The sequence below is a fragment of the Dipodomys spectabilis genome, unplaced genomic scaffold (assembly GCF_019054845.1).
Source record: "Dipodomys spectabilis isolate Male_0828 unplaced genomic scaffold, ASM1905484v1 ptg000187l, whole genome shotgun sequence".
Lineage (NCBI taxonomy): Eukaryota > Metazoa > Chordata > Mammalia > Rodentia > Heteromyidae > Dipodomys > Dipodomys spectabilis.
The window spans coordinates 9,592,436-9,663,593 of record NW_024870864.1 but is presented as its reverse complement, the minus strand read 5'-3'; the positions used below and the strand labels follow the sequence as shown (position 1 = coordinate 9,663,593).

The following is a 71,158-nucleotide window of genomic DNA, read 5'->3' as shown; positions in this document are numbered from 1 at the left end:
TTGGGTTTTTTGTTTGTTTGTTTGTTTTTTGCTAGTCCTGGGGCTTAAAGTCTGGACCTGAGTGTGGTCCTTGAGCCTCTTTTTGCTCAAGGCTAGCACTCTACCACTGGAGCCACAGCACCACTTCTAGGTTTTTCTGATTCATTTTTTGGAGATAAATGAATGGAGTTTCCTGTCCAGGTTAGCTTTGAACTGTGATCCTCGAATCTCCGCCTCCTGAGTAGCTAGGATTACAGGCACTGGCACCCAGCTGCTTTGGTTATTTTTAAAGATATGGTTCGCTTTATGGCAGAGCTAACCTGAAATAGGATCCTTTTATTTATTCTTCCTTTTGTCACTGGAATGGTGAACACTCCACCCTACCCAGCCACTGGTTGAGATGTAGTCTTAATGAACTTTTGTGCCTAGGCTGACCTCAACTATGATCCTCTAGTTTTTGACTCTTAAAAACCTATGATTCTAGATTGAATCACTGTATCTGGCTCTTGACTGGTCCTCTCTTCTCAGCCCTAAGTTGGAAAACATAGCACTCCAACCCCACCATAAGTTTTTATAAGTAAACTTTGTCTAATTCGCTTGACGTGTGTTTGCCCTGACATTATTGTCATTCTCTGTGGGGTTGAATATTTGGTGGTGGGTCTGACTTCCTCAAAAACCCAGCTTACAACATTCCTTCTAGCTGAGTTTGAGGCAGAGTTGAGCTTCTCTAGAGTTGAGACATGCTCTCTAGTGGAATGCAGGGCATGTAGCAGGGTAGGTCCCCAGACAGGCTGTGTCAGCCCCACCACCTTAGACAGCAGCACAAAAGAGGTTCCTAGGGGCTAGGAAGGTGGCTCAGTGGTAGAGTGCTTGCCTTGCATGCCTGAGGCCCTGGATTCGATTCCTCGGCACCACATAAGCAAAAAATTAAAAAAAGCCGGAAGTGGCGCTGTGGCTCAAGTGGTAGAGCGCTAGCCTTGAGCTGAAGAGCTGAGGGACAATGCTCAGGCCCAGAGTTCAGGCCCCATGACTGGGACCCCCCCCCCCCAAAAAAAGAGGTTCCTAGCATCCAGGTTAAAAGCTTAGGAGAAGGCTCAGTGGTAGAGTGCTTGCCTTGCATGCATGATGCCCTGGGTTCGATTCCTCAGCACCCCATAAGCAGAAAAAGCTGGAGGTGGTGCTGAGGCTCGGGTGGTAGAGCACTAGCCTTAAGCTGAAGAGCTGAGGGACAGTGCCTAGGCCAGTGTTCAGGTCCCACAACCAAAGGGGGAAAAAAGCTTAGGAGAACACAAAATCTTTTCTTCCTCTTGACTAGATTCTTCTACTGTTGAGAGTTTCCTAACTTCTGACATCACCCCGTACTTGTTATCAATGGATCAACTCCAATTAAATATCCTTTGATTGTCGTCAATCTCTAACTTATTTCTAATTGTATTCCATCTGGTAGAGTCTCACTTTTCCTATTACCCCTTCCACAGTCCTCTCTCTGCAGCTAACAACAGATTGCTTTCACTCGTACCTTCATGAGCATTTACTCTATTCCATTCAGTCCCTAGAATTAAGAACAGTCACCTAGGAAGGGAGAAAATGCTCTTCCCATTCCTTTCCATTTCCTACTCTTTTCCTGTCCTGACCACAAGCTATTGGGAAGTGTAGCTATCCTGAGCAAATCAGTCTATGAACCAGGCTTTTTGCTTCCCAAGTACAACTGTCCTTCAATATCCACAGGGAATTGACTTCAGGACTCCCCCCAAATACCCAAATCTGTGGATGCTCAAGTTCTTTATAGAAAATAATGTAGCAGTTCCAAATTTCCTTCATACATGCTCCTAGCACCACTTAGAATAAACCAACACAAATGCAGTGTAACTAGTTGTTAGACTGTATTATTTAAGGAACAATGACAAAAGAAAAAAAGTATATGTTCAGCACAGATAAAAGTATTTTTTACAATATTTTTTTCAGTTGATTAAATCCACAAATCCAGAGCCTAGAGATATGGAGGTCCATTATATGTGCAGATTTCTACCCTGGAAAGAGCCTCTTGCAGACATTCCCTCCATTTCTGCCCTCCACATTCTCCTACTAGTCAGAACCATAACGATATTCAATCTAGATGTGTGCAACTTTAAAACACAACACGCTGATTTTCCGACATCAAACATACCATGGACTCCAGGTGGGTCCTGGAAATGTGCTTTCCCACTCTGTACTGGGAGTGGAGAATTGCATTTGTTATAGCCTCCCTGGTGGTAAGAGAGGAGAAATGGGCTGAGAATGTGGAGCTGGACAGAGTCCAAAGCTACAGTGTAATCTTTCTAACTCTCCTTTGCCAGACTCTCCCTATGTAATCGCACATTGGGCACAGATTCCCACAGAGGGAGCCTAATTCATTCAGTCCTGCCTAATGATAGACCAACAGGAGAACATAAAGATGAAGGAGGAGAAGGAAAAGAGGAGAAGGAAGAGAGGAAGAGGAGGAGGAGGAGGAGGAGGAGGATCAGCTATTAGGTTATAGCTTCTGTTTGTTATAGCTAATCTAAGATCTTAAAGTACGTTAAACACAAGACTTCAAGGCCAAGGCAGTGACTGACTTAGAGGAAAGAAATAGTGTCCCAACACTATGTGGCTGGTGTGCTATGCACTAGGGCAATTCTGTCCCTTTGGTGACCGTAGATATTTGGGATCACCCTATCAGTGAACGCGAATGAGAAAATCCAGGCTCCTTTCCTCCAGGGCTCCCCCTTAATTCTCCCTGGGTGCTCACCCTCTCCTCTGCCAGGGCCTTGCCCTATTCCCACTAGAACCTAGGCAGTTCCAGAATTACCTTTAGATGGCTCGTGTATCTAATATTCTTCTTACTACTCCCTGTCATTGTCACCAGGTATTTAGCTCATGTGCTAATACTCTGCCAAGCTTCTGCCTTATTCTGGGATATTTCTTCTTGGTTCTTTTTCAGTGGAAGAAAACGGCATTAGAATCTAAGCAGAGAAGAAAAGATTCACATGGGAAGGTGTACCCAACTGTCAAAACACTTGAAATATGCACACGTTTCTGAATTTGGATTTATATTGTTTTTGGCACACGCACACAGTCAGACGAAGAGGAAGGAAATCACAGGATGGCTCCAACCATCAGTGTTTGGGATGTTGAAAGGATAAGCCACATTTCATTCCAATATGTACTCTATGAAGAAAAGTCAGGTAAGGCTCAAGGAAAGATAGGATAAGAACAGCATCTGGGATCTCCTTCTAACCAGAAAGACTGTGTGGATTAAGTCAGGCTGATATCTGAACCTTTAAGCTCAGATAAGAGGTAGGTAACATACAAACACTCAAAATTTTTTTATCTGCTTCGATCATTTCTTAGAGAGTCCATAACAAAATATCAACTTGTTCATTATTTCCCTGATTATATGGATTTTAGTGCTTCTTCACCTATTCCCAAAGAAAGGAGGAAAGGGTCACTGTGAGATGCTGTGGGGTGTAAGGGAGGATGATAATGATCTTTGTGGGAGAGTCCTCCTGCCCAGGTGGACACACACTGAAGGACTGGCCACACCAAGGAACTGTTCTCCCTTTGTGAGGATGTGCTCATGGGACACCAACTCAAATGTTAGGAAAGTACATGGACTCCTGAGATACACTTGCAAGTCTTCACTTTGCACTGTCCCCCAGTCAAGATTAATTTTACCAAATTCAGACAAACAGTGATTTCTACAGATATGCCTAAAGTTATTTCTGAAGAAAGCCAAGGCAACTGGTTTACCAGCCAGTTTGAATATGTGTGGATGTAAGCATTTTACATGAAAAAGATTCTATATGATAAAAAAGAAGGTTGCATGTGAAATAAATAGATGTCTCTCATTCTGGGTGCTGTTGGCTCAGGCCTGTAATCCTAGCCATTCAGTAGGCTGAGATCTGAGGATCACAGTTCAAAAGCAGCCTGGAAAGGAAAGTCCATGAGATCCTTATTTCCAGTTCGTCACCAAAAAGCAGAAAGAGGAGCTGTGGCTCAAGTGAAAGAGCACTAGTCTTGGGTACAAAAGTTTAGAGAGAGCACCCAGGCCCTGAATTTAAGCCCCAGAACTGGTACTTCATCAGGAAGAGAGAGAGAGAGAGAGAGAGAGAGAGAAGGGAGGGAAGGAGGGAGGGAGGGAGGGAGGGAGAGAAAGGAAGGAAGGAAGGAAGAAAGGAAGGGAAAGAAAGAAAGAAGAAAGAAAAAAGAAAGGAAGGAAGGAAGGAAGGAAGGAAGAAAGTAAGGAAGGGAAAGAAAGAAAGAAAGAAGGAAAGAAAAAAAGAAAGAATCTAAAGCCTATAAAGATGACATTTCCACCTTATTAATACAATAAGTTGTTTCAGTGTGTGTTTGGCCTCGTTGGCCAAGTCTAACTTGGTGAGAAATATCTGCCCCAGAAGAAAGGGAAACTGTTTTGGTTTATCTAGTGGGTTTCCACCCTCTCCATACCTGCCCTGAATCAATTCTTTCTAACCCCCAGCTTTTGGTCCACAAGCATTGTTAGAACAACAGCCATGGGCTAGGAAGGTGGCTCAGTGGTAGAGCGCTTGCCTTGCATGCATGAGGCCCTGGGTTCGATTCCTCAGCACCACATAAGCAAAAGAGAAAAAAGCCAGAAGTGGTGCTGTGGCTCAAGTGGTAGAGCGCTAGCCTTGAACTGAAGAGCTGAGGGACAGCACCCAGGCCCCGAGTTCAGGCCCCACGACCGGACCCCCCCCCCAAAAAAAAGAACAACAGCCATGGAACTTACAGAATTCTTTTTTTCCATTAAAAATGATGTTTAAATAGCTTTATGTACAAAGGAGTTTCAATACAACATGCCATTTTATGAGTACACGGCACCTTGATCAGTGTCAACCCCGTTCATCATTCTACCCCATCTCTTCCAACCCTACCTATCCCCTCAAGCTTTGTGTGGTTCCATTTTCATGGCGCAATGAATTCATGAACATGGAATATGATGACTACATTTCTCCACACTTCCTCTCCCCATTTATCGTCCCCCTACCCCTTGACTTCTTCCCTCCCAACCATTTATTTCAGTTTCTTGGCATTTAGTTAAACACTTAGCCAACAATACATTCAGAGTTTCACTGAGGAGAAATGAGGAAGAAAGCGCAGAGAAGGGCTTCTTTTTCATTAGTATCCTGCCTCCTCTTTTCTTTTACAAAGAAGCGAATCCATCAAAAAGATGGCGTAGCCTGAAAAAGTAAAACTTCTATGAACACTTCCAAGGAAGCAACTCCCAGATACATGGCACCACCTGTTGGACATAGGACAGGCCTGGGACCAGGAAGAAGATGGAGAATGCTGGGCTTCCATAGTGTCTTTTGCTAGAACACCGGGCTTCTCATGGCCTCCACTCAAGTTGGCCAAGCCAAGTAACTCTTTGTACAACTGCATCCCAGCCAAGCACAGAGCCTGGAAGAGGAGCCAGGGAGGGGTTTCTTCCGTATCATTGGAAAAGGCACCATGACTGTATCTGGCACACGCCATCTTTTCCAGCCTCCTGACTCTGGAAAGAACAGGTGGTACTGAATCTGTGTACGTGGTGGGGGACGGAGGTGGGTGGGGAGAGGATGCATCTGAAAATATAATGTCCTGATACCTAAATCCAAACCACAGGAAGGAGGAGGCATAAGCTATACGGTAGCATTCCCAAAACAAATTCTGCCAAAATAGCACTAATGTCACAAGGAACTGCATGTGCTTGGATGGGAAAGAGAAGGTATTGGCCCAACGCCACCCTGTACAGCCACACAGTGTGTTTGAAGTCTTGTTTTTGTTTCTCAATTGTATGATGATTTTGCGTTCTAGTGTATTGATCGATCTGTTGTTGTTTTATGTACATGTATAGTACGAAAGTCTCCGTTAACTTATTTTACTTATTCCCTAAAAGATCCTGGGAATGATGGCCTGGGAAGACACACCACACTTGCTCCTAATGGACACAGCTCTGCTCCTTTCAGTTCAGGGTCAGGTGCTCTGGGTCGGAGACTACTGCAGCCAGTTCAATGCCTCCATGTTCTCTGCCCCTGGGAGCCTCTTTGCTTGTCAGAAGAGAGAGCCGCCAGCTACCTTTAAAGGTTCTGACCCAAACATGGGAAAATTCACACTAGTGATTTCTCTAAGCCTAGTTGAAAAAGGTAATTTCCCCTACTCCCCCCATCCAAAAATTAGGCAAAGAGGTCAGCTGTGATTAAGAACATGGTAATCCCATTATTCAGGAAGCAAAAGTAAGAGGAATTTGAGGCTAGCCCAACCAACGTCAAAAAAACAAAACAAAACCAACCAATCAAAAACATAAACAGAAAACCAGCAAGAAAAGAAAAAGTAAGTGCAAGGTGCTGGTGGCTCATGCCTGTAATCCTAGCTTCTCAGTAGGCTGAGAACTAAGAATCAAGATTCAAAGCAAGTTCATGAGGCTCTTAACTCCACTAAACACAAAAAGCTGGAAGTAGAGTTCAAGTGGTAGAGTGCTAGCCTTGAGCATGAAAGCTCAGGGACAGTACCAAGGCCCTGAGCTCAAGCCTTAGGACAGAAGGAGGAGGAGGAAGGGAAGGGGGGAAGGAGGGAGAGGAGGAAGAAGAAGAAGAAGAAGAAGAAGAAGAAGAAGAAGAAGAAGAAGAAGAAGAAGAAGAAGAAGAAGAAGAAGAAGAAGAAGAAGAAGAAGAAGAAGAAGAAGAAGAAGAAGAAGAAGAAGAAGAAGAAGAAGAAGAAGGAGGAGGAGGAGGAGGAGGAGGAGGAGGAGGAGGAGGAGGAGGACGAGGACGAGGACGAGGACGAGGACGAGGACAAGGAAGAGGAGGAGGAAGAGGAGGAGGAAGAGGAGGAGGAAGAGGAAGTAGGGAGGAGGGAGGACGGAGGGGGAGGGAGGGGGAGGGAAGGAAGGAAGGAAGGAAGGGAGAGAAGGGGAAGAGACCAACTTTATGCCCTGTTCAATGCAGTAGTAACAACACTGTCTTCAGAATACTGCAGGGCTCATATCACCCAGAGCCAGTTTATGTCCCTTCCAGCTATGGCCTCTAGGAGACTCATAAAAGAAGGCCCTGTGGTCAGAGCCCAGTGCAAAGACACAGAAGCTTCTGTCCTCACTCTTCCCTCTGGCCTATATGCATACACATCTGCCTCTGCCATTGTATGTGTGTATGCATTTCATGGATGGGTTGTATGTATAGTATACAATATGCATTGCCATGTGTGTTGTGCCTCCTTAAGTTTATATATGTATGGAAATATTAAATACAATTATGAATGCTGTGTGTCTGTGCTGTCTGAGTATGTTGTGTGTGCTGGGTATGTAATACATGTTCTGTGTGCTGTGAGTTATGCATGTTTTGGACTGTGTATGGTTTTGTGCACTGTGGGTGATATGCTTTGTGTTTCATGGATGTGGTATACATTGTATGTTGTGTCTTTGTGTGTGTGTGTGTGTGTGTGTGTGTGTGTGTGTTTGTGTACATTGGTACTGGGGCTTAAACTCAGAGTCTGGGTGCTGTCTCTTAATTATTTTCTTGTAAGGCTGGTGTTCTACCAGCCATATCTCTACTTTCAGCTTTTTGCTAGTTAATGAGGGGTAAGAATCTTTTGGATTTGTCTGCCCAAGCTGTTTTCGAACCAGGATCCTCAGATCTCAGCCTCCTGAGTAGCTACGGTTACAGATGTGAACCACTGGCATGTAGCTGCTGCTGTATTTTATATGTCATGTGAGCAGTATGAATGAGTGTACTATGTGTATTGTGTGTCTTCTATGTACTGTGTGTGGTATATGTTATTTTGTGCAAGAACCATGTGTGGCACACACACACAAATCTCAAGACATAGTACAGTGAATCTTGAGATTAATTCCATCTACCTTTGCCCTGTGCCACTCAATAATTTTGACAGCTTTAGTTTTTAGCAGGCAATGGAGTGCCTGGAGGATTAAATACTTTTGCCCTATGGGCAAAATGCCAGCTTCTATATACAAGACCTGCCTCGGGCCTTTGTTCTATTAAGAATGAAGTAACCTCAGATTTGTACAAGAAATGTAAAAATCACACAAGAATGCTAACCGTCGAGTCACAAGGGTTCAGGCCTATCACCAAAGAATGATGTAGAGCAGAGTAATGACCTTCCATTGAGAACTTGCAAGAGGTAGAAAATGGGAGACAATTATTTCATTAGCCCATACTGTCCATCTGTGTAGACAGGCACTATTTCTACAATGTCAATGATCCACCTTGAGCTTCTCATATTAGAGTAACCAAAGTGGAGGCAGGGAAAAACAATCCACTTAGTGGGAAATAATTTATCCTCATTTCCAGATCAGCTACGACAATTGAATTCAACGTCTGAAGTTTGGGTCAGTGGCATAATTTTATTTCCATGCTGACCTTCAGAATCTGGCTGAAAGGTAGGCCTGGTAATACAGCCAGACCTTCTTTCCACCAAGCAGACAAACTAGAAACTGGCTGGTTCAGCCAGGCAACCATTAGTTAGCCAGTCCCTGGTTAATCTTTACTGCTAACTAGTTTCCAGAGATTCATTGGCTGCATCAGGTAGGTGAAGGACATTTATTGTCCATTCCACTTACCAGGACAGAAGGATAGTCCTATGTGGGAAGGGTAATTGTATAGCTTAAAAAAGTCAATGAGCCAGGAACCGGTGGCTCATGCCTGTAATCCTAGCTATTCAGGAGGCTGAGATCTGAGGATCATGGTTCAAAGCCAGCCAGGGCTGGAAAGTCCATGAGACTCTTACCTCCAATAAACCACTAGAAAACCGGAAGTGGCATTGTAGCTCAAGTGGTAGAGCATTTGCCTTGAGGTGAAGAGCTGAGGGACAGCGCCCAAGCCCAGAGTTCAAGCCCCATGACCAACTTTAAAAAAAAAAGTCAATGAGTCAGGTGCTGGTAGCTCATGCCTGTAATACTAGCTACTCAGAAGCTGAGATCTGAAAATCATGGTTCAAAGTCAGCCCAGGAAGAAAAAGTCTATGAGACTCTTATCTCCAATTAAACAGCAAAAAGTTGGAAGTGAAGTTGTGACTCAAGTGGTAGAACACCAACTTTGAGTAAAAGTCAAATGAGAGCACGACACCGAGTTCGAGGTCAGTACCAGAACACACACAAAAGCAAAAGATAAAAAGAAGCCAATGGAGCTTGGTACTAGAGGCACATATTTGTATTCCTAGCTACTCAGGAGGCTGAAATCTGAAAATGGTGGTTCAAAATCCAGCCTGGAAAAGAAAGTCCATGAGAATCTTTTCTCCAGTTAATCATCAAAAAGTCGGAAGTAGAGATGTGGCTCAAGTAGTAGAGTGCTAGCCTTGAGCAAAAAAGCTCAGGGACAGCACCCCAGCTCTGAGTTCAAGTCACACACACACACACACACACACACACACACACACACACACACAGGCCAACAATACCAATTGGTTCAAGAGACTGTGACCATTGTCCAGGTCACATTTACAGCATGCATTGCTGGCTTGCCTCTGTATCGACCAGCTTCCACTGGATCTCTGCACTGGGACTTGTGTCTATGTGAGTGTCAAAGCATACATCACTGTCACTGCTGACAAGGCACCAAAAGGAGTTGCGGAGTCCTATCTGTGTCTTGGGTTTATGGGAAGGACACTTTGCAGGGTAACTGTGTGTTGAGGATCCACTTTGGCTATCTCCCCTGGCAGGTCAGTTAGAAGGCGACCTAATCACTCAGTAAACAGAGATGAGAGATGCTTATACTTAATAAGCCATTGCAAATGGAAAAGGCAAGCTCTTATCCAATGTGAATCTCTCTAGAAACAAATGGCTTAGATCCAAGCACTCTAAAGCCCTTTTGGAATGATGAGAGGTGCCCAAGATTCCAGCACCTCCAGAAGGTTCTCTTTCTCCTGAACATAGCTTTGATAAGAAAGCAGAAATGACTCTCTCTCTCTCTCCCCCTCCCTGTGTGTGTGTGTGTGTACTGCAGGCCTGGTTTCTTCTTCTGTCTTAGGTTACAGGGCTCCCAGTATGCAGTGGATTCTGGGAGTAGATACGACAGTTATGGGAAGGGCCAGACTAATGCCAGGAGCTGTATCCATAACCACTTGCCCAAAGGAGGCTCTCAACATTTCCTCCACAGCCCTGAACCCCAAGGAGCAGAAACTCCACAAAGCATGCAAGGTATGCCAAGTGGCAGAGTTGGCCTGGTGGTAGAAGGGAGGTCCAGGTTCTTGCCAGGACTGGCTACTCTGGTTTCTGTCTTCTTCATCCTGTGCCAACCATCCTGTCAGATGAATGGTTCAATTGGCCAATTGACAGCTCCGGGGGGGGGCACTTCGGCCAGAGCCCTGCCACCCCAGCCCTGTCACCACTACCCTGCCACTGCAGCCCCTTTCATTTCTCATTTTGTGCCCACTCTTGATGCCTTCCCTTCACATGTGCAGAATAAAAACACGAACCTGTCTCCCCAGGCTGTAAAAAGAAATGGCTGACATAAAAACAGGAAAAATAAAAAGATAATAGGGCACTTTGTGAATACACTGCACATAAATACTAAATAAGGCAACGGTAACTGCAGCTGCAGTGGAGGAAGAGGAAGCCGTGTACCAGGGAATTCCAGAGTGCCAAGCAGCAAACCCGATGTGCAGTTTCTACTACTGCTATTTCTTAGTCCTTTTTGAGGAAAAAGGACTTCAAAGATTTCCACCAGGCACCCACACAGCCAATGTCTGGGGCATGAGCTATCTCTTTCAATTTCAATTTGAATACATCAAAGAATCCAGGAAGATGACAAGTTACTCTCCCCTACCACATACACACACACACACACACACACACACTTAAGAAAGGATGGCTTTCGGGTCCCTTCCTAGAAATGAAGAAAGGAATAGAGCTCACTAATAAGATAACCCCCACCGTCTTCTGACTTTTGGTTAGAGTGAGGGACCATGATTATCAAAAATATTGTCTGTTTGCCCCAACATCTCAGTCATTTCTCCTCTTCTTGTTTCTAGATCTGAATTCAAAAGATGGAGGTCAGTGACTTACAAATAATAATCAGGATTTCTACTTTGTTAAAAATGGTGGATAATTTGCTTTGGTGTTTCTTCATTAGGTTTATATATTTGCACTCTGAAACAATGTGATAGCTGGGCACTGGTGGCAAACATCTGTAACACTAGCTTCTCAGGAGGATGGGACCTGGAGTATCAAAGTTCAAAGCCAGGAAGACTCCGTCTTCAATTAAAGAGAAGAATGGTAGACTAGAGGTATGGATTAAGTGGTAGAACATCCACCATAAGCAAGAGAAGCGAGAGTGAGTAGCCTGAGTTCAAGCCCCAGTACCAGTACAAAAACAAAACAAAACAAAAACAGACCAACTTTATGGGTCATGAATATAATCTCAGCACCACACCAGAGGCAGAGACGAAAAGAAAATCACAAATTTGAGGCCAGTTTGGTGTACAGCCAGAAACTTGTCTCAAAAATGAACAAAAAGAGCTGGGAAGGTGGCTCAGTGGTAGAGTGCTTGCTTTGCATGCCTGACGCCCTGAGTTCTGTTCCTCAGCACCACATAAGCAGAAAAGGCTGAAGTGTCGCTGTGGCTCAAGTGGTAGAGCACTAGCCTTGAGCTGAAGAGCTGAGGGACAGCGCCCAGGCCCAGAGTTCAGGCCCCATGACCAAAAAAAAAAAAAAAAAAAAGCCAGGCATTGGTCGCTTATGCCTAGTACTAACTACTCAAGAGACTGAGATTTGAGTATCATAGTTTGAAGCCAGCCTGGGCAGGGAAGTCTGTGAAATTCTCCTTTCTACTTAACCACTAAAGAGCCAGAAGCAGAGCTGTGGCTCCAGTGGTAGACAGCCAATCTTGAGCAAAAAGGCTCAGGGACAGAGCCCAGGCCTTGAGTTCAAGACTTAGGATTAGCACACATTCTCTCTCTCTCTCTCTCTCTCTCTCTCTCTCTCTCTCTCACCCACACACACACACACACACACACACACACACACACATGTCAAAAGTGAAATGATGCTCTACTATGTGCCACTTTGGAAGAATATGGAGAAATGGGAACCCCACCCTTGTGCATTGTTGGTGGGAATATAAAAGGGTACAGTATTTATGGAATTATAATATACAATATCTAATAAAAAATATAGGCTTTAGCAATTCTACTTCTGGGTGTATAATTCAAAAGAATTGAAAGCAAGAACTCAAGGAAGTATCTGCACACTCATGTCCATAGCAGTGCTATTCACATTAGACAAAAAGTTCAAGTAAGTCAAGAATGTAATGATAGATGAAAGAGGAAAAAAAATCATATATTTTACTACAAGAAAAAAATGTACTGAGCCAGGGAGCTCTATAACCCTAGTCACTCAGGAGGCTGAGATCTAAGGATCATGGTTCAAAGCCAACCTAGACAAGAAAGTCCATAAAACTCTCATCTCCAGTTTAGCACCAAAAAGCCAGAAGTGGAGCTGTGCCTCAAGTGGTAGAGTGTGAGCCATGTGTCAAAGACAGCATCCAGGCCTGAGTTCAAGTCCTAGAATCAGCACACACACACACACACACACACACACACACACACACACACACACACTAGTTTGTAGCTATGACATCATATTCTAGCGTTCCAACATCCATGAGGAAGAGGAGTAGGAATTCCAATCTCCCTGGTACAGTTTATATAAAGGAAAGTGAGACCCATCAGCACTAGGTATCCTGGCATGTGGCTACTCTCTGCCTGTGGCTTTTAATTTGCAGCATAGAAACAGGCGCTCACTTGCCGGGCGCTGGTGGCTCACGCCTGTAATCCTAGCTACTCAGGAGGCTGAGATCTGAGGATCCAAGTTCAAAGCCAGCCCGGGCAGGAAAGAAGGTGAGACTCCTATCTCCAATAAATCACCAGAAAACCGGAAGTGGCGCTGTAGCTCAAGTAGTAGAGCGCTCGCCTTGAGCTGAAGAGCTGAGGGACAGCGCCCAGGCCCAGAGTTCAAGCCCCACGGCCGACCAAAAAAGAAAAAAGAAACAGGCGCCAGGGTAGTTTGGATCTGCCTGGGACTCCTCCATTCTCTTCCTGGTTTCTCTTCTGTTACCTCCTATACTCCAAGAAGGTTGCCAGACTTAACAGGAAGCCTCCAGGATGGACCTCCCATTATGACTGGCTCTCACGTTGGCACTGACCCCCGAGGAGAGGGAGGCCGGAGCCACCTCAAGCCCCACTGTCTGGGTGGTGTCCCTTGTCCTGTCCTCTCCTGGCCCCTAGAGTCTTCTTTTGCCTTATCCTGGAACCCCCTCCTGAGCTCCCATCCCTTGTCAGCCTCCTCCAAACTCGGTTCCCAGTTTTTAGGACAGCACAACCCTTCAGCATCCAACCAACTCCTTCCTCCCAGGAGACAGGTCTCAGCTTTCCTGGGGGCCACTGCTGAGTCAAATCTCTCAATAATATCTCTCTCTCCCATTCCTCCTCCTTTACCATCCTCTTTTCATCTCCCTTTTCTTCTAGAAGTTTCTGTATGGGCAGACCATTTAATTGTGCGGCTGATTTTGTTTGCTTGAAAACAGGTGCACCTGCTTGGGCTTTGTGGGACTTTCCCATCACTGGCCAAAAGGAGAGAGGTAGAGCTTGCTTGACACCAGGGCCCTTTTGAAGACAAGGACAAGAAGATAGGGCCTCTTTGGTGGGGCTGGGTGTGCCAGAGGGAACATGGAAGGGAGGCAAGGCCTGGCCTGGGAACTGGGGAGGGTCCTAGGTTGGTGCTATTCCCGAGTCCAAGGAAGGGGAGCTGGGAGGGGGAATCTAGAGTCTCCAACGGTGTGAGTGTGTTTAGTAGTGGAAGTAGAGGGGGAGAGGTGTCATGGCCGGGGAGTTCTGGGAAAGTGGGACCCTTCCCGCCCATCCTGGGCGCCTCCACCCAGCGTCAACTTTTTGCTGTTCCCGTTAGATGGCGCTCAAGACTTTCTAACCACTTGGTGAAAGTGCTCCTGGCCCGGAACAAAAAGAACTAGGGGTGTGAGGAGGCGAGGGGAGCGGTGGGGGGTGGGGGGGGAGAGGGGAAAAGAGGGGGTGCGCGCGCGCGGGCCGGGCACGGGGCGCGGGTGTCGCCTGGCACCACGCGAGACGACGTCACGGGTCAGCCTGGCCTCGGCGGGGGTGAGCTGCGGGGAGGACTTGGAGCCTCCCGCCTAGAACTTTCTTTCCTTTACGGTTCCCGTGGCTGCTCGCTGCCGGGGGCAGCCCTGGCCACGCTCAAGAGAGAGAGAAAACTGGTGCCCAGGGGTGACAGAGGAAAGAAGCGGGGTGCAGACGCACCTGGACCCCCACCCCGCGCCTTGACTCTGCCCCAGCTCTGGCACACCTGTCTGGGATCTGTTTCTTTTCTTTCTAAAGAGAAGAGGGGGAGGGGGCAGGTGCAGGTTTTGTTCCCGTCGTTTTTTAACCACTCGGTTGAAACGGTTCCAGGAGAGGTTCAGAAAGCTCCGGGCGCGCGTATTTCCAGCGGGGCACACCTTCTCAGCTCCAATGCTTCCTTAAAAATAAAACAAAAAGCCCTCTGATAACCTCGAGAATCAGATGCGACCAGTAATCTTAAAACAATCATTGATGGAACCGATCAAGGATCAAGCTTTCTCTGTGACATAAATTCACTTTTTCTAGTCTTTTACCAGTCTCCAGGAAAAAGTGAAGGGGCGATTGGCGACGCGTCCCCTAGTCCTCTCCTTCGGGAGGATGTAAGCGCGCAGAAGGATGGGTCTCCGCACCCTCCGGGAACCCGCCACAGCCAAGATCTTCCCTTATGTTCCCCTTAACTGTGAACTTTCCCGCGCGGTAGGTGCCCCTTTAAGAAAGTAGAGATTGCCATGAATATTTCATAGGGAGCACCGGCTATCCAAGCTTGACAAGGGGGAGCCGAGGACCCGGTCCCCGCGCGCGCAGCGGCCGGGGCGCACAGCCCGCCGGGCCCCACCCGTCCCGCCGCGGCTAGAACCTGGGAACGGGCGGAAGGTGGCTGAAGGAAATGGCTTGGGGAGGCGACGGGGGTGGGGGGGGGGACGGGAAAGAGACTGGACCCGGGGTTCCAGGGTCGGAGAGAGCGGGCATTCGCGTTCATTTCCATAAGAAAGCTGCGATCCCCGTTGGAGGCCGGATTTCTTGGGCCCCTCTGCCCTTCCCCCACAGCCGGGTTTCTGTAAGCAGCGGGCCGGGGAGCGCAGAGGTCCAAGTGCGTGCTGTGCTTGTTGATGGTGTTGATAAAATGTGCTTTGAAAGGTTGTCCTGGTTGAGGCCAGTTTCCTGTCTGTGCGTGGAGTGGAAGGAGCGCGCCGGGTGAGTCCAGAGCTCCGGGGAGCGGGCAGGGAAAGAGGTGAGTCAGGATGAGCACTGTGGATGTAGGTCGCCCTGGAGAGAAAGCCCTCCCAAGGTTTTGAATGGAGAGGAGTCAGGTTGAGACCAAATCCATGGAACACAGGTGTGTGTGTGTGTGTGTGTGTGTGTGTGTGTATGTGTTTTGGAGTAGATGATGATAAAGGGAGTCACAAAAGCCCCAGAGCCCAGGCCGCCCCGCACTTGGGAAGGACGGAGTGGCCTTGCGGGGGTCCCTCAGCAAAACCCCAGGGAACTTTCGCTCGCCACTGCCTACCCTCTTCCTACGAAGGAATAAAGTGAACTTGCTCGTATATTTGAGCCCACAGTTCTCTCTTCGTTTGCATCGAGTTTCTTTTTCGGATTTCAGTGTGAACAGTGCTCGTGTATCCTTAATTCTATCACACCCACACGCACACACCCGTCTCCCAGGTACTTTATTATCACATTTGGAGAAATCAAAAACCAGATCTGTAATATTTATCCCTCATTTACAAAGAGCAAGTGGGGGTGGGGTGGAATTTGTTAGACACATATCTGCGAATATAGCAAAAGTATTTTTCTTTCCACTGGGAAAAGTTGCCTGAAAATGGCTGGCTTCCTTTTACCAATTCTGGACCACCTGTACCTCCCTGCGAAACTAAATGGGGTCACTAATAAAGCACCAATTAGATGGAGCAATTAGATACCAATTATGACTATTAACAACTCTATCACTAATGATTGTAGTTGAGGACTACAAAGCTGGTCAAATTGATCAAGCTATTTAAAAATTCTGTTACCTAAGAGTTTTATATCCCTTCTACCCTTAAAGGAAGTAAGAAGAGCCAAGGAGTTGACCAGTAGGTATCCATCCACCCTCAGTGTTGAATTTCTTTCTTTCAGTAGAGTGTATTGCTACTTCCTGTAAATAATGGAGTCTTCATTTTGGGGCCCTGTCAAGTTATGCAAAGTGTAACTGATGAAGATGGTTGCAACACAGTTGGTTTGGATGTGAAATTGGGGCAGGGTGGGGGTACAATTTCTCTTCAATTATTTGGTTGTTTCTGAAAATCATGTACATGTTCTAACTCTTCAGATGGAGGAAATGGCTCCTGGGGTACTAGTAGGCAAAGGAATGAAAATTGCTAAGATTCAGAGAAAAGGCTTATTCACACCTATAATCCTAACTACTCAGGAGGCTGAGATATAAGAATCACGGTTCAAAGCCAGCCAAGCAGGAAAAGTCTGGGAGACTCTTATCTCCAATTACCCATCCAAAAGCTAGAAATGGAGGTGTGATGCAAGTGGTAGAGCACTAGCCTTGAGTGAAAAAACTAAGAGGCAGTGCCCGCGCCCTGGAGTTCAAACAACAGCACCAGCACCAAAGAGGAAAAACAAGAGAAACAGAGATATAAGGGATTTGGGTGTCCATTTAAATTTTTCTTCTGGCCTTGGCAGATCAGAACTCAGTGGCTTACCAAGTGAAAAGTTATCAAGATTTTACTGGTTTAAAAGTCTGCAGTATAGCTTGGTTTACTTTTTGTTGAGGATGATAAGCTTCCTGTCTTAACCTTTTTACTGACAACCCTTGTAATCAAATTAAAGTTAAAGCTCACTTCTGGAGTGGAAAGATCAGTCCCCAGCAAGAAGAATAAGAGGAGGGGGAAAAAAAATAAGCAGTTTGCCAGAGCTCCTCTACCAGTGAGAAACAGGCTAAGCAACAGGACTGTTGAAAGAGCCAGGAGTTCCTCTCCATATTGATTGCTTCTGCTCACAGTTGCTTGGTTCCACCCTTCATTCTGGCTTTCTAGACCACTGGAAGTGTTTGGGGAAATAGAACTTCAAATCTGTTTTCCTTAGAACAGTCTTTGCCCAGCACCTGAGTTCCTGCATGGAAGCCTGCTGCAGCAGCATACATCTGGTCATGATGTATTTGCTAGGATGTGGTGGAGATTCCCAGGCTGCATTGTAGACACTTGAGTTGCTTAAGATGAGAAAGCTACACTGCTCAGCAGTCCTAAAGGTTTTGATTGGTTCCTAGCGCTCTGTGTGTGTGTGTGTGTGTGTGTGTGTGTGTGTGTGTGTGTGTGTGTACTTGTACTGGGGCTTGAACTTAGGGCATTGGTGCTGACCCTTAGTTTTTCCTCTCAAGGCTGGTGCTCTTCCACGTGAGCTACAGCTTTCCTTCTTGCTTTTTGTTGGTTAGAAGTAAGAGTCTCATAGATGTTCCTGTTCAGGATGGCTTCAAACTGTCATCCTCAGATCTTAGCCTCCTTACTTGCTAGGATTATAGCATGCGGCACCGTGCCTGGCTCTCATTTTTATTTTGTCAGAATTAGTTGCTCTCCTCTGGGGCATCTCACACTTCAGACCAGCCAAGAAATACTGTTGGGAAGAAAGAAATCCTCCACAGGTAACAGGCAAATAATCCCCCAAACCGTGTTTGAGTGGAATGAGCTTGGGTTAGTCTCTCTTTAGTGGGTCCTATGGATAAACTTTATTCTGCCCTGTACTGCAGGCAACTTATGTAGGACCCTGATGAATCCTGAAAGAAAAGCTAATACAGCCCTTTATGTGGGCCACTGACCCCACAGGCAGGCCTTAACAGGCGGGCTTCACGGGCTTCACAAGTCAGCAGCAATTCCCTGCTGTCCCTAAACCAACCCCTCCCAGAGAACAAACTCTCTTTTAATCCTGAGAACTCCAGAAACTCCAGGGGGCCAGAGGCTAGGACTGGGTTCCACGCAACTTCCAGCAAGGCTCATCAGTTTAGGGTTTGCCTTCCAAGGTCTGGGGATGGAGTTGGCAGGGCTTGGGAACCAGGAGGAAACAACAACAACAACAACAACCCTACCAATTGTTCTCATTCCTAGTCAGCTGTAGACAAGTCTGAAACGTCAGACTTTGTGAGGAGGGGAGGGATAGGGGGTGGAGCTGGCCCTAGGTTTATTGACCCTCCAGTGCAATCTGGTGGTTCTAGCAGGAGATCCTGAGATCTGTGCTAGAAGAAAGACCAGAGATCTTCCCAAATGCCCAGGAAAAGTGAAGAATACCAAAAGCTAGTTGGTTCCCAGACTACATCACTGCTTCCCTTTTGCTCAGGAGGTCCCTATCACCCAAGTCTCAAGACACCTGGTGGTGGAAACTAGAGAGAGAGAGCCAAATTTCCCTCAACTTGTCATTTGTTTGAAAGTTGTCAGATAAGCGGGAAACATTTCTCTCACTAATAGGGTCTCCCAGGTGTCAGAAAACCTTTCAATTCCTAGTGTATCCTTCATATCCTCTTAGGGGGACACTTACACACTATTTAGGATTTGAAGAAGAAGAAAGGCAGGAAGGAAAAGAAGGAGGCTGATTGATGCCCAGCTACCCAAGTAAGTGTAAATGAGTTTATTTCCTAAAAAGAAATTTTACACCTTTAAACTTTTCCCAGCCAGGGCTCACCAAATTTCATTACTGTTTCTTGTCAGCAACCATCCCCCTCCTCCATCTCTTTTTCTCAGGCTTCTTTGTGGCTTAAGCTTGCATTTTAGGAGGGTTTATATAATGTTCATGTCAGCAAGTCTCTCTGTCTCCACCCTCACCCAGCTTCTTGTATGAAAGTGTAGTTGGAAACCACACACGCAAGATCTTTAAAAAATTTTCTGCTATTCTTCCTGACTAGAAGAATTGACAAGACATAGACACATTAAGTTGCATAAAATACAGTGGACTGATCAGCCAAAATGCATCTCATTTGCACTTGTATGTAGCTAGGGTTGGGGCTTGTGTCACTCACAGCCTCCTGAAATCTCCGCCAAGCTAGAGTGACTGGGTAGAATTTCTAGCAGGCCCCGTGGTGAGGCCATTTGTGAGGTAGGAGGCCCAGCTCAGCCTGGGCAGCGGGAGATGGAGGGAGGTGGGGAGGTGGGGAGGTGGTGGGGAAGTGTCTGGAGGCCTGGTCTGAGGGTTGAAGAAGCGAGTATAAAACTTCATGCTCAGTGGTTCAGGAGGCTGGGACAATTGGTTGGTGGATGTCCGCAGACAAAGATAGGAGGTCTGTAGTGATCCCTCTGGGCATCCACTGGGTTGTAAAGAAAGGAGACACCTTGAAGTAGAGGAATAGTCACTGACTGTATTTTATACCCCAATGAAACCCTCTCCCAGGTTGTATCCTTGGACACCATAGAAGGGATATCTGTGTCTGACTGGGCTCTGTACCTGCAGCTGACCGTGAACTTGGACTCTGAGCTTCCCACTACTTGATTCTACTACCCTTCCTAGGCTACCAATGGGGAAAGGGGACATGTAACTGGAGTTTCTCAACCTGGAGGCAGAAACGCTGGGGCTTTAGTGTCCTTCTTTCCTTCCTTCCTTCCTTCCTTCCTTCCTTCCTTCCTTCCTTCCTTCCTTCCTTCCTTCCTTCCTTCCTTCTTTTCTTATTTATTCTTCCTTTCTTTCATTTTTTCTCTTTCCCTCCCTCCCTCCCTTCGTCTTTCCTTCTTTCTTTCTTTCCTTTTTCTTTCTCTCTCTCCTTCTACTCCCTCTCCCTCCCTCTTCCCCCCTCCCTCCCTTCCTCTTGCTTGCTTTCCTCTCTGTCTTTCTCTCTGTGTGTCTCTCTGTCTCTGTTTCTCTCTGTCTCCCCCCCCCCCCTCTTTCCCTTCCTTCTTTATTTCCACCTTATGTAGACTTCAATCCTCTTGGTCTCCAGGGTTGAATTGCCAATTCACACCGACGGGTTCTTGCCCCACAGCTGGAGGCCAGGGTTGTGCATGGTCTTAGGGTTACTACCAGGTTCTGTGCCAGCAGGGAGAGTGGCACAGAGATGCTGGTGAAACCGGGGTCTTTGGGGGAGCCACGGAGCGGGTGAAGGAGAACCGAGTGCACCCAGTGCGCAGGCCTAGGCGAGCGCCCTAGGACGTCTCAGGGTAAGGGGTGCTTCTATCCCAGCGTCCTGTTTCTTGTCCTCACAAAGTGTAAGGCTTGCAGAGACACCTCTTACTCCCCCACTCCTCAGGGATCTGGCTGGAGGTCCCAGCACAGGGGTGGTGGTGGTGGTGGTGGTGGTGGTGGTGGTGGTGGTGGTGGAGGAGGAGGAGGAGGGAGGCTGTACTCAAGGCCTGAGTTCTGCCCTCAATCTTCCGGGGCAACCAAGGGGCAGGTGCGTTGCCCAACAAAGCCACCGCCTCCGTGAGCCGCCCAAAGAATTTGCCAGGAACGGCCCTGTGGACCTAGGCGCAGCCACCTACCCAAGAACACGGAGGCCTGCGGGGGAGCAGGAGACGCCTGAGGGCCTGGCAGCCAAGCCTGCACCCCATCCCCCCTCCCCCCCCCCCCCCCCCCCCGCACCTACGCGGCCGGCCCGGGTGTGTGTGTATGGAGTGTATGTGTGCAATCAACCGCCTCTACCTCCTGGGAGCTGGGGAGACGCCTGCAAGGTGTGTGATCCTTGCTAGTAGTTTTTGCTGGAAGCCTTTGTTACAGCTTTGTCCGCGGGCGTGTCTTCATCTGCAGCCACTGCTGGGCCGCTCTGGTCCCTCTCTCCTACATCCCTGAGGAGAGGACTCGGTGCGGTACGTGGGGGCGAATCTGCCCAGGATCAATCGTCTTGCTCCAATTCCCCTCTTTCAAAAACGTTTCCCCCTTGCCTGCAATTTCCCTTTCAGGCCTGGGGGGCAGATAAACAGTTCTTTACCACCAAGGCCTTTGGGGCCAAGCTTTGCCCAGAGATCAGGCTTTTTGAACATGACCTCGCGCTACTGCTGGTGGTAAATAAGAGTTGGGCCTGGCCAGGGTGGGTCCTGCGGGGTGCAGCTGGGAGGGAGTAACCTGGCCTCATCTGGATTCGAAGATTCTGACAGAGTTGAGTAGAATGCCATTTGTCTTCTGCTGGACATAGGCAATGAAGATGCAGTATTCTTGAGGACCTTTGCCTTCCGATCCTAAGTCCCTGCATCAAGTGTGACACCTCCTCAGGCAGGACCTCTGAAGGATGCTCTGGCACACAGAACTGGAAAATAGGACTGTCTTCATGCACACCAGTTTACCCAAGACACGACACACCCTACTCCCTCCCTCTCTCCCCTCTCTGCAGTATTTCTGTTGAATTGGTCTTCATGTCTCCTTCTTGGGCTTTTCTGCCCGCATTTGGAGAAATGTGGTATGTGTGTGTGTGTCTGTGTGTGTGTGTGTGTGTGTGCACCTCTCCTAGCAGAGGTTTCTGTACATTACATAACACACTAGCAGGGGATTCCTCAGAGATCATTTTGTCCCAAATCAGCTAGCACTTGGTGTTCTGGCAAGGTGATGCAAATGGCAGTCAAGGCTCCTGTCCCTGGGGGCTTTTGTTCTCCTCCTTGAAGCCCAAGTTCAAGGGACTGGAAGAAAGAGGTGAGACAACTGATCTCCCTTTTGGTCTCTCTCCTGGTTTCCACCCTTTCACCTGTAGGTTTCCTCTTTGATTTGAGGAGGAAAGCCCAGAAAGCTGCTGGGTGAGGTATATATGTAGATCCTGCGGACCCAAGCACCTCTCCTCACTGAAAAGCAGAAAGCCCATTCAGGTGGTGGTGGTTTTTGAGTTTTTGCCACCCCCATTTCCCCAGACTAGTGGAACTTGAGGTTACTGGCTTAACAAACCTCTCCTGTTAAAAAGCAGTCGGGACATGAATGGGGATGTGGTCCAGTGGTAGAGCACTAACCTTGTCTATGCAAGGTCTTGGGGTTTTATCCCCAACACCAACCAACCAACCAAACAAACAAACAAAACTCTCCCTGAGATAGCTAGGCAATAGTTCTTAGAAGGAGGTAAAAGCCTGAAATGTTTAAATTGGAAAGATTTCTCCTCCCAAACCATTCACTAAATATAGTTTGTAAATGTCTCCACCATTGTAACTCAAAGATTCTCAAACTAAGGCTAGTAAGAATTTTATTTTCATTTTGTTGGGTTTTGGGGTGTGTGTGTGTGTGTGTGTGTGTGTGTGTGTGTGTGTGTGTGTGTGTGTGTGTGTGTGTGTGTGATTAGATTCTTTCGATACATCGGATTTATCTTTATCTTCAACTCTGCAGGTGAGTTTTCAGCTTTGAACATGTAAATGCAAAGTCATCTTCCTTGCTGTGTAACTTACCTGGGCAGGCCCAGGCCCCTCCTCACACTTTGATATTGTATCTGACTTGGGTAGTGTGAGGTGGCAGGTTTTGACACCTTTCATTTCTGTGCTGGCAAAGGAGAGCTCTTTGTAATGAATATCCATTCTATTTCAGTGTGTAAAGTTCCAGCCGACTACACGGGCTTAACCTTCTGCTGAGAGACCATCCTGGAAGATTGGAAACTCTTCATCAAAACATCTCTTGTCTTTTTTAATGTAATTAAACAAAATTATTTAAGAAATGTTTCGGCTTCCCTCCCAGTGTATGCCCCATTACTTTGTAGCTACAATAATGAAACATGAACAGTGGTGGTCATTCTTTTCTCTTTTGTAAGAGTGTCCAGTAATAGGGACTTACAAAGCCCCAGACACAGCTCAGGTATGCCCCTGGCTTTTTGTTTTCTCCCCTCTTACTGAGCCACAATGCAAATTCACACTTGATCTTGCTTCCCTCTGGCCAACTCTTCCCCTAAGCAAAACCTCTCTGCCAACTTCCAGGAGAAGGGGATTTACTTAGAAGAACACTGAACTTCCCAAGTTCAAATGAGACCAGGATCAGGTGCTCCAGGTAGGCAATTCCGACTCTCCTGGTAGCTAGGAGATCAAACCCTTGTAGCAAACAGAAATTCTAACCAACATGTTCCAGACAATGCTAAATTGATGGCAACCTGGGATGTTTTACATATATAATTTTCCTGTATTCTCTATCAGCTCTGTTACTTGAATTCAAGTTTTGTTCACATTTGGGTACACAGAAACCAGCTAGGTTTACATTTCCAGCACATTTCTATTGGGCAACTGGTGACACTACCCATAACACACTTCTTTTCTGAAAACTCAAAAAAAAAAAAAAAAAAGCAAAAATCTCTTCCACTTAGAAAGGTTGTTTAATAGTATTTAACACTCTATAGAAAACCCTTTTTTTTCCTCCCTCAAAAAATAAGCAAACTAACTGTTCTTTTTCTCCTTTCACACACGCCAGCTATTTTCTCAAAGCAAAAAAAGTTCTGTTTCCGAAGGGAGAGAAACATACAAATTCCATTAATGAATTACATACATGGAATGTGGCTTGTCTGGAGCAATTGTATTTGTAAATAAATGGCTTCCTGTTTATTATGTCTGAGCACATCGTAATTAATACAGCAAATAGTGCGACTCTGAGTTTGAGTTTCAGCATTGTTATTTTGGCCTCATTAGATATAAGTTTAAATTGAGCTGATTGTTAAGTTCTTTATTCTTCAGTGCCCAAGATGACCTGAAGACAAGTCCCTTCTGAAGTTAACTCATTTGCAAGAGTTCGGGGAATCCGGGGCTGGTTCCTTGGAAATGTTATCCGAAGTAACCTGGGGCCTTTCACGTTTGCCCCAGAAGCTTTCTAAAGCCAACCACGACCTCAATTTGTCGCTTTAGCAGCGAAGCGGATTGTGACCTCTTTAGAGGGACATTGGGCACAGATCAGCCCGTGGGCACGCTTGCCCTGCCCTGCTGCCGAGCCCACACAGGGCCGGCTCGGTATCACCCTGTAGGACTGGGGCCCGCAACTGCCAGGGTGTGAACTGGGCATGAGTGTGTGACTGTCACAGGGTCTGGCAACAGGCAGATCACCTCCCAGCCCGCGGGAAGCTGAGGCTGGGCCAACCAACTCCGGGGGATCCAAGAACTCCACCGCCCCACAGTCCGGCCGCCCAAACTTTCACAAAGCGGCTTGCCTCCCCTTGCCCTGCCCCCCTCCGCAGTCCCAGCTGCCTGGACTTGTGAACACTGGGGAACAATGCGACCTGCAGGCGCGCCAGGCCAACGTGCTCTGACCTCTGCGCTCTCTACATTCGGATTATTGCAAAAGGAGCCCCAATTGAAGCCCTTTTCGGTGCTCACCGAAAAGCCTCTTTTAGGAAGAGGTGCCAAGCACGCCCCTCCAGTAAATAAATCTCAGTGTAGGTCTCCTGGCTGGGCTACACAGTCTTTGAAGACCCAGAGGTTCAAGACACCAGTTTCGGGCTCCAGGGCAGCAGGAGGAGACATTCTGAGATCGCCGGGAGTCAGCCAGGCCCGGGATTCAGCCTCTCTGAACTTCAGGGTCAGCTGAAGGCAGGCAGTATCTGAATCCTCCTCCCTCCCCTTCCTCAAAAGAGGCACCAGCCCTGGATGGAAAATCCACATACCTGCAGCCAGGAAGGACAGGCCTTCCTATCCTCTCGTCTTCCAAAAAGTTAAGCACACAACCTTTAAAACTGAGTGACCCCCAGCTTTTCCCCCAAGTCATCCTACCCTCCAAGGAAACTTTCAGAAGTTCCTTTTCTCTCTCCTCCTTGGGCTTTCTCCAGTTACTTGGTTTGCCGAGTACTTTACCAACTGTCCTTAGTCCCTAGGTTTCTCAAGGCCCGGTTATTTCCATAATAATAAAAATCACAACAGTTATTATTAGGCTGGGGAAGAATCGGATCAGAGGGCCAGTGGACTACCGGGAAGGCAGGAATCTTGGTGAAAAAGGAATATTTCAACCTGCGTTTCAAAAGGTTTCAGTTTGACAACTATCAGTAACCCGATAGACAACTCCATTTTAAAAAAAAAAAAAGGAGAGGAAGAAAATTTACTACTGCTCTTGAAAGCCGTTATTTTTTTACATCGCTTTTAGGAAGATAGATGAACAAAACATCGCGTTTCAAGCCATTTTGATCTGTAATTAAATGGCAGGATCGGTTTGTATTCTCCTACGGCTTTTACAGAAGTTGCAGTGATCCAAAGTCGGGTTGCTGTGTCAGAGTGGCATTTTTATTAATGAGAATACAAAAAGCTTGCATATTCTTAGCCCTGCTTGAATTTAGTTGCTAAGCAACCGGTGTATGGTAATTCATCCGCGAAATTTAAATCTTTGAGAAAAGATCGTGCGTTTTTGCTGAATGGTCGCCACGAGGAAAACAACTTGTGGGACCCGCAGCAGCTGCCACCGTCGGTCTACCGGGCCTTGCTGGGTCCAGCCGGACCCGGCCGCACCGTGGCCACAGCCATGGTCTCCCTGACTCGCTACGCTGCCATTCCTCCCCGGGAGGAGCAGGCCTTTGATACCCGGCGTCCAGCTTCCCACCACTCGACTCTGGTGATCTGGGGTTTTTCACCCCAGGCAGGCCCTACATTTGACCAAGTTGCCTTCGTCCCTGGGGCTTCTCAGTTCGCACTGCAAATTTCTCCTTCTCTCCTCTTGTGCACACGCACGTGCGCGTACACACACACACACACACACACACACACCACACCACACGCTGCCTCCAAGAGAATGCCTGTTGCCCCTTCCCAGACCCCTCTGAGGTCACTTCCAGAGCCGACTGTTCCTCGAGGAAGAGAGGACTCATCAAGAACGCAACCCAACAGCCCACCAGAAGGCCAGGCGGCCGCCGCCTCTGGCCGGCAGTGACATCATAGGCTCCTGCTCGCCAAACTCGCGCCCACATTTTAGGATACAGGAACAAACACGGATGTGAAATCAAGAATGAAAGAGAGAGTAATCTAATTAATAGGCCATGAGCCAGGCTAACAAAATCAAAGAATCTGATTACCCAAGTACCCTTCTTGCTATCTCCGCTGCCCCCACCCACCCCTAGCTCTTCCAGACTCCTCCTGATTTCCTTTCCTAGACTGGAAAGTTCAGGAGGTAAACACAGAGCCCTCTGATTTCCTTGCTGAAATCAAGATCAAGCCTACCGTGGGGCTCCAGCAGTCAGAAAGGTCACATGGGCGACCTTCAAGCCCTGGGACCAGCATCCCTGTGGAGTTGAGATGACCAAGCAACCCATAGAATTGGGAGAACCAGAGAGAGGTGGCCTCACATGCATGCGTGGGTCACACCTAAGCACAACACCTGTCTTGGTGACTTAAGCTGTCAGTAGTAGGACCAGGAAAAAGGGGTTCTCTAATCAAAGCCATTAGAAAAAGGGTCTGTTCTTTTTTTAAAATGTAGCACCATGCTCCCCACCCCCCCCCCCCCACACACCCTGCTTCTAGGTCACTTTAAACTCCCAACTATCTTCAACTACCTTTCCCAGTACAGAGATCTGGACATCTTCAGGTATTAGGTTTTGTTACAGAAGACAGTATCTTCTCTAATCCTTACAGCCAGCCACGTATATTTCAGAAGAGAATTCTTCACTTTCTATCTTTCTGCCTTAAAAAGGAAACAAAACAGTACCACCTCCTAAACAACTAATTTCAGGTCTGCATGCAGTGCCAATACTTGTTGCATCCATTTTAGAGTTGATTAATTATCTGGAACTTGGGCAAACTAAACTCCATGTGGAAAGAGTGTTTCATCCTTCCTTCAATTTAGTTCTGAAAGCTACAAGTTATTGATGGATCTCGCTCTATTTACATACAAATTGGTGCAAAGATGCCTATTTCTTAAAATGCATTTTGTATAGGTATATAAAAATGTCATTTTTGATTTAGCTTGAAGAGGTTGATCATTTATTACAAAAATAAATGAATAAATACAACAATATATTGTTGCTTCCAACAGGATAAATACTTTACAAATATATAATTAAAAACAAATTTAATTGTTAAAATTATTTCAGATATTACACTTATGGATAAAACTATAGTATATGCTGCATTTAATATTAGAACCAATTAGCCTCTGAATGTTGAAAACCATCCATACAATACAGGTTATGAGCACTGAAATGAGCAAGCTGTAGAGGCCACAGGGCAGAAGCAGAGGGCATCTCAAAGATCGATAATGGACAGTTCTATTTGGGAATAAAGTAGTCATCCTTGGCTAAATACTAAGAAAATGGAGAGGAAGAGCCACAACAGCAAAGTGACTTTTAAATATACCTCAGATGATTTACTGTACAGACTTTCAAGAGAAGATAGTTGGTGAAGGAGGGGACCAAGGCATGGAAAACTGATCGAGAAATATCAGAGGCCATTAGCTAGTTGTAAATGGGCCTGGCCTGGGACTAGCTAGGCTAGTGGAATAGAACTTTGTCATTTTCCTTTGGGTTGGAAGGGGAGGAGGGGATGGGTTGAAATGAAGGAAACAAATGGGCACTTTACAAAGAGAAGCACAAGACACTTGCACTGCTTGGGAGCACAATGACCAAATTCATTAAAAAGATCTGGTGATATATAACAATATTTTCATTATTTACATGTGTAACAATATGAGCCTCAGCACAAAACCTCTCAGTTATATCTCCTCTCTTTTGTGTTTCTACCATGAATTTCATTTTGTAAATACATTCAAAGCATTGGGTTTTTTTTTTTAGTCCAAACAGCTCACTTTATAAAATGCAAAAAGAAAAAAAGAAGAAGAAACAAAAAGGAACAAGACGGGTTTGCTCGTCCAGCTTCTTCAATTAAAAGTTAACTTTGCTAACCTTAAATCAGGGCTCTTTCCAAAGTAATCAGTATAGCTTTTTAATAGAAAACAGTGTGAAATCTAATGTAACCTCTTTTGTTATAAGCTAAATCAAGTAAGTGGATACCTCCTAAGTTTTAAAATAGACCTACCCCCTGTTTAATCAAGCACAGTGTTTCAGCAAGGAAACAAATAAAAACAACAAAAAACAACAATATGATTCCATCTCATAGACTAGCAATGTATTCCACACACAAGCAACCTGCCCAGTCCTCAGCATTCCAATGATGCCCATTTTGCTTTACACAACAGACTCTCAACAAATGAGCCCCCTCCCCAAGGTTGTAAAGTCAGTGGGCAGGGTGATTATAATAGCAACAGAAGTAAGAAACAAGAAGGCTCGGAAATGTAAATTGTGGTTTCTTGTCTTCCTTTTTTTCCTTCCTTCTGTTTAATAAATGTTGTTTTTTTCAGATTTCACAAATCAAAATGATTGTGATTTTTTAGTACGATATGGTGTTTAAAATAATGCAACCCAATACACAGCCATCTGGCTGGGCTTGATTTATGAAAGTGACACAGGGCCCGTCTGAGAGAAATAACTGTTTCTGGGTTGTTCTCATAGTTTCCCCAGGATTTCTTTTTAACCCCTGCATCCACATCTCAGGCAGAAGTGGTGACGATGAGAGAAACAGGCAAACTCTAAGAGACAGCTGAGAAAGACTGGCAGAAATTCACCTATAAAACCATTGCTTCCTCACCCATAACTGCACTTTATCTATAGGTACAGTATGCAGGGACTCAACCAAGCAGAACCCTTCGCATCTTTAGTGCTCATGACCTGAGGTAGTACATTTCAGGTTCCTATAGTATAAATATTGATATATGAACTTGACAAATGTGACCATTCTGCAGTGCTTACCTAAAAAAGTGACCTAAAAGTGGAAACCTTCAGCACCAGTAAAGAAGATAAAAGAATCCTACTGGATAGATATCAAGTCACAAAAACATGGAGCCTTAATTCTGAGCTAGTAATCACAAGGACAGTAGCCAGAACATATGGAGCCAAAGCAGAAATTTAAAACTATATTCTTTCATTACAGAAATAAAATACCCCCCCAAAAGCAAAAACAAAGAAAACAAAATGGCACAAGCATAATAATTTAAATTTAATTACATATAGTCACTGCCCAGAACTAATTGCGATCAAAATATTTCATAGATTTATAAGGTAGTCTTCACAATTATTAGTCTTTAGAAGAAGAGAAAAGGGACTGAGACTCTGCTTGGGATGTAGTATAACAGAGAAAAGGAGAGGCTGGCCTTAGTAGGGGGGTAAATTGACTATTAATGATCAGTTGGCACTTTTTTTTAACTGTTGATCATCCAATAAAGAATGCAAGTATCTAAGAAAAAGGGCTAGTTCTTATAACAAAGTCAACGAAAACCAATAAAGACACCCACTAAAATTAAGGGAGATGGGAAATAATTGTGAAATTTATGGATTAACAAGATTGGCCACTATGTTAAAGCACCAGCTGCTTTAGTAATACTTATTCTGCACTTGAGGTGTCCAAATACCAAATATCCTTAGATGGAGCAGATCTACTTTCTTAATGCTATTACTTAATGCTTTGCTTTACTTAAAAAAAAAATTCTAGAGACCTTTTTTTCTTCCCACACAGTATTTATGCATCAGACACAGACTATTTCATTCTAACAAATTTATTTTCTCAATCAGCTTCTTACGGAATCACTACTCAAATTAAATTACAATCAAATGATCACATCAAAAAGATACCCTTATTACCTAACAACTGTCCATATTTTCATTTCATTTTGATTTGTGCTCGTCTGAAAAAAACACGTAATACAAGATCTGGGGAAAAATAAATTACCGTTTTGCAGCAGTTCATAAGTATTCTGAATAAAATATTAAAAGAAGTCATTTAATGAAAATATAAAGCAAATATTTTTAGATCAACAACGGATCTAACAATTCTATATTGCCGTCTTTTCGAAAAGTCTGTTTATTAAAACCTACCAAAAACACTGCTTGGAAATGGCAGTATTATATAATCACATCCACAGCACCCATTCAATCAAAGTTGGCAACGGATTGAGGACTGAAGTCCACAGAAGTGCAGCGGCTGGTGCTTTAGTCTCTCTTAAATCCCTTTTTATCTGAGTCAGTCCAGAAATAAAAAATAAAAAATATTAATAAAAAAAATATTAGCGGTGGAATCTTTAGGCAAGGTTCACCCTGAGCGAGTGAGCGGTAGCCGGTGAAGCCCGGGTCGGTGGCCGGGCGCAGGCCTTCGCTTGGAGGCAGGGAAGGCTAGGCCCTTACTCAGCTCCCTGGCAACACAGCTGCGCTCGCGCGTAGGCTGGCCAGGCCTCTCGCCACTCGCCCATCCTCTGGACGTCTCCCTCTCCCTCGCCCATCCTCGGCTCTTGCACGACGTTTTTATTTCCAAGGTGATTTGGAGGATGCTTTCTTTTGGCTTTGCTATTCAGTCCATTAATATCAGAAGCTGTGAATTTTTTTTTTCTCCAGGAGACTTTTCTCTCCGCTTCTTCTCATTTCCAAGTTGATTTGTTCCCAAATGATTTTAATATGGCCAAGAAAAAAAAAACAGGGTTCAGGAGCACACAGTCAGACTCCATGAAACCTGGTGCCTCTGCTTTCTTCCAGGTCGCTCCCAGGAAAGAAAGTTTCCCGTGGATCTCTTTTAGGCAGCCCTTTTGGAGGAACTGGGAGGAAAGGGGTGTGTGTAGGGGGGTGTCTTTCTCTCCTCTCTCCGGTTTGTTTTGTTTCAGAGGAGAGGAGGAAGAGGCAGGTGCTGTCTATCACTGCCACCTCAGGGTGGGAAACACCTCAGTGCAGTTTTGGTGTGTCAGGTATCCACCCTTCTTCAGATACAAAAACAACACACCACCACAGTATAAACGAGATCTCACGGTTGTCCCCTTTTGCGCTCTGGTTGTTTGTTATACAAGTATATAAAACAGTCTGGGTATGTATTATGCTTTAAATTTTCTGGTTTGGTCCCTCCTTCCTTGAACTTCAAAAATAAAAAATAAACCAGTCTCCTCGGTCCATCTCTCAATCGATCGTCTTTTCCTCCAAGGGCGTGCGCGCCGGCACGCCTGTGTTTGGGCGGAGGGGGAGGCGGTGGATGAGCCCGGGCTCGGGCCGGGTGCAGCCCAGGTGGCCGGGTCTGCGCTGCAGCGGCGGCGGCGGCGGGCGGCAGCGGCGGCTGGGCGGCGGCGGCTGGGTGGCGGCGGCAGCGGCGGCAGGGACGGCGGCGGTGCTGACCGAGGCTTCGGAGGCGGCGGCGGCGGCGGCGGCCCTCTTCGCGCGCCCCTGGCCTTCACTGCACACTTGTCTGCAGCCCGTGGTGTGGCGGCGGCGTGTCGGCGCTCACGGTGCCCACCTGCGAGTAGACGTCGTCGGGCGTCTGCTGCTGGATCCCCGGTGGCGTCATCCGCTTCTCCTTTTGGCGCCGGTTGCAGAACCAAACCCGCACGACTTCTTTCTCGAGTTGTAGGCTGTCGGCCAGGTTGGTGATCTCCTGCGCCGAGGGCTTGGGGCACTTGAGGAAATGGCTCTCGAGCGCGCCCTTGACGCTCACCTCGATAGAGGTCCGCTTCTTGCGCTTGCGGCCCTGGGCCGCGATCTTGTCGATGCTCGTGGGGCTGCCGGTACTCGAGTCCGCCTCCTCCAGCCACTTGTTCAGCAGCGGCTTGAGCTTGCACATGTTCTTGAAGCTCAGCTGCAGGGCCTCGAAGCGGCAGATGGTGGTCTGCGAGAACACGTTGCCGTACAGCGTGCCCAGCGCCAGCCCCACGTCGGCCTGCGTGAAGCCCAGCTTGATGCGCCGCTGCTTGAACTGCTTGGCGAACTGCTCCAGGTCGTCGGACGTCGGCGTGTCCTCGTCCGAGTGCGGATCGTGGTTGTTGAGTCCCGGCCCCGCGCCGCCACCGTGGTGCGGCGGTCCCTGCGCGTGGTGCGGGTGCGGCGGGTGCGGGTGCGCGTGGTGATGGTGATGGTGATGGTGCTCGGCTAGCTCGGGGGTGTCCCCGCGCACCAGCCCCGGGTGCACCAGGCTCTGGGCGCCGCCGCCCGCGCCGCCACCGCCGCCGCCGGGCCCGGGGGGCGCGCTCAGCATGCCGTTCACCGTGAAGCCCCCGGGCTGCGAGTAAAGCAGACTCTGCGGCGGCGGCTGCTGGCCCCCGGCCATGGACGGGAGGTGCGCGGCGGCAGCGGCAGCGGCGGCGGCGGCGGCAGCGGCGGCGGCGGCCCCCCAGCCCCCGGGGTGGCCCTGATGTGGGGGCGGCGGCGGGGGTCCCAGGTGCGGCGGCCCCCGGTGGTGCAGCGCGGTGCCGGCGTGCAGATCGTCGCGCCCGGCGCCCCCCTTCACGTCGGGGCCCTGCGGCGGCGGCGGCGGCGGCTGCGGCGGCTGCTGGGGGCTGCCAGCCATGCCCACCGCGCTGCCCGACCACGGCGAGCTCGCCTCCACGGCGGCGGCGGCGGCGGCGGCGGCGGCGGCGGCGGCGTGGGGCAGGGCCGTGACCCACTGGTGCGCGTGGCTCAGCATATGGCCGCCGTTGCTGGCGGCCATGGCCCCCTGCATGAAGTCGCTCTGGACCATCTTCACGGAGGATGGATCCCCCCGGTAGGCGCCGGAGGTGACGGCGGCGCTACCGGGCTGCATGCCACCGCCGCCGCCCCCTGCACCGCCGCCGCCGCCGCCGCCGCCGCCTCCGCCGCCGCCGCCGCCGGCCCCCGCCGCGTCCGAGTGCACAATGGAGCCGGCCGCGAGCAGGCTGTTCCCCGGCAGGTAGGGGTTAGAAGCCGCCGTGGCCATGCCGCTCCGCTCCCGCCACCCCACCGCCGCCACCACCGCCGCCGCCGCAGCAGCAGCCGCGGCCGCCGCCGCCGCCGCCGCCGCCGCGCCCCCCCGCCTCCCGCCTCCTCTCCCCCCTCCTCCTGCCCCTCCCCTGCCCGGGGCCCCCGCCGCCTTCGCCGCCGCCTCCGCCGCCGCCTCCGCCGCCTCCGCCCCCGCCGCCGCCGCCGCCGCCGCCGCCGCGGCCCCGGGCTGCAGCTGCAAGGCCGCTCGGCAGGGCGCGGGGGTCGCCGGCCGGCCTTGGTCAGCAGCAACGGCAGCAGCAACCGCAGGAGCAGTGCTGTGGGGAGGGGGGCTCGCTGGTCGGGGCGGGCTCCGTGGCCAGCCCTCGCAGGGGGGGTCGTGGCCGCCCCCCGGCCCCGGCGCTCACGGCTAGCTCCAGCGGGGCTCGCCGGGCGGGGCGGGACGGGCTCTCGGGGCGCTCTCCCGGGGCGCGCGGAGTCCACCTGCTAAGTGAAGGTTTTCTCGGGGAAACAACAAAGAAAGAAGGTGTCCCCTCCTTCCTGAGCCAAAGTAAAGACGGCCGGTGACCGGCCCCGCCGCGCTCCTTCCCGGCTGCGAACTCTTCTCCTCCTCGCCAACACTTTTCACTCGTTCCTCCTCCGAGTAGTTAAAACTTTTTTCGTCCTGGAAGGCGTGGTGAGGCGGGCTGCTCGCGCGTGCGGAGCAGCAGAGGGGCGACGGGCTCCGGCTCTCCCCCTCCGGTCCTCTCTTAGCAAGTTTTGTTCTGTCCTACGAAAACTTCTTGCGATCGTGCATTTCTCTGAAGTTGCTATTGCCAGAGCTCTGGATGGCCTCTGAAACAAGCGTCCTTGTGCATTCTCCTCGCGACACGCACAGTCTGATGCGACATCTTTCCTTTTGGGCAGAAATTAGGAAACAAATATAACAAGGAAGGAAGAAAAAAAAAAAGGAACAGGCAAAAATGATGTCGAATTGCTCTGTTACCTTGCTGCTGACGGTTGGGGTTGTTGGTGTTTTATTTTTTTCCCAGCAGTTGTCTGGAGAAGGAGGAGGAAGAAGAGTGCATTGGTAGAGGTTGAGGTGTGTGTGTGCATATAGGGGATCCTTGATACACAGACCAACTCCAGTGGGCACGTTCCACTGCTCGCAGAGTGCACCGACGGCGGGCGGCTGGAGCTGGCCAAGCCGGAGCAGAGTTGCCTCGCTCTGCGCCCTGGTTCGCGCTCTCTCTCTCTCTCCCTCTCTCACTTTCTCTCTCCCTCTCTCCCTCCCTCTCTCTCTTCCTCTCTCTCTCTCGGGCGCCCGCACTCGCTCCGCGATCTGACAGTTCGCTCTCTGTCCCTCCCTCTCAGAGCAGGGACTGTCGAATGTTTACCCTCCGCCGCAAGCGCGCACCCACCACCACACTTTCCCAAATACAAGGAAGTCGAGCACCAGGGCTCCCGCTGATTGGCTACCTGCTGGGTGATTGGCAGGCCCGGAATGACTGGCTCAGGACGCGCGGCCCCCCTTCCGGCCGTTCCGATTGGTTGCTTTTTAATTTAGGCAGAGCGTCGTAGAAGCTGGAAATCTGTCGCCCCCCCTCCTTTGCTCCCTCCCCATCGCCTCTTTCCCCTCCCCGCCAACCCCCTCCCGTCCCCTCCGCCACATCTTAACTCTTAGTGTCCGGCCCAAACGTTGGCGTTCCCTCGCCGGCTCCGTGCGTTCGGGATAATTCTGGGAGGGGAGGAAGAAAGGAGAGCGAAAAAGAGAGGGAGGGGACGAAGAAGAGGAGGGGGGAGCGATTGGGAGGAAAACGAAGGGGTGGGGGTTGGGGAGAGGGAGAAAGAAAAATAGCAACCGAGCCACCCCGCCCTGTGCTGCACCCGGACCCCACCACCCCCTCGCCGGAGATTTGTAAAGCGCGCGTCACAGATGCACCATTCAAGCTAATACCTATAGACAGATGTGTCCCCAGTGGGTTTTCAAAGTTTCCTCTCCTCTCCACGCGCCGGCCCCCATCTCCCTCTCGGTGGGGGTGAAGGGGAGGTCGCCTCGCCGGGAACTCAGGTGGCCGCGATCCTTGGAAATCCGCCACCGCAACTTTCTGCAGCCGCGGCGCGCCGGCGGCAGCCCTCTTTGTTTAAGTTCTCGGGTGCCATCATCTGGGAAACCCGCAAGCCCAGGACCTGCGCGGTGCCGGCGCGTGCGAGACGGACGGCTCTCGGCCGTGACTCGCTCTCCCCACCCCCCTCTCCCTCTCCCCCCTTCTCCCTCTCCGGTGCTCCCTCCCTTCCCTTCTTCCCACCCTCCTCTGGGATTCATGCAAGTAGCGTGCGTGCCCTTGTGAGTTCGGAGGGTGCTGGTCAGCGGAGCCTCGCCACGTATTTGAAAAGCAATCAGTCCGACCTTCCCCCATACATTCATCGTAAGTGTATTCGCCCCTGATTCCTCCTAGGATTCCCTTTGGAATCCAGCCGGAGTGGTCCACACAACTGGGGTGCATTAACCTCGCTCTCCACCGTGTGTGTGTGTGTGTGTGTGTGTGTGTGTGATTGTTATTAGCGGTGGTGTTTTGCTTGCTCGCTTTCTTGGAAATGGGTGATTTCCACTCCCCCTTTCTTTTCTATCTCTGATGGATTTTGCATGGTGGATAGGACTGGCAGCTACAAACGCTTCCTCAGCCCCTACCCGGCTGCTGAAAGAGTTAAGGGGGCCGGGAGGGGGAGTGTGCTGGGTAGGCGGGAGAAGCGGGGGTGGGGTGGAGTAGGGTGGAAGGGGGGGGGGACGCGGCCAAGCGGAAACGCTGCACAGAGGAACCTCAGCGAACCAAGAAAAAGGAGAAAGTGGCAACGAAAACAAGAGCAAATTGAACCCTCCTCGGGGATTTCCAATGAACTAACCCAATTCGGACATTCAATAAATACATGGTTTCTAATGAGTGTGCGTGTGCATGCACCCCACGCTCCCAGCTGCGGGTGCGCGGGCCGTAGAGCCTCCACTAAGTCCCCAGTCCTGAACGGCGGCCCTGGATGTAGGGTGTAGTGGTAGGACGGTCGGGATGCCTCGGTTATAAAGTGAACGGGCCTGCTCTTCTCCTCTCCCGAGGCAAGGTTCCTGTGTCCAGCGCAGTTAGTGGAACTCACTGCCTGAGCTCTGTAATCCAGAATTATTAGTACGCAGCCTCTATGCGGTCTTAAGATTAGCACGAGAAGCGTAGAATTTATATAGGATCTCGTCCAGCTCCTGCTTGCCGGTGAAAGATACCATCGTAGGTAGGTTGCAGAAAAGCATTTTTTTTTTTTTTTTGGCCAAGGAGTAGATCTAAAAGACAGCGATAACCAATCCCCAAACAGAACGAATTTCTTCCCTTCACGTTCCCCAAAGCCTCCTTTTTATATTTATGTATGAGGATATGTATATATATAAAATAGAACACAGATTTCATTGAATAAATCTGAGATCTCCAGGTGCAGACGTTTGAATAGTCGGTGCCAGCACCCCGTGTTTTCCTTTCCTGCCGATTTTGCTTGGATCCGGCTCAAAAACCGAGAGTCTCGTGGTTTTGTTTACACTGAATGGGGAGGATAGGAACAGAGCCACGGGGCCGCCTTTCATTAATATACAGTGAGGATTTTGTCTAAATTACTGCTATGAATTTCACAGTACACGCTTTCAAAAGCAGTCTCAGGTGGCCCGATGAAACGTGATAGCGCCTTTGCAAACAGATCCACTTTCTTTCTTTCTTTGCAAGCCGTGTGTGTGTGTGTGTGTGTGTGTGTGTGTGTGTGTGTGTGTGTGTGCGCGCGCGCTTGCGCTTGCGCTTGCGCTTATGGGAAGCCTCCCCAAAACGCTGTGCTCCTCGATAACAGAAATGCACTTCTGTTCCGAGGTCTGGCCCCTTCTACCTCCCCCCTTTCCACGTACTTAGTTCTCGAATCGCTCCCCAGCCTCCCTTACCCCCGCCCTCCCTTATCCACCCCCTCCCTTCGAGGAGTGTGATTGTTTTGTCTGGGAAAAAAAAAATCCAAAGTATATAACAAGGGGAGAACAGTTAGTGCTGATTTTCATTTGCATACATTTTCATATATTTTGGTGAAAATAATAGACTAGTGAGAGCTGGGCTTACAGGAGTCAGTGTGAGGAGAGGCTAAGGATGCACCGGTTCTGGAGAATTGAGAATATACCTTCTTCTCCACACCCTAGGCACCTTATTTTATTTTTAAAAAATAAACACCTCCTTTTATTTAAAAACATAACCTTGGAAGTTTGCTCGGTAAGTGTTTTTCATTTTCTTTCCCTGCTTTCTCTTTCATCCTCTCCTTCCTTTCTGGTGTATTTATTTATGTACTTGTAGGTTGGGGAGCTTATTTTCATTGCTTGGGACAAGAGAGGGTTCACAGAGGAACTGCCTGAAAGAAGGAAAGCGAAGTGTGTTGGAGGGAGAGCATAAAAAGTCCAACCCTGCTAAAATATTACATAAAAGATGGACTCATTCCAAAGATACACACACTGCAAGGTTCTTTACTCTTGGGGGGGGGGGGAGAGGCATAGAATGCTATTAATTTTAATTGTTGATCATGAGGGGGGAAAGCCTTGGAAAAAGAAGTGATTACTACAGTGTATAAATACTTCTTATTTTCTTAGGGAATGAAAACTAGAGGGGAAGAAGCCCCTTCTGTAGCTAGTAGGAAGGTACAGAGCTGTGGGGAGCCTGTGGGATTGGAGGGGGGCTCACGATCGGAGCAAGGGGATGGGGTAAGGAGGGGGGCCGGGGAAGGGAGGGCAGAGAGCTGGTGAAGGAGGAAGCGATGAGGGAGAAGAGGCAGGAAGTCAATGCACCTCTGGTTAATGCTGTGTCTGGGAGCAAGAGGTTGAGTTGCAGCCTCCCAGCTCAGTAGTGAAAGCTTATCAGGAAAAGGGTGATCAATCAAAACTAACCAGGACATCTCTGTACTTTATCCCCAAAGGAGGCTGGAGCTTCAGCATTGAAAACTACATTTTACAGTGTCTTTTTTTTTTTTTTGACAGCCCTGTGTGCCCCCCTTCCTTATCACTGTTCGATTTTTTTTGTCAAAATTGAGGGTACACTTACTACAAGCAGTAATGACAGAAATTTGGCCGAAGGAAATAGCTTGACCATGTCCAGGTTGTTGTGAATGTCTTGCCTTAGTGAAATAGGCCAGAGATGATTTTACAAAAGCTTTTGTTTTTTATTTTTTATTTTTATTTTTAGTCTTGTTCTTGTAAAGGAAACTGTGTCTGGGGTGTTGGGGGTGGGGTGGGGGAAGCAAACGGCTGGAATTTTATTACACTTTTGTACACCTTGCAATTTCGAGTTGGTAATTTATTTGGAAACAGTTGATGCCAAATCAATGAAATGGTTTGTAACAAGGGAGGAAGAGGTTTCGGCGGGGGAGGGGGGGGGGGGCAAAGATTCGCCAGTTTTCCACTCCTTGTTTATGTGCTTGGCAGCATTGCATTTGACTGAGGTTAACTCTGTGTGCTCCGTTGGACCAGATGCCATATAGAGCTGCTCCCTGAAGATCATTTGTTTCCTTGATGGGGAACATTTCTGAGCAGAGCATATTGGTTGCCATAGAGAAAGAAATAAAAGGAAGAACACTAGTCACATTAAGCTATATGTTTGTGCACTGGGCTTTAGATAAAAGGACCTTGATTCAGCCAAAGAGAAGAAGCCAAACTAGAGATTTCTAGTGCCACTAAAACTAGCTTTATTTTGTTTTGGACTTTTACAGTTGAAACATATAAGCTAATTTTATTGGTTGTTGTTAATTTTATATGACACGGTTTACTGAACAAAATAAACTTTACTCAGGAGTAGCACCATGAGCTAGTCAGCAGGGGGCGCACTGAATCATTGTAGCTAGTGCTGAGTAAAATGTAGCCGGTTCAAAAGCAAATCTGCTCTTCCAAACTTGCCAAAGGAACAAACACCTCTACCTTTCTATGCATATTCACGAGTCGTGGATGCATAGCATAACACAGAGTTTTTAAAATATGAGGACAATGACTCCCCTATTCCTTCCCCCCCCCTCTGCGAAATGGTTCAAGAAAGAAACAGAGTGCAAAAGAGAGATCTCCCTAGAAATGGGTTGTGAAAGCAAGGATACTTAAAAAAAATATTACCACAGTTACCTAATAGGATACTTAAGACACTATCTTTACAGTTGTGTTCCCCGCCCCCCGGGGAGGAGGGGGAGTCAAGAAAACAAAATGCATTCTGTATTATCTGTTAAATAATGGATTTTCTTCAACTTGACACACATTTGGCCCTCTAAATAAAACTCGAAGCAGTAAAGATATATCCAAGTGCCCAAGATCTCTTTTAGTTCAGGTGATATTGAGTGGCTACTTTTATTTGGGATGATTTCGGAAAGACTTTGGATTTACTCTTGAAAAGAAAGACTTGATATTCAAAGGGCAATACCAACTAGCCATAGTTAGAGATCTGTCTTTTAGCCCAATATTACTTAATCCAGTTGCAGAAGCCTTTAAATAAAAAGTTTCTGCCTGAAAGATTTTTAAGTTCTGTGAAAGAAGAAAGTTTATCATGGTTAAAGCATGAAAAAAAAAAGATATGTGGAAATCTTCCTAAAATAGTGAAGGGCAGATCCTGGCGGTGTGAGGCATCAGTCAGTTTGTTTCTCTGGAATAGTTTTCCCAAGGAGATTTAGAGAGCGTGACTAAGAAAGAGAAGCCAGCAGTGACTGGAAGTGTGAAGCTGCCTTGCACGGTTAGCTGGCCTACTGCACCTGCAAATGTGGCAAAGAACCTGCCAGGAAAGGCACGATTCCGAAAGCTTTGCTGTTCCTCTGCTGCAGGGAAACCCGCCACCCATTTCTTTCCAGCTGAGCTCCCAGCCAAGCAGGGTCCAGTAGTGAGACGTTTTCTTTGAAACTAATTTTAGTAAATCAGGGATTGGATTGAAGTAGTAGTTCATCTTGGAGGGTTGAGAGATTAGGCAAATAGACTAAGCAAAGGGGACACACTGAGACACTTTAATTCTATGATTTTCATCCTCAAGCGTTTGCATTTGAAGTCAGAAAATATACTATCAGATTTTGTGCTAATAAAACAAAGTGGACCAGAACAGAGGGAACTGTAATCTGAGCTCAAATGTGGCTTTTTCTCAGCGCTCTGGACAATTCAGACAAAAGAATTCTAGGGGATATCCACATGAATTGGACAAATAGTTCAGTCTCAAAGCTCTACCTCTAGCTTATTTTGCATTCCCATGGTTGTCTAGAGCATTTAAAAATATTTTACAGAAGGGAACTTTTCTATTAATTTGGATATTTTACAAAACCACGGGTGACATGATCATTATACATACTTAGAGCAAGCCTATGTAGGAATCATTCTTCCTGAGATCTATGATTGTTCTAGGTTGCTGTTTAATTTCCTTTCGTGCAAATGTGCTTTAAAAAGATCAGGGAAGTAAAACATTCTCGGTCCTCTTGATTTCTACATTTTTAGTTAACCTGTAGTAAAAGAAACAGTATATGAATTCTACGCAATGCAACAAGTTAACTGGAGAAGAGCTGGACATTATAGGGAAATCCTTCAGCATTCTGTCATGAATTGAGGAGTGGAAATGATCAAGCTAAGTATGAACTAAGATCCAAACTGCTAGACAAACCTACAGACTTTTCAATTGTTGGAGACAGTGAAATTGCTTTTGCCAAATGAGAAAATGAAGACTATTACCTGGGTCAAATGTACAAAGTGGGTGTTTACTAATTTGCTTCTGTTTGAGAATGATGAAGTGCTCCATACTGCTGTAGAGTGGAAGCACAATTTCCCTTAGCATCTACACATGAAAATGTTCAACATGCCATCCACATCATGTGTTCTATACAAAGAGAAAGGCTCTGCAAAAGTAGCTTTTGATGGGAAAAGAATTTATTGTGTGGGTACTGCAACACTTGTTCTTTGGGTTGCTAAGGGTTTGGAAGTGTGGGTTCAATTTTATTCCCTCTCCACCTACATTTTTCATATCACTTTGATAACTGATTATCTGATCTGGAGAAAAGGAGAAGGAATATAGAACTTTTTTTTTTTAAAGATGAGGTAGAAGGAATAACTAAATCTAAATGTTCCATGATTTCTCATTCTAAAGTAAGAGGCTTTCATTCTGATACTTAGAGAATAGCTTTAAACTACAGGGCATTTCAGATTGTGGAAGATAAATTAAGAAGGCATAGTAAGTAAGTTGGTAATCAAGTATGCACTTTTGAAAGAACCTATTTTCAACTGTTTGCCCAGTCTAGCTGTGAATGTGCACCTGACAAGTTTGATAATGAACACTCCCAATGGCTGGGGAAGCAGAACTGCTCCTTCTCCTTTCTTCCCCCCATCATTCTCTCTGCTCACTCCCAAACTAGTGGTCTTCAAAATCAGATCTGTAGTAGGTTAGGTAACAGGGAGCCCGGCTCAGTGACCAGTACAGCCATATTGGTGATGCTGATTCATTGATTTAAAAAAAAAAAAGTGAATTCTCTCTCAGCTAGAAAAAATATTTCAAGGTCAACTTGGTGTGTGTGTGTGTGTGTGTGTGTGTGTGTGTGTGTGTGTGTGTGTGTGTGTGTGCATTTTAAAGAACAAAGCCCAGAAATATTAGCTCAGCTTTCATAAAGGGGTGCTAGGTTATTTTGAGCTTGTAGTCATTCTAAAATTGAACCTGAAGCACACTTCTTGGACCAAACACTCCCTACTCCTATCTATTTTACAATACCTTCTCTCTGGGTTGGAATCAGGAGTCTTGAGGTGGATAAGGGAGCCACTGTGGCATGCTGTTAGAAAGCAATTCTTGCACTTTGGATGCTTCTTTCTTTTCTTTTTCTATTAGAGACTTTTTATTTTTACATTTGAACTTAGCTATTATCGGAGGAGCTGGGTACAGACTGCAGTCTGTCAGTCTGTTCTTTTCTACCAGATAATGCTCTTAGAAGCTCATTCTTCCCCTATGTTGAAATTCCCACTTCAGGACTCTGTTCTTTCCCCGGGCCAACCGTACCCAGTGCCTCAGGGTATCTACCAGAAGAGATTGTTCTTGTTACTCACTTAAAAATAAAACCTTCATATTAGGTGTTTGCAGCAACATAATTTTTAGGGCTAAAATTTCTGGTCGAGATTTTGGTTGTAGTGACCTTATTCGAGGTAGCTTCTTGCAGCTCAGGCTGATTAGTCACAAGTTAAAAGTTAAGTGTCCAGTATTGCCTAGAGTGCTCCCCCATTTTTTTTAAAAAAGAGAGCCAGCTTAATAAAGCCCCCACAGGGGGGGTAAGGTCCCAAGCTTAGAGTGGCACTTGATAGATGTAGAATGTTTAGTATCAAACCAGTGCAAAAAAAAATTCTCCAAAAGTGAATACATATAATTCAAATGGTATGGGCTGTGTTTCCTTTATTTTTTATTCGCATCACACACACGTACACACACACACACACACACACACACACACACACACACACACACCGATCAAGTAAAACTTCAGTTTTTTAGTTTCCTAAAATAATAATAAAAAACTGATTTATTCCCCTCTCCCCAGGTGCCTAGCAGAGGTTCCCTTTCGGAGTTAAGGTATAAGAACGTTCCCCTTGAAAGGTTTTCCTTGGAGACTGCAGCGCTCCGGGCTCCCATTCCACAGCGGAAGGGACCTCTTTTTTGTCCCCCTCCCATTTCTGTGATTTCTGGGCACCGAAATGGACTCTTTCCAAATCAGTGGTAAAATGTGGAGCCTCGGGGCTAAGCTTGGCGTCCTTAGGTCGCATTCTAACGACATTTATTTAGAGCGCAGTTTGCATAATACAATTACAAGGATCCTTTACTCTCCAGCTCTCTCCAAATGCTGCCCAGCAAGGTCTTTCAGAACACGGAAAGGCCTGCAGGAGTCGAGTTAGCATTGTCTCTCCCCTCCCTCCCCCAACCACCTCAAGTACAAGAAAAAGGGACCGCGAGGCAAAAAAAAAGGCCAAGTGAGAAGAAGGTAAAAGGAGTGAAGTGGAGAAAGAAAGAAAGAAAAAAAGCGGACAGGAAACTGGAGACAGAAAAAGATAGGAGAAAGAAAAACAGGGGTGGGGGAAAAGAACCCTCGAATGCTGAGTCATCCGCACAGGTCACTAGAAACCGGGTGCAAATCGCACCCATCTCCAGGGTTTGCCTCTCACTGGGCCCAGGGAGCTGGGGCTTTCAGCTCGGCGCCGCCCGCCCGCCTTTGTCACCAGCACGGTGCGCGCAGCCACCGGCTCCCGCGGCGGGCTTTGTTCGGTGGGAGCCCGGCAGAACCCGCGTCCAGCCGCGTCCCCGCCCTCCCTGGGCTAAGGACGGAGGGGGTGGGGACAGCGTGCCAGGGATGGGGACCGGGGCAGCACCGGCGGGCGCCCGGGACCTCTTCTCTTCGCTCCCTTTCGTAATTGAGCTGTTCTCCCCTTGGGGAGGGGACCCGGCTTGGTGGGAGGGGAGACCGGATAGGGGGAGCGTTCTCAGGCCCTCGCCAGGGCAAGGGACAACTCTCCGTGCATCTGTGCAAGGATTTTTTTTTTCTTTCAAATCGTATGTTTGTATGCATGCAGAAATGGATGGATGCATGGATGGATGGATGAAGACAAACGTTGAACTGGGTCCCACGTTCTAGGCTTTCTGGCTTAGGTTTGGCGGCGGCTGGGCATCACAGGTGAAGGCTTCTCGTCACCCCCTAAGATCTGTTCTCCAGAGGGGCTTTGGGGCCACGGGTGGGCGCTGTGGACGGACTCGGGGCGGAGGAGGCTGACACCCATAGCGCGCAGCTCTCGGTGGTGGAGGCCTGTGGTGGGGGACAAAGAGGTAGACACTGGAGCAAGCAGAGACCAGCGCGCAGCGCACCCACGCAACTCTGCGCGCACCCCGCGGGGCGGGGGGGAGACGCTCCCGCAGAACCCCTACCCCTCAGAGCCCAGGCTCCTGCCTCTGGAAAGTTCGGCTGGTGCGCAATCCTCTCCCTTGCCCCTACCAGTACATTTAGCTAGCGGCGTGTGAACGAGTGTCGCCCTCTCCGAAGCCACCCCCTAAAGGTGTGGGCATCTTGTAAGAGTTGCTGCTCTGTTATTGTTTGTCAAACAGGCCCTTTCTCTTGGGAGAGGGTCGAGGGGCATGTGGTGGATCCCGGGCCAGGATTACATTAATCAAAGCATTATTTCCCTAGAGAAGCCGAACACAAATGAGAGTAAATCCTGATAAAATTGGATCGCGGAGAAATGGAACGCTTTAAGTAATCTGCGTTGCCAAAAGAGAGAGATGGGGGGGGGGGGGAGAGAGAGAGAGAGAGAGAGAGAGAGAGAGAGAGAGAGAGAGACTCACATTAAAAAAAAAGCTATGTGTTTTAAGGCAAAATCTGTACATCTTTGGCCTTAGCTTGACTGCTGGATCTAGGTCAGTGGATCTCCTTTAGTGAGAAAGGGCCGTGGTCACTGTGGGGTTCAAGGTTCACAAAATCAGATTTCAGGACCCCAAGCTCCTGCCAGTCCTTGAGGAACCCCCAGGCCGGGCCAAGTCCTTTTGGGCGCGCCTGTGAGGTTTTGAACTCCGTTTCTCTGGGAACATGGCCCTCAGTTTCCCGTGTGATCGAGTTTTAGGGTGGGCAACACTCCATCTGTGTGTGTAGGGAGTGCCAGGCGAGGGTGCGGGTAACCCCCCCCCCCCCCAATCCCTACTTCTTGTCCTAAGGTCCACTGAGTTCGCGTCCTCAGGGTGCATTCCCAGGTGGCCTCAGGTCGTTGCTCTCGGCCCGGGGAAGAGTTTGTGTTTGGGGAGACCAGTGGGGAAGCCAAGAGCGAAGTTCTCCTGAGAGACTTCTGGTCCTTTCTTCCCCGCCAGGAAGCAATACTTGCACTTCATCCTCAAGTGGTAGGAAACTTTCCGATGCCTTGTGCAGCTCTGCAGGAGAGAAAAAAAGGAAAAGCTCTCCCTCCCAGCCCCACCGTAAGAATGGAGTCAAACAGGAGAGAGATCCCCCCAGCCACCCCAGGCCTCTTCCAGCCCCAGGGATAGGAAATCGGACTGCGACGCCCGCGGCCCTTGATGGTGACAAGCGTTGACAACGGCCGGCCAGACTCTTCTGGTGAGCACTAGCCTCAGTTTCCCCTCCCCACCCCAATAGGAGAGGCGAGGGGTGGCGAACCCCTTGGGGTTCGACCCCTACTATACTGAGTCAGGCTGGCAAGACTCATGCAGGGCGCCCAACGCGCTGCGCCCTCTGCAGGTGGGCGCCGGGAGGGCACGCGCTCCTGCTCCGGCCGCGAGGGGCCGCGAAGGTGCCCAAATCCAAGCCACCCGCCCCCCTCCCTCACCCCCCTCCTACCGCTCGGCGCGCACAAGCACAGCCGCCGCTCCAGGTACGCGGCGCCTGCGGGCTTTCAGGGGAGTTTCTGACGCGAGTGGTGCGAGACGCTGGACTGGCCGGGCGGGAGGGTAAGAACCAGGCAGTGCCACCCAGGGAGGCGTCACCCACCTCCCCAGACCCTCTCACGTCCCTGGTAGGCTGCTCCGCTCCCGCCCCTTCTCCAGTCTGTCCCCGGGGCAGCGATCGCTGCTGCCAGCTGCGGTGCGCGGCGTTCCCAGCCGGTGAAAAGCCCGGCTGTCACCTTGCAGGGCGGGGCGGAGCTGTCTCACCTAGACGAGCCCGACTCTCGGAGCGGACGTTTCATTCGTGGTCTGGCGGAAGGAGCGGTGTGCGCGTGTGCGCGCGCGAGTGCGGGGCGCGCGCGAGTGCAGAGCGCGCGCAGGGCAGGGTAGGGCAGGGCAGCGCAGGGCAGCGCAGGGCAAGAGGAGCTGCAGAGGCTCTGGCACCAACCTGTCCTTTCTAGTTAAATCTGCAGACGTAGAGCTTATCAACACCCCTTCTTCCTACAGCTCTCTATTTGTGCATCTCGCTCCTTTCTCTATTTGGTTCCCAAAGAGATCTTGGTTGTGACCCGGGGATGTTTTGGGGCTCCCTGCCCCAGGAGGACCAGGGTAAAACGGAGAGGGGCACAGTCAGCTAGAATTACCCCCTGAGAACATTTCCATCATTCAGCTTGCTCTTAGGACTGGGTTCCACACATCAGGAAGCCACGTTAGGGGGTGGACATCTGCTTGCTTTCTGCCTTGGCCTCAAGGAAGTTGTTATTGTTATTATTAGTGTGGGGAAAAAAAGAGAGGAGGTAGAACATAGTCTTTAGCTGACCAACTGTGGTCCCATGGTGAGATTTCAACTTACTCTTTTCTAGTGATGGGACATTGTAGGGGGAAATAAAGACACCCACACTTTTTCAGTTTTGAAATCATACTCCCTATCTGTGATAGCTACAATTTCATACAAAGCAGGAGATGTCAGTGATCTCTCAGAGAGATATCAGAGAGACAGAGAAAGAGGGAGGGGAGACTAAGACTGGTAGAAAAAACAAAACAAAACAAAGTTGGGCCCAAATAAATTCCTTCTTCTTAAAACATTAACTAGGGACTCCCTGTTTTCTCCTTCCTGGGGACCCACTCAGTTTATTTTTCAACGGGGAAATAGGATAGAAAAAGTCAGGAAAAAAAGGGCTTAACTGTTTTCTCCTTCACGGAATCCAATTGCCATACTAATTTTGATGACTGGAGGTGATGACCACAAAACAAAACAAAACAAAAACCCACCAACAACTTCCTAGTGTTTGGTCTGTCTTTTCTTGGCCATAACATTTACACCTGAGGCTTTCCCATACCTTGGACATATATTTGTTTCTTGGATCAGTTAATATTAGATGCTTTTTCTTGATTGTAATTCTTAGTAAGATCTCTTGTCCTGGAGAAATATTTTAAGTAATATAGACACACACTTTCTGGCTGCCCCAAGAGGCCCTCAGCAGACAGTATCTTGACACAAGATTTCAATCACTCCTTTTCATAAGATAAATTAGAGGCAGTTACATTTTAACAAAGAATGTTAATGGTAAAATGTTAGTGTTTCAATAGATGAGCTTTTGTTTTTAGAATCAAAGTTTAGCTTTCCTTTGAATTATTTATCAGGCTGTTTGCCCATAGGCCTTCCTAAGAGAAGGCCAAGGTAAAGGGGGTGGTTTTACTTTTAATTATTTAAAGCATATGTTAACATAATATTTTAAAACTGGCCTTTTAGAAAAACAACAAATAATTGTCTGTCAACACCCACCTTTGGGATTGTAAAAAACAAAAATCAAAATACAACTTAATTACTTTCATACACAACAGTGCTCAGTTAACAGTTAACTAAAATATTGCCTGGCATTTCTTCGTAGCTCCTCCTCCTCCTTAAGTATAGTACAGTTTGGTAATATACTACACATATTTACACACGATGTAAATATACATATGCACAAGGGTAGATGTTTATGTACATAACATAACAAAATATATACATACCACAACTGAATACATTTGCATAGAACATGCCCATGTGCGATGTACCAAACTTCTATGATTAACAATACATTTTATAACAGATAGTCTCAAAATAAGAGGATGTGAATCTTATTCACGTCGGAAAAAATATTCAAAATTTCTTTCAAGTGTGAATTGTGTTCTTTGTAGATGACATCACAGAAGTTATTAAAAATAGATTTCTGGTACTATTTTAAACATACTCTATTAAAAAGTACTATGAACTTGAATGTTTAGTGTGAAATTAAACAGCAGCATACTTTTAAAAAAGACATTTAAAATAGAAATATTCTATTTAAAGTCAGATTTTTTTTGTCCCCCCTCCCCCATACATTAAATACGATTGTTTTAGAACAAAACTTTTTCATAGGCCCGGGAAGTAGCAATTTGATTCCATTCTTTTGTAAAGAAAACATTTTTAGTTATTTTTAGGGAAATTTATTTGTATTAAAATACATTTTGTTAGTCTGGTGGTAATTCATACTACAAAAGCAAATTTAAAGTATTCATTTCATACCTGAAATGATTCATATTAATATGGAGTGGCCTGTTTCTTATGTGATTCTTTTAAAGTGTATCGGTGTCTTTGGATTCTTAGACATTTTTGTGTTAAAATGAAGATTGTAGTTAATATGGATATATTGACATTTATTGGCAAGGGTCCAAATGCTCATTTGTGCTTGACAAATGTTAAGAGATGTTATAACTGAATTTACCTTTCAAAAGCTATTTGTTCTAATGCAAAAGAGGAACTAAAATGATAAAATTTTGAAGTGTTCTCAAGTATGATCAGGAGCTCATTCCTATAATAAGTTAATTTTACAACATGTTTGCTCTGATTTTTCATGTTTATGAAAGAATATATTTATTTTTAGAAAATATATAGACAGGATGCTACTGATTTCCTAGTATAATTTATTATTATTTAATTTGGGGAGAGTATTTAAAAGGCTCATCACACTCCAGTAGTATCTATATTATAGCTATGAGCTTGTAAAAATAAAAATCAAATTAGCTGAATTGTTTTTTAAGGCTTGTTTCTTAATCACTTAAAAAGTTTAAAGCTAAAATGATGGAAATATTGCAAGTTAAAATTAAATTACAAAAACTTATTCCTTGCTAAGGGGATTTTCTTTTCTTTAGTTAGGGGTTTAACTGCAAAAATATTAGTTTTTTTATTTAAGAAAGTTTCCTACCTGATTTTGTGGTGTGATACGGAGAGATATAGTTTATGAAATGACTTTAAACTGTACAGTGTTCATTCAAAAATTGAGTTGAGAAGTTATTCACTGCAAAATTGTAAAAGGATCTTTTCTGTCATGTTAATTAAGGAAGTGGGTAAAAGTCTGGTTTACCAGGCTCAAATTACATACGTAGAAAGATTTGTAAGAATAAATACTTTGGCATTATGTGGGCTAAAAGCAGACAAAACTATAATATAGCAAATAAAAAACTCCCCAGAATTTGGGCATCCAAGATTCAATTTCATTAAAAAATTTGGCAGTTAAAGAAAAGAAAGAAAATGCTTATTAAATCAGGGTAACTACAAAATGTTGACAGATCTCAAGTTTCATATCCAACTGGGTCTTAGGAAACTGCTGGGGTGTTGGTGGATTCAAGCTATTCTGTCAGACCATTTTTCATAGTGAATTATCTTTTCAGTACTTTCAGATTTAAATGCAACTTCATGGACTAACCCTTCCTGCCTCTGTTTCGATCTGTCTCTGTTTCATCTTTTTTTTTCCTTCCTTCCTCTTTCCTTCCCTCTCTCTTTTCCTTTCTTCCTTCCTATATCCCTACCCCAAGTCTGTAAGCACTTAGACTATTTAGAAAGCCTCATAGAGACCTCCAGGGGATGTAAAACCTTCAGCTCTAGTGATTTAAGATTAGCAACAAATATATGGTGTGCAAAGAAATATCTGTGCTTGCTCAAAGAATTATTATTATTACTGTTATTATTTCTCACCCAAGTACTAGTATTTCTAAAAGAGAGAAACAGGTAGTATCTATTAAAGCAAATATCCTTGGAGAATTGAATTTGTTATTTGGGTAATTCAGGTATTCCTGTTCTCCCTTCCTCTTAGTTACTGAGAAAAAAAAATCTGTCTTAACTATCATTAACTTGTAAGATATGGACTGATTTGACAATATATTGCTTGATTCCCCATTTTACCAATGCTAATAGAGATACCCACCCCCTTTTCTCCAGGGAACCTGCATTCAGGTCATTGTCTGGGTGAAGAAATTTACCTCAGATTTAAATCAGGGGAGTTGAGGGGCCTGATTTTCCAGGCTTTGCTAAGGACAGTGATTGAAGTTATTAGATAATTATTCACCTTCTTCTTTGCCTCCTGAGAGGAGGAGACACATGCACATAATATAAAATACTTTAAATTAATATTAAATAGTCCAAGTGGGATCACTAAAGTTATTTACATTTAGCAATGAATTAAAATGTTAGCATTCTACGTTTAATGAATTAGGGGCTTAGTCTCCTTATACGATCTGACTCAGAAACATTTGCTGAACAAACCTTCAAGAGCTTTTTAGTTTAGTGAAAGTTGGTGAGCTGAGAAGTACGGTCCCTTTACTTTCTGTAGGGGACAAAGTGGAGACAGTCAGAAAGAGGACAAAGTTAAAATGTTGTAGGTGGTAAGTGGGCCTGGAGCCCATTTTAAAGTTGTCTTTGGAAGATTAGGAAGAGATTGAACATAATTTGGATTTTGCTAAAGAACGTTGGCAAGCGTTAATCAAAGGCAGGTTTCAAAAAGATATGTAGTGGCAAATATTATTTAAAAAAGAGAAATTTAGGCTTTGTACTAGTAAACTTTGGTTTCTTCCTCATTTTTAAAGAAAATTTTATCACTTGATTTTGAATTCATCTAATGAAATATTCTTCTGACACATAAAGTATGACTCCTCTAAGAGCAAGTAAAAATGTGAGCTAGAGAAGAGGAAAATTCTGTTGATTTCTTTATATACATGTCTTGATCGTGTATATATATATATATATATATATATATATATATATATATATATATATATAAATTTTTATACTTATAGAAACTAGGTGAACCTTGAAACACTGTGAGTGATAAATTTGGGAAATTTTTAATAATTCCTATATCTAGGTGCACATAAAAAGAGAGAAATGCTTAATGTATTTAAGAGTTGTTTACATGGACATTAAACATATAGAGATTAGTGAATAAATGCAAGAAAAATATTCAAAGTCTAGGACCTAAGATTGTACTATTGCTGACTACAACTATTAGTCATTGAATGCTTTTTCTTTTCGTTTTTTAAATTGAGCCTTCAGAAACTTATACAGTGTGAAATTGTTATAGAATTGCTAATTATTCCTTACCCCAGACCCTTTTAAATAAAGTGATGCCATCCATGGAAGATTTAAAGCAAAACAAAATCATAGACTTATTATCAGGAATTTCTCTCAAGCTAAGTATTTACAAGATTTTCTAAAAAAAAAAAACAACAACAAAAATCCAACTCACTAATAATACCCATCAGGATATTTATTTGGCTTTCTTTTCTCTCTCATTTTAGAGGTATGGCCTAATTCTCCACATTGGCCGTTGATTTCCATGGAGGCCGTCGTAAGGTAGCCATGTAATTTCTTTATCTTTCACCTGCAAATTACACACATTATTTTGCAGCTCAAAATAAGCATTCCCAACGAGTTGCATTCAGTAAATGTCTTTCACAGCATTAGTACAGAACTGAGGTTCAAAAGAATATTAATCTAATACATTCCAAAATTCAAATACTTGTGATTAATAAGCATTATTATCTATAAATAAGGCCCTAATGATACTTTGGCAGTGTTGTAAACACAAGAATCAGAGGCAATTATTGTCATTATTGTTCAGCAAGTACTTCCCATGAATACCAAATGGGTATTGCTGTCCAGCTACTTGGCAAGTAAGGTTCTTATAAAGAAACAGATGTTGGCCAATCAGGCCTGGGCACTATTAACTGCCCTTAGCTCAAGACTCAGAGCCCTTAAAGAAAGAAAAGAAAAGAAAAGAAAGCCATCCCCAAACTAAGACACTAAAAACAATTGTGATGTGATTAAAAAAAAAAAACACAAAAAACACCCTTTATTGCAAATATAAAGGCATCCTGAAAATGTTGTAATTCAATACTGACGTTGGTGAATTGGAACTATCAGCAACCATTGTGTTATTTGGAACAGGAAGTCTTATTTGTGAGACTCTTCCCTCTGTGATGAAGTACCCGCAGAACAAAATCAATGAACGACAAGATATAAGTTGCAACAGCGCTGAAATCCCTCCCAAGGCCAAGGCCATGATCAGGACACAGAGAACACTTTCTTCTATCAAACATGTTCTTTCCACCAGGCTAGCACCAGTGTGTGTGGATGAGAGCTGCAGTTTAAGTTAAAGCAAGGTCTCTAGTCTCCACAAAAACAACACAGACCCGTGGCCATCCATTTGCTCTTTACTCCCTATCTTAGAAGTCAACAGAGAACCAGCTCTGCCCACAAGCTCATTTTTGCTTTAGGTCCAGTGGCATTGGATAATAGCTGAGGTGAGTTGTTTTTGGTGGAGAGGAGGAAAACAGAACGTTTTGTGTATAGATTTTCCTAAGGGATTAGAGCATTAAGCATTGGGTATGTCTATATTTTGGGTATATCTATATTTCTTTTCTATTTTTAAATTCCTCATGCAAACAAAGCCTTATACCTTTTTTTTTTGTTGTTGTTGGTAATGTGGCTTGAACTCAGGGTCTGTGTGCTGTTCCTGAGCTTTTGTGATCAAGGCTAGTGTTCTGCCACTTTGAGCTACTGTACCCTTTCTAGTTTTCTGGGGATGAATTGGAGATTAGAGTCTTATTGACTTTCCTGCTTGGGCTGGCTTTGAACTGTGAGCCTCAGGTCTCAGCCTCTAGAGTAGCTAGGATTACAGATGTGAGGCACCAGTGCCCAGCTCCTTATACCTTAAACATAGTTAGTGAGAGTTCGAGAAAGCATAAATTGTTTCCCCAAAGACATTGACAAAGGAGTAACTCTGACAAGATCAAGACTGTGTGGGTGCAAGGTAGGGTAGGTGAGGTTTTGAAAAGCAGTGTCTTTGTTAACTGTTATTAGCAGTCAATTAAAGCATGAGAGTGTTAAGGGGAGTATTTGGTGGATTGTGTGCTCACTCACAGGAGGTGAGTGAGATTGTTTAATATAGCCCCTCCCTGTACCCCTCAACCCTCATTTTTTCAGCATCATTTCAGATTGGATAGGATCCTTCCTCTTGGTCTTCCTCCTTCCTCTCCCTCCTCCCTCCTCCCTCCTCCTCCTGGCTAAGCCATGACTTGAGCCATGACTCTGGGTTGAGCTTTTATGGCTGATAAATTGGAGATTAGAGTTTTGAGATCTTTGTCACCTGGGCTTTGAACTGAGGTGTTCAGATTTATTGAGTGGCTAGGATTATAGGCATAAGCCACAGGCCTTAGCCTCAAAAATTTCCTTCTTGGTCGCAGAAAAGTGATGCCAAATAGAGTCCACTATTCTCAGAATAAACAGAAAATGAGTTTTTTTTTTTTTTTAAATTGGGCCCCTTCAGAAAATGTTCAGCCAGGGATTTGTCAAGAGAGCCAGGTGGCTGTGTCCATGAATGTGGACTATTGTGTGCCAAAGCCATTGGATGGAGGCGATTGCAGTCTACTTTCTCCTCTTTCTTGAGTTTGAACTCCTCAGCATTGGACACAAGGTGCATTACCCATCAGTATTCAGCATCATATTCTCAGTCTCTTCAGTATCTTCTCTCATTCCCAAGCATGTTGTGACTCAAATAATTTTTATAAGTAATGACAATCACAATGATAGTGCCAATAATAATGATGATAGTGATAAAAGTACATGTTACTGAGGACTATGTACCAGAAATATGCTCCTGGCATATATTGTCCTATTGAGGCATGTTAGAAGCCCTCTCTAAGGAAAGTTTGGATCTTGGTTTGACAGATGCACTGTCTGAGGGCTGAAGGGGTGATGTCATCTATCAAGGTTCCTTGATGATTGCACCAAAAGGGTTCCAGTCTTCCTATGCCTAGGGACACTGGTACTTTCTGCCCTTCGTGGAGTTTCCAGACATTGGTCTTTCAAAGACACTTCCATATTAGCTTGTAAAGCATTCCTGTGACACTTGGTAAATACAGTCTCTGCCTCCACCCTCCACCCCATTTCCTACTAAAACAAAGGTGGCAAAGTTCTAGGGCCTCTTCCTATACCATAATTGGACTTTTGCCACACAAAAGCCCTTCATTATGATAACAGCGAGGGCTCACCCTATTAACCTGCGATGATTCAGGTTGGATGCTGTAGGACATGGCATGTTACGTTAGGGTCTCCTCAAGTGCTGTTGTGTGCATCTATGAATGCTCACTCTTACTTTACATAGAGGAATGTGTCTGCTTCTCTGTGTAAGAACACCCTGGGGACAAACAAAATTTATTGATGGGAAGCAACATCCCTGTGACTTTGACTATGGACTTGGGGACTTGTGGTAGCTGTGTGGGACACCCAGTCAGAGATGATGCCCACCACAATGATTTCACCTGCTTGCTGGACACTGAGTTTAGTTCAGTGTGTGACCCTCACTATATACAGGCAGGACAACTGTCCAACAAACTTATGAATCTTGGCACTGTTTGGGAAGAAGTGATACTGTTTCAAACATACCCAGCAGCAACCATGGGGGCTAGGCTTTGTGCCAGCCTCGGGCTCTGTGCCCTTCCCTGGATAGAAAGGGGCTCTGGGGCTGCAGCTCCAGGCACTGGCTAGCTAGCAGAATGTGTAAAAGCTGGCTTTCTGACTAATGAAAAAAAGTGGCTTTATTTAGGGGCTAAGAGGAAATACAGTTAGCTGTGGAGCTGTGTTCTAGCACCAGGGTCATAAAGTTTGAAAACACTTCGATAATGATTTCATTTTCCAGGAAAGATTCCTTGCTGCTGCTGACCCCCAGAGAGCAAAAGTTTCTTTGTACAGGTCAAAGTGAAAAGGTTACTTGGCTTTCAGAAAATGACTCTTTCACTTAATTCATTAATTGATATTCTTTTTCATTCCAAGAAAGAATTTGAGGCTGTTTATAAAAATACATGATGGAAAGAAACTAAGGTAAGAAAAAAAATCCATTAAAGTTAACATGTACAAATGCAACCAGTAAGAAGTGTTAGGAACTCATATAAAATGGTAGGAGCAAAAGAAGGCAGAAGGCAGGTGCTGATGGCTTATGCCTATAATCCTAGCTACTCAGGAGGCTGAGATTTGAGAATCATGTTTTGAAGACAGTCTGGGAAGGAAAGTCTATGAAACTCTTATTTCCAATTAACCACCCAATAAACCAGAAGTGGTAGAGTGCCAGCCTTGAGCAAAAAGCTAATGGACAGCGCCCAGACCCTGAGTTCAAGGTCCAGATCAGCACAAAGCAAAACAAAAAAAGAAAAAAACCCAAATGCACAATAAACTATCAATCTTGTTAAATGTTATTTAAAAACAAAAAATTATACTGTTTTCAAGGTGAACTATCAATTATATGTGACATGAAAATATTCCCTAGAATATCTTTGGTAGGCTTAACCTCAAAGAAAAATGTTCAGAGGGGAATTTATGATGACATCTTTTGTATTCACAATAAAAAAGCTAATCTTGAGTCCGTTCGAGTTTTATATTGGAAGAAGGGCATTATGATAGTCTTTGACAAGCAGTAATGCTAGCAATTGGCATTTTACTTCCGATGCTTACCTCCCATAAGATACTTTGACAGTTTGCAAGGTATAGATCACATTTTGCTTCTTCCCAGTAAATCTCAGAAAATCACCAATGATATGTGTTTTACTGGCTCCTCTGTTGTTGCTTTTTTTTGTTTTTTTGTTTAGATAGTCAAGAGTCAGATAATATAAAGATCACAATAAAGTTCCTTTTATTTAGGATGTATAAATTCATACATCTTTTACTACAACCTGCTTAGTGACTCGGTTGCCTCATGTAACCCTTCTGGCTTCACATTTTCTCATCTGTTCAATCAGTGTGTGGGATTTAGTTGATCTTTAAGTTGCCTTCTAGTCATAAAATTCTGTTTCAAAATTTCTGCCATCTAGAGAATCCATTAATGTAAGCATGATTTTTTTTATAACTAGTTATATTTCCATTGATAGAGAACTTACATGTAAAGAATACAGAATGTTCTATTATGTGGTGTAAATCAATAAAATGAAAATGTATCCATTGACAACATTTGTATTTCACCTATTACAGAGCTGTGGCATCTCTTTGAATACAATACACTTTTATGCCCCATTAAAACATGCTTGACATAGCTTTCAACTACTTGCAAATGCTGAGAAGTTGAAAAACATAACATTTACAAAAGATACATCTGGTGCATATTTCTATGACTTGGAAGAAGGAATCATTTAAATACTGCTGAGCCATCTCCATATTAGGAGAAAAGATATTCCATGTCCATATGGGAAATTGGTAGTAAAATACATGTAGGTTTAAATTTCTCCAGCACATTTCCTTCGCCTTGACACATGTTAAAAATATGGAAATATTGATTAGGAATTAAATCATCTCTTTGGGTTGTTAGAATCGCTTTTCTCTAGAATTTTATAAGATTGTATCATGAAAGCCAGTGGACATGCTAGCAGTGATAAGTTTTGAAAGAGACTGTAAATAGCATGTAACACACAGAAAAACTGCTTATTTAAGTTCACAACTTCTTCGCTTGGGGGTCATGGATCTGTCAATTATCTAAAGATGAGATTCATCTGGGTACTGGTAGCTGTAAGCTAGCTATTCAAAAGGCTGAGATCTCAGGGTCATGATTTGAAGCTATCCTGGACAGAAAAGTCCGCAAGATTCTTATCTACAAAAAGCCCAGAAATGGAGATGTGGCTCAAGTGGTAGAGTGCCAGCCTTGAGAATTCCAAGGGAGAGTGCAAGGTTTTAAGCTTATATCCCAGTATTGGCATAAAAAAGATAAGGGTCAGGAGTTCTGGAACTCCATCCTGAGTTGGTATGAAAGTGTGTGTACTTGTGATTTATTCTTTCCTGGAAAGGGCTTACCCCATACTAGTATCTCCACACAGTTCGTAATCCTGGTGTCCTGGAAAAATGTGAAGTCCATAAAAAAAAACCCACCAGCAGTTGCCTTTTTCCAAGTAGTTTTATGTGGAGTAGGTAGCTGCTGATCACACGTAAGCCCCATTAATATAAATAAAAGGGTGGCACTGTCCAGCTTGACCATTCTATGATTATGTCAGGAATTTACTTCTATACATCTAAATCTCAGAATCACTCACTAATGCCATCCCATTTAGATCTGTAAGACTGCATTTATTTTTAGGTTGTTAATGTGGAGGTTCTGGGCAATGCAGAGATGAGGTTTTGCTGAATTGTACAGAGATCAGGTTGGAGAAAGAGCACACCTAAAAGTTATATAGTCCTTCTAAAATGCCTTGTGTTTCCCTCATGTGAACAAAAACATCTTCCCTCTAGTGTACAGATACTTAATTGATATTATGGGCTGTGCTTTAAATAGTGAAAAGTGAGAAAATCAAGACCGAGGACACTGTTCTACTATTAAGGACACTGTTCTTCTACCACGAAGAAGACTATAAAAAAAGGAGACAGCTATGTAAATGAAGGATTTTGTATCGCCTTGTCAATTTCTTATCCGTTGTCAGTTTGAATGATTTCTAAATCAGAAGAATGCAGAAGATCTGTTTTCCCATCAGTTCTGAGCCTAAGGAATTTGGAGCTGGAGTTTGGAGCCAGGAAACAGTCCTGCTTTGAATTCAGAGGCTTGACTGCTACACACAGATGCCAGGCTTATGACAGATTCCAAAAGGTTCAGCTTGATGTTACAGTCCTGAAGGTCAGAGAGAATTCCTTAGAGCGGGCAGAGGAAGAGGAACTAGAGTGGCCATGGAGTCTACATGGTAATGTGGTCAGCTAGCAGGCACCTGACTTTACCAAGTAGAATACTGATCTAGAGGACACGGCTGGCCTCAGGCTGGGATGTATTTTTGTATTTCCCTCTATTTGAGATGGGGTAGCTTCAATATTTAGAAAGCTCTGGAAGATTTTCCACCATAAGGTGAAAAACATATAGACTCAAGTCTCCAAAGTCTAATGGGCTCCATTGTGTAAAAAAAATTGAGAACATCAATTGATTCTTCTAGATGCTTTGAGTACTTGATGTTAGGTCAGTGTGGTAGCTGTGAGTGGGGGACATCATGCACCTGCACCAAAACAGATCCAAAACAACATAATCTTAATGGCACCTCGTGACGTTAGCTGGGCAAGGTTCAGTGAAACAGGTGCATTTATTTATTCACATATATACACATGAAGTGATTGTCCTATGATTTCAGTATCAGAAAGGCTTTGAGAGGAGAAATAAAGTGTGTCATAAACTCCTTAGAACTGCTTCCTTCCTTCCTCCCTCTTTGCTTCCCTCCCTCCCCTCCTTCCTTCTTTCCTTCCTTCCTATTTGTGCTGATACTGGGGTTTGAACTTAAGGTCTGGGTGCTATCCCTTAAGCTTTTTCACTCAGGGCTAGCACTCTACAACTTGAACTAGACTTCCACTTCTGGCTTTTTGCTGGTTAATTGGAAATAAGAGTTTCTGGACTTTTTTTGGTGGTTGTTTTTGTTCAGTCTGGCTTTGAACTTTGATCCTCACATTTCATCTTCTGAGTAACTAGGGTTACAGGCATGAGCTATTAGCACCAAGTAGTGTTAATTTTACCAGTGACTCAGTGCAGCTCTGAAGCTGGAGGTCAAGAGGGAGGCACTCCATGAAATGGAAGATGATAACAGAGAAAGAAATGAACAGAGAAAGACCTCTGAAACCCTCCTTTGCCTGGAGCTGCATTGAGACTTCCTAGGTCCTTTTGCAGAGGACTTTCTACTCTAAACTTAATGGACAACACCATTAGCTTATCACAGTGATTTAAAAAATGGAATTGGTTATTATTATTATTATTATTACCATTCTTAATTTTTAATATTTAGACTTGGGAACAAAACTCCACCTCAGAGAGGCTGAATAGTTACACAGGCAATTCTTGAGACATCTCAAGTCAGTTTCTACCTTCGGGTCTGTCCAGGGAAGATTTTCTTAAGTTTCATGCAGTCATCTGGATATTTCGTTAATTAACTATGTGAATTCCAGAGTAGTTTTGCTGAGTAAATATGAGAGCGCTTATCTGCAAGTGTTCTTTTTTTTCTTCTTATCTTTCTTTTCCGCAGTGAATTCCCTGAGAAGAGTTGCAGCTTCTCTTATACACAGTATTTAGAAAATACAACGATCATGACATGCAGAATAGCTTCAGGAAATGGTATTTTTATGTTTGGGATTAGAAAATATTATTTAAAATACAGGGACAATTCCTGATTTATTAGTGATTCTAAGAATATTATATAAGATCATTGTGTTGTTAAGCAGCAAGATTTTACTGATGGAAAGAAGTATTTAAGAGGGTCTGGAAATGTTCTTGTTGAAGGTGTAATTTTCCATAAGAAAAGGCATGGGCTTGGGGCCAAATGAAGTGACACAAATATAATCACAGCTATCTGAGAAGCATACATCAAGACTGTGATTCAAGGCCAGACCAGATAAAAAGCTAGTGAGGTACCATCTCAACAAATAAGCGAAGTGTAGTAGTTTATGAAAGTAATCCCAGATACACAGGAGGCAGAGGCAGGAGGGTCAAAGTCTGAGGTTGGCACCAGGCAAAACTGAGACCATATCTGAAAAATAATGCAAAAATGCTGAGAGCATGGCTCAAGAGATATTAGGAGTTTAACAACCTCATTAGTGAAAAAAAGAATAAAAAAAGGAAAAGATAGCCAGGCGCCGGTGGCTCACACCTGTAATCCTAGCTACTCAGAAGGCTGAGATCTGAGGATTACAGTTCAAAGCCAACCTGGGCAGGAAAGTCCGTGAGACTCTTATCTCCAATAAACCACTTAGAAAACCAGAAGTGGTGCAGTGGCTTGAGTGGTAGAGTACTCACTTTGAGCTAAAAAGCTGAGGGACAGTGCTCAGGCCCAGAGTTCAAGCCTGATGATCGACAAACAAACAAAAAAAAGAAAAAAAAGAAAAAGATTAAAAAAAGATACTAAATTATCTTGCAACTTGGAGAATCTATAGGTTGGTTGGTAAATAAAATAGTTAACGTTTATATTGTAGATTTGGATGTGAAGAAATTTTCTTGTCAATAATCTGTTATGAGGGTGAAGTACAAATTAATCAATATTTAAGAAAGCTCACAAGGTATCTATCTATCTATCTATCTATCTATCTATCTATCTATCTATCTATCTATCTATCTATCTATCTATCTATCTATCTATCTATCTATCTATCTATCTATCTGGTTGGTTGTGGGGCTTGAACACAGGGCCTGGACGCTGCCCCTCCGCTCTTCAGCTCAAGGCTGGTGCTCTACCACTTGAGCCACAGCGCCACTTCTGCCTTTTTCTGCTTACATGGTGCTGAGGAATCGAACCCAGGGACTCATGCATGCAAGACAAGCACTCTACCACTGAGCCACCTTCCCAGCCCCGAGGTATTCATATGTTTTAATGGTTTGCCCATTTGGGCTGAAATAAATAATGTATTCCAGTTAATTCCATCAATTCCAGTTAAATTGGCAAACCATTTAAATCAGTAAATGAATTAAGTAGGGCTAAATTTTAAAAATGGAATTGAATTTTGCTAATAATAAAATGTTGAGACAAAGGACAAAGATTGAACTAATGTAACAGCAATACAAGACACAATGTTGGAAATGAACTTTACAACTTGGGGTCAGGGGAATGGTGGGGGAGGGAAACTGGGAGAAAACGAGAGAGGGAGTAACAATGTTTGACAAGAAATGTACTCATTACCTTATGTATGTAACAATAATCCCTCTGTACATCATCCCACTTATAATACAATAAAATTGAAAAACAAAACAGAATGGAATTGCATGGTTTAAGTAGCTCCAAACCAAAGAATACATAGGGAAATATGAAATAAACATTTCTTTTTGTTGGCACTAAGATTTGAACTCAAGGCCTCATACTTGTTACCACTTGAGCCACCACACCAACCCTGAGCGTATGGATATTGTCCTGATATCATTTGCAAAGTACAACAGGCTGCAAACATCTATTGTAGTGATTTGAGAAAAATGTACAACTTTGGGGTATATAAGGTAGGAAAATAAATGGGAGAAAGATTTCAATAAAAATCGGGAGGTTCACAGCACTTTTTTAAAAAGAGAAGTCTGCATGCATTTTGAATAATAAAAAGCATTCCTCTCTCTTGTTTTAGTTATGCCTTCTTAAATAGCTTATGTCTATAGCAGCATCCTTAGCCCGAGTCAGAGGATTTGGCTCTTGGTGATTCTTCCGTTGTTTCAGATGTGTGTTTCAATGTGTTTTTTTTCAAGTAGCCAGGATTTATTTACTTTGTGTGGAGGAGACACTGTTGACTAAAAAATTAAAATAAAAACAAAACACCTCTCACTTTTTGTTTTCTTTTGCTCCATGGGTTTTCTTCTGTTTTGCCTCTTTCTCCCTTTGAATGTTTAACCTTAACTTTCAATTTCCATCCTTTTTCTGCTGCAAGTCTCTGATTTCCTTCTTCCTGGTGAAAATGCTGCCCTTCCATCCAGCTTCCATCTCAGCATTTCTGAAACGTCTACTCATTCTTCTTTATCCATCCCTTTGTTGTCTTTCATTTTTCTCTGAATCTATGGAGAGAGTATATTGTATTCTTCCATAGTGAATTTTTTCTGGAAATTCCAAGCTGTTAGAAAATTCAAAATAACATAGGTTGATGATGGGCGATTACGTTTCACACAGTTCCACTAATTTTCTAATTGGATTTGCTTCTGAATCTCTTTTCAGTTGTTGCTTATGCTTGCCCTCTCTTCCCTATGGGCATAAGATATCTTTACTTTCTCACTTGTTTGTTCAGATTCTACTTGGTAAGGTAAACGTTGGTCCTATCTAAGAAACTCTACCCCACACATTTCTGCCATGATGTTTCTGCCTTGCCATGGCCAAAGCCATGGGACCAACAGACCATGGAACGAAACTTCTGAAACCATGAGCCAAAATAATATTTTCCTCCCTTGAGTTGTTTCTTTTAGGTATTTTGTCCCAGCAATGAAAACTGACTAATATAAGGGCACATCCATATCCACCTTTTATGGAAAAGACTTGGCTGGTAACAAGAAGACTTAAATAGGAGTTGGTAGCACATGTATGTTGTGTCTGTGGGTGGGAAGACAGACAGACAGATAGATTAATGGATGAGCAGGCAGATATCTAATTGAGGCTATATAGTGACTACTGTGTGTGTCACTCTGGGTGAACTACTGCTTCTCTGCCTTACTGTGCATTCTTGGTGATAATAACATCTGGCTCACAGGATGTTGTGAGGATTTTATGCTGGGCATATCTCCAGTAAGTATGAATTTTCTCTGTTTTTACCCATGTAGAGACTTTGGATAACTTCAAATCATTCAAGTTATCTATAGTAGCCATGGTAGAAGCCTACTACGTAGATAGAAGCTAGTAATGGCAGAAATAATGCTACTTTTACTGTGCCCCAAATGCAGTTCCTTCATTTTGATAGTGACCCTAAGAGCCTTATGAGGTCCCAGTGCCTCTCTGAAGGGGACAGGAGTATAGTTCTTTTGCCACTGTTGCCATGTGATTCATTTGAGAGGACAGAGATGGCTACTAAGAAGTCACAGAGTTTAGTGAGGTAAAAGCCAGTGAAAGATCATCCCCATTGTGGAAAAGTAGAGCCTTTCAGCCTCGTAGAAATGAGTTTTATGTTCCATTCCCAAGTTTGGAGAAAAGAAAACCTTCCCTTTTCTTTCCTTTTTGTTTTTTGTTTTTTTTTTTTTGGCAAGAATCAGTAAGTCTGCAGGTCACATATAAGACACACTGGACCCAGTTTTCAAAGGGTCTGTGTACTTTGCATGTGTTAGATTTTTGTTTTTCAAGTCCAGCTTCAGCTCCAGGAGGTGGTAGGGGTTGGGGGAGCGGCTGGGTGCATACACAGATGGGCCATTCCCATTTGCTGCCCCACTTTGCATGTGGAAATCGACTAACTTTCAGGAGATTTCATTTTCTTAAAATGAAAATTCCCCAAGGAGGCTCACACTTGGAGTGGTGCATCTTCAGCTGAGCAGCTCTGAAAGTTGGCCTGTCCACTCACCTTCATAGTGGTGAGAGGCAGTTGATTGTTAGAAATCGAACTGAGACAAAAGAGATCTCCAGATTAGCAGAGTTAGTATGGGCCATAGGGACTTTCCATCCCTTCAAGTTCACGGTATATCATAGTTTTTTTGTATGCACCTTAGGTCTAGAATAGACCTTTGCTGGAGAATAGAAATGGCTACCTCAGGATTGCAAATTTGGTAGCAGAGGGTTTTATTCTGGGAGAGATATAGACTCCCGTCTGATGTGATCCATAGGTTACTTTGACTCCTTTGTTTTGGCCATGTGTGGCTGTTAGGCTGGGGTAGTTATCCTGTCATAAAAAATAACTATAATGATCTCAGTGGTTTAAGATATCTTTGCCTGTTTCCACTGTGGGTTAGAAAAGGGAAGAAGTCTGCCTGTCATGGAGACCTCCATGATTATGGAGGCTCTTGCTGACCTCATTCTTCAAAGGTCTGCCACGTGTGATATCTGTCTCTCCTTCTTTTTCTGTCCCAATTTCCGTTTTCATTTACTTCTCCTCCCCTCTCCTCTCTTACCCTCTTCTCTCATTCCCTCCCATTCCATTCTCTGCCCGTTCTTTGTTTTTTCTTCTCTGCTTCTCTCCTCTCTGCTCTCTTCCCTTCCTTTTCCTGTCCACTCCTCTCCTTCTGTCTTATTTTCCCCTCTATTTTTGCGGTGTCAAACCTATGACCATGTACATGCTATGCAACCATTGTTCCATTGAGCTAGCTAATTTAAATCTTTTGTTCTTTGAAGACAGGGTCTTACTACGTAGCCTAGGCCAGTGCTCTTGCCTCAGTGTCTTGAGTGCTGGGATTATAGGTTTGAATCACCATGCTAGGCACTGGCATCTGCCACTTCCGTTTACATTTCCTGAATCAAGGGAAGTCACATTATTGTGACTAACTTTGAAGCAACTGAGAAGATTCCATCTTACACTGAGCCTAGAAGAAAGAGAAGAAATATATTGAAGACTATCCCTATGAAAGTCTCATTGTCCATTAAACATGAGCATCAGGGAAGGGATTTCTCTCTGCTTATGCTGATTAGAACTGCCAGCGTGAATTTCTATGCTGCAGTCATTTCTAAGCATTGCTAGTGAAGTGTCACATGAGTTCTACAGTAGAATTCAAACTCCTGCATTCTTGGGATCTTATGCTACCACAGTTTGCAATGCTTTCAGTGACAATAACCATGATGAAAGTAATGGCAAAGAATAAAAACTTACTCATGGAGAGAAATATATCCCTTAAGCAGTGCCTGTAATTCTACTTTGTTTCATATTCTTTTGAAAGTGCCTTTCAGATCTTAATCAAAGAAGAACATAGTTGTGATCACATTAATCAACATTTGATGGGTAGGAATTAAGACCATAACTAGAATAGATTTCTCAAGTTTCAGATGTAAGTTGAAGTCTTTTAGGATTAAAAAAAATTCACTGCCACCACATTCGCCTCCATCACTACTACCTTACCCCACTACCATCATTTTCACCTCTACAAACCACTGACACTACCACCATCACCATGCCATTAACACCGATATCCTCGCAACCTCCACCATTATCATCATCACTACTACTATCTCTACCACCATCATCATCATCATTACCACCACTGTCACTAGCATCATCCACATATATCTACCATCCATCATATCTACCACCACCACCATTATACCACCGTTTCTACTGCCATCACCTTCACCACAACTACCATCATTACTACTACCAACAACTAACACCAACACCATCATATCACCACTACCCGCACCACCACTATCACCATCATTAACACTGTTGCCACGGTCACCCTGACCACCCCCATCATTATCACTGTATCAAGACCATCCTTCACACTCCTCTACTGACACCATCTACCACTCCCATTATCACTAGTATCAATACTGTCACTACCAACACTACAAACCACCAATCCCATCATCTGTCACATTGTGGTGACATACAATGTTTCTTTTCAGAATATCATGGAGACCAGAAAGCTAGGTCAGGTTCCTAGTATATTTCTGTATACACTGCACAATTCAGGAATAACAAGAGTCTATGGGGCGAACTGGTGACTCTGAACTACCTTGATGACTAAATTTGGATAAATGTACCTCTCTCCCTCTTTGTCTTTCTGTTTTCCTTTCAATCTTACTCCTGTAGTATCTTAACAAAACCTGAAAACAAGCCAAAACTCAAAAGGATACCCAGTTATTTTCAGGTCAGAGGGGCTTGCACTTTCCTTCAGTGTTTGTACATTGTTTCAGTGCCTACTTTTTTGGTTTGAAAAAAGTTGTTATTATAAAGGTGATGTACAGAGGGATTACTGTTTCATAAGTCAGCTAATGAGTATACTTCTTTTTGGAAAATGTCACCCCTTCCTTCACTCTGTCCCAGTTTTTTCTACCCATCCCCACTCACAATTGTTATCATTCATTTTCAACATAGTGTTTAGTGAGGGAAACAGCTGCATTTGTTCACCCTTTGTCCCTCCATTTTTGTGTCCCCTCTATTTCCCCCTCCTCAAGACAGATAAAGGAGCAAAAAAGACAAAAAGAAAAGAAAGCGAAACCAAAGCAAAACAAAAAACCCCTCTTGTTTCCATTTCCTGTATAAGCCTACTTCTGTTTTTCACATGGACTTTTACTCTACTGTCCAGGCTGGCTTCCAACTCCTAGAATTAGGTGATCCTCCTGTATCAGGCTTCCAAATAGCTATGACTATAGGCTTATACCACTATATCCAGTGTTACTTTAGCACTTCTTATGTATTTCCAATATGCACTACTCAGATATAATCTTTTGAAGTGCAAAAAGTATAGTCAGTGTTCCCAAAGGTCAAGCTATGTTTCAGTCCAAGTTCTGTTCAGCAACTGGCAAAGGGAAGCTAGAAGGACCAATCCAAGGTGAAGTGACATGAATACCAAGTCATGATGGTTTGTTGGAATCCACTTGCTTGCTGCTCTAGTTTTGATGATGGTTCAGATCTCATGGAAAAGTGCTCAGAGTTGGTAGTTCCTGTTGTCCACCTTGCTACCAACAGCACACTTCTGTTTTAGAATCTGGCTTATGTGAGGAGAGACAGTGTGTTGAATCCCTGCCCACAGCATGGTTTGCTAAAGCCACTCATTGCAAGGCTTCTAGGCATTTGTATCTTGAAGCAACCTTGCTGACTTGGATCATGATAGAGAAATTCTGGTCCAAACTAAACCCCTAATGCTTTACCTTCCCCCTTCAAATATTAATAAAATAAGGATGTATTGAATTACCAATCCTGGATCCAATTGAATCTTTGCCAAGAATCCCAAGCTTTTACTTCATATAATACATTTTATTTTTCTTTTGGGGATTTGTTTTCTGAATCAGTTTACTTCTTTGTGGTCCAATAATCACCAAATGGAATTCTTTCCATCTTTCATTCTTCATTATTAGGAAGTTAAAAAAATACAGTATTATTTTCTGGAAAGAAATAAGTATCTCCAAATGGAAGACGCTATGTAGTGACCAAACAAAAAAAAATCCCTCAAGAGTACTACATTCCTGGTGAATTAGAAATCGAAATGTTTAGGCTCAGAGTATTAAAATACCACCCTCCACTTGCCTGTTTCATAAGAAAACAAAAATAGTATTTTTTTTATAAAGCAAGCTGGAGGATCTTGCCATTCCAGAAGTGAGCCACAGATAAGTGCATAGACATATTCTGAGAAAATTAACATGATTTTTAAAAAATTATATTAGCAGTCCTTATTGGAGATTGAGCCTATAACTATAAGATAGATATTCATCAGCAGCTTAATTTCTATTTATTTGTTTTCTGCCTGTCACCTTGAACTTGAGGAGAAGTTCTAGGTTGTAACTTACTATGTATTTATGAGTGTTTCTTGACTATGAAATAATGTTGTCTTAGATTATATATTCAAATAAAAGTGAACTTAGCTTGATCATTTGAATTGATAGTTATTGTTTTTATACATTTACTATTTATAATTCCTGCAAGTCTTTAGGTTGGCTAATTATTTGGTATATTGTAGAGAACTGTGACCGTATAATTATATATTTTGGTCATGCTCATTTGGCAATTTCCTCCTGCTCTTTTATAATGAAATTCTTAGGTAAACACTTTTGCAAGCTATTTTTTATTGTAAGTTGCCACCTTTTAGCTAGTTGAGTCAGAGTAGGCTATTTAAGCTTGGTCATGTTTAGTTTAATCCTCAGTATATTCATAGAGATACTCAGTATATTCATGGAGTAGTATCTACTGTAGTAGATTCTTAATTCTCATTGCAAACTTTTTGTTTTGGTGGTACTAGAGTTTGAACTCAGAGTCTCAAACTTGCTAGGCAGATGTTGTACCACTTGCATCATGTCTCCAGCCCTGTTTTTGCTGGTTGTCTGTGAGATAGGGTGAAGCATTTTTTTTGTGTGTGTGGGCTGACAGGAGCCACTGGACTGGCCTTCAAATTTGATCCTTCAAATCCCAGCCTCCTGAATAGATAGAGTTATAGGCATGAGCCACCGGTGCCTATTATGGACTTTTATTAAAAGGAAGGCTATTTTGAATGCAATATATTACACCTAGTTGACCATATTTTGCTCAGAAGACAGATAGTAGTTGTAACAATTAGTAGATAAAAATGTTTATTTTTTATTTATGTCAGTTCTGGGGAATCAGACATAGGACTTCACATATGTTAGACAAGCACTCTACTACTGAGTTACATCCCCAGCCTCAATTGCTTCATACTTTATACCAGAGGCCAAATAGTTTTATATGTATTTTTGGTGTGGAGATAGCAGTTCTATTTTTAGGTGGAAATTGGAAACCCAAAGGATGTGCATAATTTTCCCATGGGCCTCTAGTTGGCAGTGGGAGAACTGAGGAGATCCTTAAAATTCAACCAGTGTAGGAGGTCTATTTTCCATTGGGCAGCAGCTTGGTCTATATCTAATCTATATCTATGTCTGTATTCATGCAGAAGCATCCATGTCCATATCTACATGTGGGTATCACTTCTCCACAGAGACATTCATTCTTCTTGAAGCTTGAAGGCTCAACTAAAGCTCAGAATGATACCTTAACACCTGCCTTTTCTATTTCTATTTTTCTAGCTATTCATGTGTGTGCACGTGTGTGTGTGTGTGTTATTGAGGATCGAACACAGAGCCTTAGGCTCTACAATTCCTAGTCCATCTTGGATATTTTATTGTTATTTTGGAGTTCCAGAGACAAAAGGTGCTAAGTACAAATGTGACCCTGCTTCCCTCCCACTTTCTAGAAATGCTCCTACAAAACAACCATGCATTTTCAAGCAGGCTTTCCACAAGAGAAACTAGTATGGGCACACACTCAATTCAGTTCCCCAGACACTTTCACACAGAGGTTTGTCCACGTGATTACAAAGGCTGGGAACCTAGCCCATCATTATTAATGTTTAAAAAAAGTTATTTTGGCTTCTTTCAGGGCCATATCGGTTTCAAAGATCGCTGTCAGGGTGGGAGCAACTGAAGTTGAAATGGTCTGAATGTTTAATGTAGCCTTGGAGCGGAAACTTTTCTTCAGAGTTGAAAAGCCAGCGGAATATTCATAGAAATGTAATATGAGCACAGGATACCAAGTCAGTGTCAAAACTTCCTTCCAAAGCACATTTGCTGTTTGTAAAACTGGCTCCGTGGGGACCAGTGGAGGGTGGAGATAAGAGGGCTGAGTGGGCGGGTCCTACAGGCCTTGAACAAGATCTACAGCTTAGGGATCCTCTTCTTCCTACTGGGAAGCACTTAGGGCTTTGGGGGTGATGGCAATGAAATACAGCCCTCTGACTCTTGGACAGCCCTCTGGCTCTCTAATCCAGACATGTAACACATCCCTGTGTTGTGCTTAAAAAAAATGCATCCTGAAGAAGAATCTATATGAAAGGAGTCGTGTGGGGTTTTGTAAGATCAGAAATGGTACCATTAGTTTTCTCTTCAAAGTCACGGTAGTAATAAAACAACAAAACAAACAACAACAAAACAAAATAGAAAGGCACTGATTGTATGACCTCATTTTAAGATTCTGGACTAAATATTAAACCGAGGGTTCCAAAAAAAAATATGAAGACCTAAATTTTCCTTCCAAGAATGAACACATCTCATTTCCCCTGCTAGGAACTCTCATCATCTGTAGTTAATCTTAGAATTAACATTTCACAAATGACTGCCTTAGTGCCTTCAATGAGGTATGTGCCTGGTGGCTCAGTTGATTAGAACCCTGTGCTAATGAGGTCACAGGTTCAGTCCCCAAGAGATAGCTGGTTTGCCTTGCTGTTATTTCCCCTCTGAAGCTCAGCCAGGTCTCCAAATGGACACTGGCCACAAGTGGCCTTCTGGGTAAAGATCAGCACAATTTTTTCATCATTTGTGGGACAAACAACTCCAAGCAGATGCCTGGAATTAATTTGGAATATGACAATGATCCCTGGAGGTAACAAGATGATACCCTAGAGGACACAAGGATTTTTATTATTTTAGACTGTGCCATGTGCCCCACTTGCTGGGGGTGGCTTCCTTGCAGGGAGAATTGATTGATATATGTGGGAGGTTCCCATCCTCCTGGCAGGAGGGGGGAGTAATATCAGTAGGAGGCTGAAGACTTATCAGAAATGCTTGAAGAGATTGTGCTGAATTGTCACTGGTCACTTATGTAAAAAAAAAAAAAAAAAAAGGATCACGTGGGGCCTTACAGGTTATGTCTGGGATACTTTCTCCCATACCCTTACTACTTGCGTGAAGTCATAATAGCTAAGGACACACGGAGGGAGTGGCTCTCATTCACATATTCTCTCCATTTTCTACTCTCTGCTCACTATCCGGTCCAGTTTCAAGGCCACATGACAGGCAGGCATGACTGGATCTATGGATAGCCATGAAGGCCATGTGCTGTGTACAGGAAAGAACAATGTCTGATGAGCTTCTTTTGCTGTTGAAATCATCAACTCAAACTGGCCTTTAAAATCTTTGTTTTAATTTCAGAGACAAGATCTCACTGTGTTGTCCATGTTGGTTTCTAACTTTTATTCCAGGGCTCAAATGACCCTTCCTGCCTCAGCCTCCTCAAGTAGATGGTACTATAGCAGTTCACCACTATGCAGGATTCTAAAAAATCATATTGCCTTTTTCATCTAGCAAAATGCCTCTAGTTGGTAGTGGGAGAACTGAGAGGCGTCTTAGCAGCCAACCTCCTCCAAAACAACTGTGCATTTTCAAGCAAGTTTTCTACAGAGAAGCTAGTGTGGGCACACCATTCAATTCCTAAGATACTTCTGGAAGATAGATAGACACCATTTCACCAGGTTGATGCAAGAACTAGTTGAGGGAATCATTTCGGTATGTTTGAACCTACAAAGCAAAGCACAAGTATGAGGATAAAGTCATGTGACCTGGTGGGCAAGAGTCAAGAAGATAAATGAACTGAGTACTGGGTGCTGAGGGCTTGGGTACCCCTTGCCATACGTTGTTCAGAGAAAGACACCTGTAGAGAAAGAGAAAGTGGCCATTGGCTGAGAGATTGCTGGCTTTGGAAATTTCAGACCTTGACTAAGTCAGAGACACTACAAGGGAAGGCAGTTTAGAACTCCAGCCAATTAGAAAGAGAAGGGAACGAGACAAGCCAGGGTAATGAGGCGGTGAGATGGCTGGTCTTTCCTCAGCTGCCCCAAACCATCCAGTGAGAGGGACGAGGGCAGTGCTGCCCCTTTTAAGAGCCATTCCAGTGAACTGAAACTGTATCTCAGGGAGGAGAGCGCCAGCGGTGACTGGAAAAATCCAGTGAGAATGAGAGGCCTTGAGTTCAAGCCATGATTTGGCACAGCAGCCGCAGCCGCAGCAAGAATAAGGAGACACTGAGGTCACTGAAACTGCAGACAGGTGTGAGTCTATGGTTGGAGCATACCTGTGCTTTCCAGTAAGTGTCTGGAGTAATGCTGCCTTGGAAAAGCATACAGAATAAATGAGTAATGAGAGATGAAATGCTCTACTAAAATAACTGCAGCACAAATACAACCCTGATTATATAAAATGGTATATAAGATATATGTAGTATAGGCAATATGAGTTACGTATCCCATACTTAAATGTAGTCATATGGCGGGCATGACCTTTGTGTAATTTCAACTTACTAAGAAAGTAGTAATGAATTGGGCACCAGTGGGTCACACTGTAATCCTAGCTACTTGTGAAACTGACAACAAGAGAATTGAAGTTCAAGGTCAGCCTAGAGAGAGAGAAGTCTGAGAGACCCCCTTTTGTAACTCATAGATGAGTTTTGTGACGTGCACTTGCTATCCCAAGTTGTATAGACTGCTGAGATTGGCAGGATAGTGTGTCCAGGTGAGCAGAAGCAGAAAAGTCCTTGATATTCCATCTACCTGAAGGGAAGCTGGACATAGTTGCACATACCTGTGATCCCAGAGATGATGGGGAAGCCTACAAGTAGGGGGATTGAAGCTCAGGCATGAGCAGAGATAGATGGGAAATGAGCCCTTATTCTAAAAATAACCAGTGGGGAAATATCATAACATGGCTCAGTAGTACCCAGACAGCCTAGCAATCATGAGGCCCTGAATTCAAACCCCAGTGGCCCCCCAAAAAAGAAAGTAGTGACAAAGCATAATCTGAAGATATGATTATCTTTGCTTTATTTGCCCTTTAAAGTGTTATTTCACTTGTTACCACCTGTAATGATGATCTAATTTGGAAAAGAAAGACTTCAACTGCTGTCTTCTACTCGGTAGCCCAGGTAACCAGAGCTAAGCCCTGGGTCATC

General features: G+C 44.8%; 1 protein-coding gene and 2 long non-coding RNA genes across 6 annotated transcripts; 1 reads left to right on the top strand and 2 right to left on the bottom strand.

Annotated features, from left to right (window-relative positions):
• Window positions 1-14,894: 14,894 nt before the first annotated feature.
• On the top strand, window positions 14,895-23,549 carry LOC122121337. 2 transcript variants are annotated; one of them, XR_006149924.1, is made up of 3 exons: window positions 14,895-14,973; window positions 15,238-15,331; window positions 22,552-23,549. It is a non-coding gene; the product is annotated as an uncharacterized LOC122121337 (long non-coding RNA). The 2 variants fall into 2 exon arrangements; XR_006149923.1 differs by lacking the exon at window positions 14,895-14,973 and having other exon boundaries at window positions 15,063-15,331.
• Window positions 23,550-31,095: 7,546 nt separating this feature from the next.
• On the bottom strand, window positions 31,096-32,706 carry Pou3f3 (POU class 3 homeobox 3). Its single transcript, XM_042695455.1, has one exon. The coding sequence runs from the start codon at window positions 32,661-32,663 to the stop codon at window positions 31,167-31,169; it is 1,497 nt and encodes a 498-aa protein (XP_042551389.1). The 5' UTR covers window positions 32,664-32,706; the 3' UTR covers window positions 31,096-31,166.
• Window positions 32,707-42,046: 9,340 nt separating this feature from the next.
• On the bottom strand, window positions 42,047-45,380 carry LOC122121296. 3 transcript variants are annotated; one of them, XR_006149919.1, is made up of 4 exons: window positions 45,316-45,380; window positions 44,358-44,580; window positions 44,005-44,114; window positions 42,047-43,471 (listed from the first exon to the last, which is right to left on the bottom strand). It is a non-coding gene; the product is annotated as an uncharacterized LOC122121296 (long non-coding RNA). The 3 variants fall into 3 exon arrangements; XR_006149918.1 differs by lacking the exon at window positions 45,316-45,380 and having other exon boundaries at window positions 44,358-44,759; XR_006149917.1 differs by lacking the exons at window positions 44,005-44,114; window positions 45,316-45,380 and having other exon boundaries at window positions 44,358-44,759.
• Window positions 45,381-71,158: the final 25,778 nt, after the last annotated feature.

Excerpts from the sequence above, each read along its gene's own strand:
- Pou3f3 (XM_042695455.1), bottom strand. The coding sequence starts at position 32,663 with ATGGCCACGGCGGCTTCTAACCCCTACCTGCCGGGGAACAGCCTGCTC.